At 42.1% G+C, this 60,948-nt stretch overlaps 3 protein-coding genes, 1 long non-coding RNA gene and 9 other non-coding genes across 13 annotated transcripts; all 13 read right to left on the bottom strand.

Moving 5' to 3' along the window:
- Positions 1–5,484: 5,484 nt before the first annotated feature.
- Positions 5,485–8,322, bottom strand: LOC106574187 (nucleolin). Its single transcript, XM_082962404.1, has 5 exons — positions 8,298–8,322; positions 7,248–7,340; positions 6,395–6,478; positions 6,083–6,209; positions 5,485–5,738 (listed from the first exon to the last, which is right to left on the bottom strand). The coding sequence occupies exons 1-5, from the start codon at positions 8,320–8,322 to the stop codon at positions 5,564–5,566; spliced, it is 504 nt and encodes a 167-aa protein (XP_082818530.1). The 3' UTR covers positions 5,485–5,563.
- Positions 5,811–5,947, bottom strand: LOC123727946 (small nucleolar RNA SNORA57). The gene has a single exon (XR_006759908.1). It is a non-coding gene; the product is annotated as a small nucleolar RNA SNORA57 (small nucleolar RNA).
- LOC123727942 (small nucleolar RNA SNORD82) lies at positions 6,274–6,346 on the bottom strand. The gene has a single exon (XR_006759904.1). It is a non-coding gene; the product is annotated as a small nucleolar RNA SNORD82 (small nucleolar RNA).
- Positions 7,745–7,881, bottom strand: LOC123727945 (small nucleolar RNA SNORA57). Its single transcript, XR_006759907.1, has one exon. It is a non-coding gene; the product is annotated as a small nucleolar RNA SNORA57 (small nucleolar RNA).
- Positions 8,323–8,797: 475 nt separating the features above from the next.
- nucleolin (nucleolin multifunctional protein) lies at positions 8,798–16,433 on the bottom strand. Its single transcript, XM_014149857.3, has 16 exons — positions 16,255–16,433; positions 15,096–15,197; positions 14,894–15,008; positions 14,594–14,701; positions 14,111–14,218; positions 13,664–13,813; positions 13,090–13,173; positions 12,778–12,904; positions 12,297–12,433; positions 11,722–11,848; positions 11,481–11,617; positions 11,160–11,292; positions 10,698–10,843; positions 10,350–10,479; positions 9,735–10,021; positions 8,798–9,527 (listed from the first exon to the last, which is right to left on the bottom strand). Exons 1-16 carry the CDS (start codon positions 16,270–16,272, stop codon positions 9,466–9,468), a joined length of 1,971 nt encoding a protein of 656 aa, XP_014005332.1. The 5' UTR covers positions 16,273–16,433; the 3' UTR covers positions 8,798–9,465.
- LOC123727939 (small nucleolar RNA SNORA75) lies at positions 10,175–10,308 on the bottom strand. The gene has a single exon (XR_006759901.1). It is a non-coding gene; the product is annotated as a small nucleolar RNA SNORA75 (small nucleolar RNA).
- On the bottom strand, positions 10,911–11,041 carry LOC123727938 (small nucleolar RNA SNORA75). The gene has a single exon (XR_006759900.1). It is a non-coding gene; the product is annotated as a small nucleolar RNA SNORA75 (small nucleolar RNA).
- On the bottom strand, positions 12,506–12,642 carry LOC123727947 (small nucleolar RNA SNORA57). Its single transcript, XR_006759909.2, has one exon. It is a non-coding gene; the product is annotated as a small nucleolar RNA SNORA57 (small nucleolar RNA).
- Positions 12,969–13,041, bottom strand: LOC123727941 (small nucleolar RNA SNORD82). The gene has a single exon (XR_006759903.1). It is a non-coding gene; the product is annotated as a small nucleolar RNA SNORD82 (small nucleolar RNA).
- On the bottom strand, positions 13,892–13,964 carry LOC123727940 (small nucleolar RNA SNORD82). Its single transcript, XR_006759902.1, has one exon. It is a non-coding gene; the product is annotated as a small nucleolar RNA SNORD82 (small nucleolar RNA).
- Positions 14,317–14,451, bottom strand: LOC123727944 (small nucleolar RNA SNORA57). The gene has a single exon (XR_006759906.1). It is a non-coding gene; the product is annotated as a small nucleolar RNA SNORA57 (small nucleolar RNA).
- Positions 16,434–44,435: 28,002 nt separating the features above from the next.
- Positions 44,436–50,358, bottom strand: LOC123727853 (uncharacterized). Its single transcript, XR_006759785.2, has 2 exons — positions 50,214–50,358; positions 44,436–46,698 (listed from the first exon to the last, which is right to left on the bottom strand). It is a non-coding gene; the product is annotated as an uncharacterized LOC123727853 (long non-coding RNA).
- A 1,956-nt stretch (positions 50,359–52,314) lies between these two features.
- nppc (natriuretic peptide C) lies at positions 52,315–58,013 on the bottom strand. Its single transcript, XM_014149863.3, has 3 exons — positions 57,810–58,013; positions 56,010–56,302; positions 52,315–52,766 (listed from the first exon to the last, which is right to left on the bottom strand). The coding sequence occupies exons 1-2, from the start codon at positions 57,900–57,902 to the stop codon at positions 56,033–56,035; spliced, it is 363 nt and encodes a 120-aa protein (XP_014005338.1). The 5' UTR covers positions 57,903–58,013; the 3' UTR covers positions 52,315–52,766; positions 56,010–56,032.
- Between the last annotated feature and the right edge of the window lie 2,935 nt (positions 58,014–60,948).

Below are 60,948 nucleotides of genomic sequence, written 5' to 3'. Positions count from 1 at the left end.
GAGTCTCTAAGTGCCTTTTGACAAACTCCAAGCTTCTGTCTGGCCACTACCATAAAGGCCTGCTTGGCGGAGTGCTGCAGAGATGATTGTCCTTCTGGAAGGTTCTCCCATCTCCACAGAGGAACTCTCTCAGTGACCATCAGGTTCTTGGTCACCTCCCTGACCAAGGCCCTTCTCTAGGAAGTCTTGGTGCTTCCAAACTTCTATTTAAGAGTGATGGAGGCCACTGTGTTCTTGGGGACCTTCAATGCTGCAGACATTTTTTGGTACCCTTCCCCAAATCTGTGCCTCCACACAAACCATTCTCTGAGAATTCCTTCAAACTCATGGCATGGTTTTTTGCTCTGACATGCACTGTCAACTGTGGGACCTTATATAGACAGGTGTGTGCCTTTCCAAATAATTTCCAATCAATTGAGTTTACCACAGATGGACTCCAAATCAACTTGTAGAAACATCTCAAGGATGATAAATGGAAACAGGATGCACCTGAGCTCAATTTCAAGTCTCATAGCAAAGGGTCTGAATACTTATTTACATAAGGTATGCGTTTTTATTTTATTAGCAAAAATGTGTAAAAAACGTTTTTGCTTTGTCATTATAGGGTGCTGTGTGTAGATTGATCCCACCTCTTTAAGGAATACCTGGGATAGAATTAAGTAATCCTTCTACCCCCCCCCAACAAAAAAAATCTATATAGATGTACTATTGTAAAGTGGTTGTTCCGCTGGATATCATAAGGTGAATGCACCAATTTGTAAGTCGCTCTGGATAAGAGCGTCTGCTAAATGACGTAAATGTAAAATGAAATATTTTTATTTCATCCATTTTAGATTAAGGCTGAAACGTAACAAAATGTGGGAAAAAAATCAAGCCGTCTGAATACTTCACGAATGCACTGTATAGTAAGTGTATTTCTTTTAAATGACTATATTACCTGTGTTAACCTTCCTTCAGAGTTCTGTCAGGGAATTTGAGTGTTAACATTTCTCCAACCCAACCCCGCCAAGACTTCATAGTATCCAAGTGCTGGGGGGGATGTTTTTTGTACAAAGATTGTGAATTACATGTCATTATGTAACTATGAATGTATTCCAGAGAGGAATCAAAAGCAGCAAGACCATGGCTATGGACTAGTGATGCGCGGGGTTGACTCATAACCCACAGTTCCCGCCGTTATATCCGCTTGGGAGGCCGGTCTCGGATCATGAAATAAATATATATATATATTTGGGGGTTATTGCATTTTCTCCCTGGTCTCAACATCTTTGCTGCATGAGAGAAGCAGAGATGAAAGATTGAAGCAATAGTTATATGGATATAGGACTTTCTGGTGAGCAAGGGTTTATTCAGTATTCTAGGGCAACAAGTAATGGCAGAAGAAAAGCTGCATGTAGGCCTCTCTCATTATAGACAAGTGGACTAACAAATATCCTACCAAAATGTCAGAACAGTCTTAATTCGTCAGGGGATGGACTCTACAAAGGTGTCAAAAGCGTTCCATAGGGATGCTCGCCCATGTTGATTCCAACGCTTCCAGTTGTGTCAAGTTGGCTGGATGTCCTTTCGTTGGTGGACCATTGTTGACTGTGAGAAAAAAAAACAGCAGCGTTGCAGTTCTTGACACAAACCAGTGCGCCTGGCACCCACTACCATACCCCGTTCAAAGGCACTTACCGTAAATTCCGGACTATAAGCCGCAACTTTTTTCCCACGCTTTGAGCCTCACGGCTTAAACAATGACGCGGCTAATATGGATTTTTCCAGCTTTCAATTTTTTTATTTTTTTTAAAACATTCTGTGACGTGCTCAGTTTTTTGGCGGCATGAAGCTTTCATTAGACCAATGAAATTGCCGAACGGGTTAAGGTCAAACAACTTTTTTGTTTACTGTTTAGATTAAATTGAGCGCTCTCAAACTTCCCATCATTCTGATTAGGGTAGTCATTTTGTCACCCTCATCATGGCAAAGACACGGAGAAATGCATATGATGCAGCTTTCAAGTTGAAGGCGATTGATCTGGCTGTTGGAAAAGGAAATCGAGCTGCTGCACGGGAGCTTGGTCTTAATGAGTCGATAAGACGTTGGAAACAGCAGCGTGAGGAATTAACTCAGTGCAAATTAAATAACTGCAAATATAAAATCTCACTTTTTCTATACTAAAGCTTGAAATGGACAATGTCAGCGGCCTCAATTTATCAAAAGTATGGTTTCATTTCCGAATTTGAACTAAAATAAATATTCTCATGGCTCTAAACATTTTAGACTGAGTTCCACAAAAAAATTAATATTTCATAAACTTTACAAAATTGTAACGGGGACAAACAGATGCATACGGCTTCCATATAAATTGGTTTACTCTCAAACGCACTCCAAGATTTTCAATAAAAAAAAAATTGTATTTCATAGATATTACCATGTAATGACAACATATCAATTTTAATTAAACAGAGCTTTATTAACCCAACTGCAGTAAGACACTAAACAAAAACATAGCAGACATTAACACTGAACAGGTCATCAGAGCAGGTCATGAGAACCGGTCAGGTCATCAGAATCATAAAAGCGTGTGAACATTATTACCATTTCAGAGGTATGTAGGCTCCCAGAACCGCTGTTACAACACCTATGTCATCACAATCATCTTCTACACGCAACAGCTAATGGAGGAATGGAAAGACCGGAAGAAACACTACAGGCTGGGTTCACTTCCTGTTGTCAGGCTGTGGCGTTGAGGTATGTTGTGTGTGTGTAGCATGGAGCTGGTCTCACAGGTAGGTAGATACTTTTGGGTTGTGTGTGTCTGCCTCTTGGTGGCCCACACCTCTGCTTCAAGTTCTTTATGTGGCAGGATGTCACAGGCTGTGCTGGTGGAAACATTTCAAGGACATCAAAACAGATAGTAGTGGATGTCAACACGAGCAGACCAGAATAATCCGTTTGATCAAACACAATGTATACACTTTACCTGGACATGCATTTTCATCTGTTTTAAAGATGATTCCTGGATACACAATGTAGGTCTTCATTGTATGAGACTACACCACTGCCCAAGCAGCCTTGGACTTGCCCCACTATTTCCTTCCATGGCTGTGGGTTTCCTTCATTGACTGGCTGTGGCGCAACAGTGGGCACCTTCTAGCTGAGATGGAAATATCATGTTTTGAAGTACTTACAGTCGAGTTGCTTCTGTGTTGAGCTCATGCAGCTGACACCATGATATCTCAGCTGCACAGGAGGTTGGTGGCAACTTAATTTGGGAGGACGCAGTCGTGGTAATGGCAGGGGAGGAACGGTATCAAACACAAACTCATGGTTCCATTCGCTCCAACAAATTATTATGAGCCGTGCTCCTCTCAGCAGCCTATACAATTATTAGCAGGGCAATTTACTGTGAAAAATCTAAGCAAAACTTCTGATTGACAAAGAATAGAAAGCTCTCCAGTGGCGTCACTCTAATGGACTACTACTGTATGTACTCTTAAACTGGACAGTCAACATATGCATGTGGTTATAAGAATGAAGATGAACCATTATTAATTGGATAACTGACTGTCAGTCTAAACTCTTATGATCAAACAAGTATCAGGATTGAGCGTGACGGGGTTTAGTTGTTGGGCACAAAATGGCCACTGCTCCGGTGAAGAACTGGAGACCACATGGCATGCAAGAAATAGCAACTTTAAAAAAAAAGAACTCAATAAAAAAAAAAAATGTTTTGGTAAGTAATAGTTTAATGTAACAGAGTTGAACCCAATCTAACAAAAATCTATGAAATATAGAAACAAGAACGTGAACTTGTCTGTCTTTGCGCCATGTTGTTCAGAAGACTTGTATAATGTCGCATAAGTACACTATTTTTTATGGGGGGGAAATTCGTTGGCGCAACGGGGTTGAGGCTAGACTAAGGTACGCAACTAAATGGTGTGATTAAAGTTAATAATCATGCATTTACTTGGGGGAAATATATTCTCAGCAAACGAGCACAAATTGATGTTTACATCAATGGCAGAATTTGGCTTATTTGCACATTCTATCCAAAGTACAAATTCAGTGAAGGCCACGGAGGACATGACAAACCGCTCAGTGTCAGTTGAACACATTTTCTGATATTAAAGAGGAACGTAATGTAACCTTTCTTATACTTCATTACAGGGGACATTGACTAAGGTTTGTGACCCAGTATTTAAAATGTACTTTTAGAAGGTCAGAGGGACTCAAATTGTACTGGTTTCATGGAATGACCCAATTACATTTGACATTTTTACAAATAAAAATTGGAAATCTGAAATGTATTTAGTCAATAAGTATTCAACCCCTTTATTATGGCAAGCCTAAGTGTATGACTACCTAATCTCTGTACCCCACACATAACATGTATTCTCTTTAAGGTCCCTCAGTTGAGCAGTGAATTTCAAATACAGATTTAACCACAAAGACCAGGGAGGTTCCAGGTATTCTTGTAATCATTAAGGACTGGGTAGCGTTTCCAGATAAATCAAGAAACGGAATAGAGTTAAACAAGCAAAATCCTAGAGAAACCTGGTTACTGGGTGCTGAATTCACCTTTCAGCAGGACAATAACCTTAGACTACAATAGTTGATTTCCAAGACAGTGAAAGTTCCTGAGTGGCTGAGTTAATTTATTTAAATCAGCTTGAAAATCTACAAGAAAACCTGAAAATGCCTGTATAGAAATGATCAACAGCCGTCTATGGCACTGAATCTCAGCGCTAGAGGCGTCACTACAGACCTGGGTTCGATTCCAGGCTGTATCACAACCGGCCATGATTGGGAATCCCATAGGTTAGCGCCCAATTGGCCCGTTGTGGTTAAGAGTTTGGCCGGGGTAGGCCGTCATTGTAAATAAGAATGTTCTTAAAACTTTCGTAGTTGGGCAAAGCTTACTCGCCCAGAAAGACAGCTGTACTCACTGCCAACTGTGATTCTAACATGTATTGACTCAAGGGTGTAAAATATAGTATTCATACAAGCAATTTATTTGTTTCAATAAATGTGCAAAAAAATAATAATACTTTGTCCTTACGGGGTATCCTTTGTAGATGGGAGTAAAAAAAATGAATGTAATCCATTTGATTTCAGGCTTTAACACAACAGGAATAAGTTAAGGGGTATGAATACTTTCTGAAGGCACTAAGCCCGGTTTTATTTAACACACCTCAGTGCTGGAGCAAGTTACATAAATTGGACGATCAATTTCAAGTGTTGATTAAGGACTGAGTTTTGCTCAAATTGTGCTGTATTTTTTAACATTGGATTACTGTTATCAGAGCACCCTTGAGAATGAGACCCTGGGCTCAATCGGTCAAATACCTAAATAATTAGCTAGCTTTAGTTAATGGCTTGTTGTCATTAGTCAACTTACTCATGTCACACTAAGTTAAACCACTTCAAAAAGTACCATCACAGGAAAAAATAATAACAAATTAATCTTTGGAAGAGCGAGTTTTATGAAAGGAAAGGTTTAAGACTTTAAAATCACTTCAGTTTATTCAATTATCACATTTGTGAAAACATTACATTTACAAACAGCAAGATTTAGTCAATGCACTACAAATAGCAGAAGTAATATAAAGGTACCTTCCTTGTCCTCCTGGGAGTTCCCTTTGCTGCGGGCCTTGTCCATCTTCAACTCCTGTCCCATGCACTTCTTGCCGTTCAGCTCCAAGGCCGTCTGCATGTCCTCCGCGGAGCCAAATTCTACGTAGCCAAACTTCCTGGTGCGCAAGACAAGCGTGCATTAGAAGACTGCAAATAAAACCCATCAATTAGGCTTCATTGTCTTTTTCAAGTGTGCCAGCGATTGAGGATAGGACCAGCAGACGATAACACACACTGGTACCGAAGACATAGCACTGGCTTTGTTCTACCTCCGTACAATCACACGTGAGTACTGAGCAACTACAGGTGTGCCAAGAAATGGAGGGGATCCCAGTTAATGAAGTCAAATCAACTACCTTATCCCCATCAAGAATGCCATTTTTGTCTGGCCAATTGAAAAGTAGGAATGATCAGAAGTCCTGAGTGGGTCATCATAACATAGGAATCCACCGTCACTTACTTTGATGCACCAAGTCTGACATCCTGAACGTCAAGGTTCTTCTTTGAGAAGAAAGCTGCCAAGGCTTCTTTGATTTCATCAAAGTCCTTGTTTGAGTTCAGGTTGCCAATAAATAGACAGAATGTTTCTGAGGGGGAAACATTAACAATTAGGTCACGCATTAAATGATCGTCATCAACGGCAACCTATGAACACAGTCAGAATAACATGAAGGTGACATCAAATGAATCAGTATTAAGTCCCTTGTTGTTCATCATGCATATTGTGGTTCAGTGTGGGAGCAGGTGTTGGAGGGCTGAATCTAAGGCTTACCATCGCTTTCGGACTTGGCCTTCTTGGCAGGCGGGGTCTCCTTTTTGTTGTCAGCCTTCCTCTTTGCAGGAGTCGCTGGGGCCTCTGTGGAACAAAACAGCCTGCTTAGGAACCAAAAACCTTAACCAAATAACAGAGGTGAGGGGGGGGGGAATCTTTCATATAGACATGCTCTGTACTTGACCATCTTTGAAATCCTTGCAGTGTCAGGAAGAAAAGTTAACCATAACCTGTCCTGAATTAAAATCTACAGCCCTTATGCATTTCAGTCCCAGCCCTTTCTCCCTTAGATGTGCCAACACCAAAAAGGTGAAGGCAGGGGCTAATGTCACCTTCACCTGCTAGTCACAACTAGGAAACGGAAATGTCCAACTTGATAACTGGTTGAATGTGGCATGTGTTTACCTACAACATATTAGCAAGTCGGACATTTCAGAGTACTGACTAACATGTGAACGTGGTGTAAGGGCAATAATACCCAGCTGTGGTGACTGCCGGAGACCACGACACCCCTTTCACCAAGTGAATGGAGTATAAAATATTAGACCTTGGTAAGGAATAGTGACCATCTTCATCATCATCATGACTCCTCCTTAGCCTTGACCATGCCTGCTTTCTTTGCTGCGGGTGCCGGGGTGATGTCCATCTCAAATAAGTAGTGACATCAAATACATTCAGTATTAAGTCCCTTGTTCATCAAGTGTGCTTGTGCTCAGCTGACCCCTATATTGATCTGCCAGTGTGGCCTGTACCACATTGAAAGAACTACCATAATGTTGCGTGCCACCCATTCTTTCAACCAATAAGCCCTACGTGCAACGCCCAAGATAGACAGCTGGCCCCCCATCCTTACCATCATCATCGTCAGACTCCTCCTTGGCTGCAGTGACCTTCACTGAGGGCCTAGCGGCAGCCTTTTTTGGGGTGGTGCCTCCTCGGATTCTTCATCTACAGAGAAGACAGTAACAAACATCAGCGTTTGCAGTCTAGTTGGTAAAACCACTTAAACATGATGCCCTAGCAGAATAAAACATTCTAAGGGTTTACCACCTTAAAGGTACTAACGTGAAAATGGTGCATGTTGATGTTGTGTAGTAAAAATGTTAGTGTTTCCAATGACATCAGTGTGCATTGGAGTGATTGACCAATAGTGAGTAGGCATTGCCTACAAACACATCTTCCTCTGTTACAAGAAACACGCCATTCTTACATGTTGATGTGGTGCTGGAGATTAATATATAGACTTTATTTTAAAAATGTCCCTTTAAGGAATAAATGTTTCCTTAAATACAGGAATCGTTTAAGAGTGTCGCATAGAGCCCATTTAATGAGGCCCCGTTCCATATTTGTAAGTGTGCCAGCGATTGAGGATAGGACCAGCAGACGATAACACACACTGGTACCGAAGACATAGCACTGGCTTTGTTCTACCTCCGTACAATCACACGTGAGTACTGAGCAACTACAGGTGTGCCAAGAAATGGAGGGGATCCTGGTTAATAGTAAAGTAAATGTATTATCTTTCAAACCATAAACCACTGATTGTCCTGTCACTGTATCCAATTGAAATATAGAAATTAAATATGGGGAGAGACTCATACCATCATCATCTGACTTGGCTTTCTTTGCAGGTGTTGCTTTGGCTGGGGTCTTTTTGGGTGGGGGGGGGGGGGCTTCTTCTGAAAGGGCAACAAGTGTCAGGGCAGTGTAATTGAATTAGCCCAAACTACAAACATTGATGGTCCGTACACAGCCTTAGCAAACAAAATTCACTAAACAGAACCTTGAAAGGGAAGCGTTTAAACAGTTCCTTTGAAACTAATGCTGCTGATTGAGAGCTTAATTCAATATCTACCATCAATTATCTTTAATGACCAAGTACAGAAAATGACATGGTTCTTACCCGAGTAGTCATCTTCACTTCCCATTTTTAGCTGCTTTCGGTGCTGGCTTGGCTGGTGTGACAGCCTTCTTCGCTACTGCTTTTGGTGGGGCCTGGAACATAAACATTGTCAACACATTAAAACCAAGTTATTTTTCTGGAGAGATAATGTGTCCACTTGAGTCTTACCTGTTCCTCACTGGATTCCTCTTCAGGTGGTAAGCCTGTTTCTTTGGGTGCTTAATTTCAAGTGTTTAGGACAGTGGCAGCTTTGCTCAAATGGTGCATTTTTCCTCTTTATATTTACTGTTATCAGGGCACCTTTGAGAATGATCCTGGGCTCAATCGGTTCTCTTTAACTACCTAAAGGAGTTAGCGCCACCTCATGCTTGTCATTAGTCAACTTACTCATGTCTCACCAAGTTCGTTTAACCTCTTCAAAAATAACCCAGCCAAAACAGGAAAAGTACAAATTATTATTTGGAAGCGCCAGAGTATTATGAAAGGAAAGGTCAAAAGACTTTAAAAAAAAAATCACCACTTCGGTTTATTCAATCACATTTGTGAAAACCTTACATTTTCAAACAGCAAGATTTAGTCAATGCACTACAAATATCATATGATACATTTTTTTTTAATAACGTTATTTGAGGCCTCTAGTACCTCTGACTTCTAAAGACATTGACTGTACCCCACCCAAAACATGACAAAACACCGATTTACGAGATTCTAAACGCCCAACAGACATGGGCTGATTTAATCTTCCATCCATTACAATATGCCTCGCACATTTTACCGTTATACAGTCTCACCTAGAGCAAACTAGAACAAAACAAGGATATTAAAGGATAAAGGACTTTCTTACAAAAAAGGTAAAATGAAATACAAATTGTTGAATGTACAATATGTACCTGAACAAACAGGGCTTTTTCACAGCAAACAGGGTTGCCAGACATTCCACTAACTCTTTTGGGAAAAACAAACTCATATGGATGATGCAGGAAGGACAATGCAAAACTGACAGGCAGCTCTCAAGCTGAGAGGGTGAAAAGGTTGGTGCAGGGCGGTAGAGAGCCCATTACAGTTATACATCAATGAAGCTTTCTGGAATGTCCAAAAGGCTCTGCCAGCGTATGGGTACGGTGATGAAAACAGAGTCTTTTCAAAACAGTAAAATAGACAGGGATTTTTAATCATCAAATTTGATCTTCTTGCCCTGGGGCTTATCTCCGAATCCACCGCCTCTTCCACCTGGGGGGGGGGAAATAAAACAAGTTACGGTCTGTTCCTTTGAAAACAGCACATTAACACAATGGTCTAAGTTAAGGAGACTGCTTTAGCAGTTCATTCAACCAGATCAGTACCTACTATCTATGAGATTCATCACAAGATATCAGAGTGAAAAGTATACATCATCTCTGGTCTACGCAGCACAAGAGCCAAACTTTGAACCTTTACCTCTGAATCCACCACGTCCACCCCCGCGGTCACCTCCTCTGCCTCCCCTGAAGCCACCGCCACGTCCTCCCCTGCCACCGCCGAAACCACCACCGCCACGGCCAAATCCACCACCGCGACCTCCCCTGCCACCGCCGAAGCCTCCGCGACCCCCACGGAATCCACCGCTGTCGCCCTTTGGCTTGGCGTAGTCCAGGTTCACGCTGCTGCCGTCAATTTCGCCACCCTCCATGGCCTCTTTGGCAGCCTTACAGTCGTTCTCGCTGTCAAAGTCGACAAAGCCAAAGCTGGAGGGGAAGGAAGGTGACAAATGAAGGGAGGAAAGAAAAATGCATGTCTGCAGAAAGGAACAGGTGATATCTCACAAGCACAATTGATTTGCAATGCAAATGCAGTAGTCCTTTAGTCACAACTAGAGGACTATTGCTACCATCTAGTAGTTTTGTTTCACATCAGACATGGGCACACTGCCACTGAGTTCAAGGTAGGAGCCTGTTTGACTGTGATTTGGCTCTACTTCTCGTGCGAATCCATTCACTGTCACCGTGTGGACAGGAGGAGCTCATGAGAAGAAGTCCAAGGCTATAGTAGTGTTACAGTTACAACATCATTTACCATTTAGAATTGCCTGTGTCACGGTCTGTCACCACTCGGGCTCCAGTGGCACTGTCAAAGGCGTCTCTGAGTGACTGGTCTGTGGTGTCTCCAGATAGCCCTCTGACAAACAGGGTTTTTGTGGGACCTCCTGGCAACGAAGGGGGGTGAAAAAATGTTATCAATGCTACATTTAACAGACATTCTTATCCAGAGAGACTTACTATTAGTACATACATCTTAAGATAGCTGGATGAGCCATACCACTCATACAGTAGCCAAGAACCCAACTTCCTTTCTAATTGACAAGTCTACAACTACAGACTGACAACAACAAAAAAGTTTTAAATATGGAGAAGTAAAACCTACCGGATCCTCCTCTGCCTCCAGCGTCTCTCCCTCCACTGTTCTGGCTATACTCTAGCCGGATTTGCCTGCCCTCAATCTCTGTTCCATTAAGGTTCTCCAGCGCCTCCTTGGCTGCCTCTGCACTCTCAAACTCTACAAAAGCAAACCTGCACAGGAGAGAAACAAATAGGTTCAGGAACATACCACTATTGGGGGGGGGGTGTGATGAGGTTACATTGTTTCACAGCAGACATAGGCAACACCTGTTGAGATTAGGGGTGCCTGTTCATTTTGTGATTAGTCTCTACTTCTCGTGCGAATCCATACAACGCCACTGATTGGCAGAGAGGAGCTCATGAGAAGCCCTGGGGGTGCGGTCTGACCCATCCCATGAGGTCACATCCAACAGAGCTCTAGGCACTACAGTTGACCAAACAAAACCCCCTAAACTAAGGTGATGCTGTGGGAACCCCCCCCACTCACCCTTTGGGCCTGCCGTTGTTCTGTGGTACTCTGATGGAAACAGCCCCTTCGAATGCACTCTGAAGGGAGTCTTCTGTAGCACTGTAGGACAGGTTGTTAACGATGAGGGTCTTGCTTTCAGCAGCTGCCTGAGCTGAGAGAAGGAACAAGATGATTAAGGTAGATGTTGGTGTGCATCAGCACCATGGAAGTATATATTGCAGACCAGTATTTCAGTACTTGACTATCTTTGAAATCATCACAGAGTTTCAGGAAGAAAATGTTGCATCACGACTGGTCCTGATTGAAGAACTAAACGGTCCTGTAGTCGGTGGTGCGTACCTGGTGGTCTGCCTCCCTTCTGGCTCTTGATGCCTGTGTAGTCGACCATGATGGAGCGTCCCTGGACATCGGCGCCCTGGGCCTCTGTTAGCATCTTGTCCGCAATGGCTTCAGTCTTGAACGCAATATAGGCAATGCTGTGGGGAAAATGCAGCTTGGTTATATTTACTAATATAATCAGGCATTAAGAAAAGATACAATATGCAAATACATTAACCAGGATATAGAGGCAAGTCCTCACCCTCTGTTGGAACCATCCTGGCCTGGGGGTATTCTGATTTCAACAGCATCCGCAAACACTTCCTTCAAATCGTCTTCTGTGGCCGAGAAGGGCAGGTTTTTCACAAATAAGGTCCGTGCGTCCCTATCTGTTAAACGAGAAGATGAGCATGAATATTCCCATTGTGATGATACAGTAGACAGCTTCCTGTGTTTACAAACATTGACACAATAGGGCGATGTGCACGAGTTGTGACCCAACACAGGTGAGGTCTTAAAAGACCAGCAAAAAAAGCCCCCATTTCCATGTTGCATACTACTTTTGAATTATAGAATTCAAAAGGTTTGTATGAATGTCCTGCCAAATGGCTCTGGCCAGCCTTTGCTACAGCCCGGCAATGAGCATTAGCATTCTAGCTAACAGCTGCATCCAAAATAGTTAATAGTCTGTTCAAGCAAGAATCAAAACATCATTCTAAGTTAGTGTTCAGAAGTAACAGAAGTGTAAATCTAGGCTGTTGAACAAGCACAGATGTCTATGGCTTTCTCACTTCAGCCAAGAGCGCACATCTGTGTCTGCAGGGAAAAGCCCCCTACCTTTCTTCTCCTCCTGGGAGTTCCCTTTGCTGCGGGCCTTGTCCATCTTCAACTCCTGTCCCATGCACTTCTTGCCGTTCAGCTCCAAGGCCGTCTGCATGTCCTCCGCGGAGCCAAATTCTACGTAGCCAAACTTCCTGGTGCGCAAGACAAGCGTGCATTAGAAGACTGCAAATAAAACCCATCAATTAGGCTTCATTGTCTTTTTCAAGTGTGCCAGCGATTGAGGATAGGACCAGCAGACGATAACACACACTGGTACCGAAGACATAGCACTGGCTTTGTTCTACCTCCGTACAATCACACGTGAGTACTGAGCAACTACAGGTGTGCCAAGAAATGGAGGGGATCCCAGTTAATGAAGTCAAATCAACTACCTTATCCCCATCAAGAATGCCATTTTTGTCTGGCCAATTGAAAAGTAGGAATGATCAGAAGTCCTGAGTGGGTCATCATAACATAGGAATCCACCGTCACTTACTTTGATGCACCAAGTCTGACATCCTGAACGTCAAGGTTCTTCTTTGAGAAGAAAGCTGCCAAGGCTTCTTTGATTTCATCAAAGTCCTTGTTTGAGTTCAGGTTGCCAATAAATAGACAGAATGTTTCTGAGGGGGAAACATTAACAATTAGGTCACGCATTAAATGATCGTCATCAACGGCAACCTATGAACACAGTCAGAATAACATGAAGGTGACATCAAATGAATCAGTATTAAGTCCCTTGTTGTTCATCATGCATATTGTGGTTCAGTGTGGGAGCAGGTGTTGGAGGGCTGAATCTAAGGCTTACCATCGCTTTCGGACTTGGCCTTCTTGGCAGGCGGGGTCTCCTTTTTGTTGTCAGCCTTCCTCTTTGCAGGAGTCGCTGGGGCCTCTGTGGAACAAAACAGCCTGCTTAGGAACCAAAAACCTTAACCAAATAACAGAGGTGAGGGGGGGGGGGGGGGGGGGGAATCTTTCATATAGACATGCTCTGTACTTGACCATCTTTGAAATCCTTGCAGTGTCAGGAAGAAAAGTTAACCATAACCTGTCCTGAATTAAAATCTACAGCCCTTATGCATTTCAGTCCCAGCCCTTTCTCCCTTAGATGTGCCAACACCAAAAAGGTGAAGGCAGGGGCTAATGTCACCTTCACCTGCTAGTCACAACTAGGAAACGGAAATGTCCAACTTGATAACTGGTTGAATGTGGCATGTGTTTACCTACAACATATTAGCAAGTCGGACATTTCAGAGTACTGACTAACATGTGAACGTGGTGTAAGGGCAATAATACCCAGCTGTGGTGACTGCCGGAGACCATGACACCCCTTTCACCAGATGAGTAATAAAAATAAACCATCGTCACAAAATATTACTTACCATCTTCCTCCTCATCGTCATCATCATCTTCCTCCTCATCATCTTCCTCCTCCTCCTCATCTTCATCATCAGACTCCTCCTTAGCCTTGACCATGCCTGCTTTCTTTGCTGCGGGTGCCGGGGTGGTGTCCATCTCCTCTTCCTCAGAGTCTGGACGGCACAACAGGTGGCTTTAGTCTCATTAGACCCAAATCATCAACTACAGACCATTTACTGACCAGGGATTGGGCACATCAGATCAAATAAGTAGTGACATCAAATACATTCAGTATTAAGTCCCTTGTTGTTCATCAAGTGTGCTTGTGCTCAGCTGACCCCTATATTGATCGGCCAGTGTGGCCTGTACCACATTGAAAGAACTACCATAATGTTGCGTGCCACCCATTCTTTCAACCAATAAGCCCTACGTGCAACGCCCAAGATAGACAGCTGGCCCCCCATCCTTACCATCATCATCGTCGTCTTCGTCAGACTCCTCCTTGGCTGCAGTGACCTTCACTGAGGGCTTGGCGGCAGCCTTCTTTGGGGGCGGGGCCTCCTCCTCAGATTCTTCATCTACAGACAAGAGTGTAACATTAAAAAAAAAAATCCTAATTTCAGCCTAGTTGGTAAAACCATTTAACGGTGCATATAGAACTTATCAATTAGGCTTCAAGTGTGCCAGCGATTGAGGATAGGACCAGCAGACGATAACACACTGGTACCGAAGACATAGCACTGGCTTTGTTCTACCTCCGTACAATCACACGTGAGTACTGAGCAACTACAGGTGTGCCAAGAAATGGAGGGGATCCCGGTTAATAGTAAAGTAAATGTATCATCTTTCAAACCATAAACCACTGAGACTGGTGTCCCCAACCATCATTAATTGTCCTGTGACTTTCATTGTGTATCCGATAGAAAAAATTAAATATGGGCAAAGACTCATACCCTCATCATCATCATCTGACTCTTCTGCCTTGGCTGGAGCTTTCTTCGCAGGTGTGGCTTTGGCTGGGGTCTTTTTGGGTGGGGGGGCTTCCTCCTCAGACTCTTCCTCTGAAAGGGCAACAAGTGTCAGGGAAGTGTAATTTAAGTCACCAAAACTACAATCATTGATGGTCCGTAACTTCACTAAACAGAACCACGAATGGAAGCGTTTAAACAGTTCCTTTGAAATGAATGCTGCCGATCGAGAGCCTAATTCAATATCTACCATCAATTAAGTACAGAAAATGACAAGGTTCTTACCGGAGTCATCATCCTCTTCACTTTCTGCTTTTTTTGCTGCTTTCCCATTTTTAGCTGCTTTCGGTGCTGGCTTGGCTGGTGTGACAGCCTTCTTCGCTACTGCTTTTGGTGGGGCCTGGAACATATGAACAGTGTCAACACATTAAAACCAAGTTATTTTTCTGGAGAGAGAGAGTGTGTCCACTTGAGTGGTTAGTCTTACCTCTTCCTCCTCCTCATCACTTTCTTCTTCACTGGATTCCTCTTCCACCTCTTTAGGAGGTGGTGGGGCCTTTTTCTTGGGGTTAGCCTGTTTCTTTGCTGCCTATTAAAATTGGAAATGTAGGTTCAGCATTAAAAGTTATGGACAATAAGTCAAATCTAGAAGTTGTCCAGTGGTTTTACTTGCTAGCCATTTACCTGAAAACAAAAGCGACTTGCTATGAACATATGAAAGGAGAAAAAAAAGGTATTTTAAATGTCAGTAACTAACCTATTCACTTAATTTCAGACAATTTCGAGCGAATGTGACAAACCATTCACACGGGTCATCGTCACTTTAACGTTTGTCTAGACGCTTGTAACTTGGGCTTGTACCTCGTGTGTGGCATTTGGGGGCTGGTGCACAACCCACGTGGAGAGCATAAGTACGGCGCTAGTTAGCTAACTGCTAACGTTAATTATTTAGTTAGTTTTGTTGTACTCCAAATTGGCGTCTCAATTTGTCGCCACGTTTAACAAGCAATATGCCCAGTTGAAGAAACATTAAGTTCATAAATAACGAACATATTACACGACAGACCTCAAAACATTTTGGCTAGCCAGCTAGTTAGCATTAGCTAGCTAAACGTATGGCAGCACATTGCCTTACAGAAGTCAGTTCCAACTTCTCTTAGATCGAACAAATAAAATATTTGTCATAACTCCATAAAAAAAATACACACCATTATTAAAATTACATAAATAAGTTGTTGACTAGTTAACGAACGAGCGAGCCAGCAGGGTACGAAAGAGCACGCTTGATTCGCGAACGCGCATGTATGGCCATTTTAGGCAGAACTGTAAGAGCAGAGTGCAATGAGAAAACATGGCTGATCAAATCTGGGTCGAGAAAACGTTTAACTGCTTAACCTCCAATAATTAAGGCCATAAAACTACGATTGTATCAGGCTTAACATCAAATATTATCTATTTTTTGGCTAAGTAGTAGAATTAAAATGGACAAGCCAACATAATGCGTGTTTCTCTGCCATTTTCTAATGTCGGGACTGTCGTCTTTGCAATACAGGATACTTCATTTTGGATTTAAAAAAAGAAATACACCCGCATTGACAAACCACACGATTTGAGTCACAAACATAGAGTATACGAAATTGTCTTACCTTAGCTAATTTCACCATGGTTGCGTTCGGACGATTTTGGACGTGTAGAATATTTATTTAAAAGCTCAACAACCCCGGAAAAAAAAACGGATTTACTGTTCCGCTGCACGTGGCCCAACCGACTCTTTCGAACACCGAGGAAGAAAGACAGATACGTAGAGAGACGCGCGGGTTACTTTCCTGCTCTGCGCGTGCCCTAAACTCCGCCCACATTTACAATCTCCCTCCACTCACAGATCAAACATTTGCATAGTTGTCTGCGTATGGAGGCTTTTTTCACGTGCACGCGGATTTGCAGTTGATTTAAAAAAACAAGCCCCCCCCCCCGGAAAAAAAGCAGTTAAGTCGAATGTGAATTTTAAACGAATCGGGCATCGTTGAATCACACGCTTGATTATTTCAATTATATTTCTTTGTTCACATTTGACTAATTATATAACTGCAAAAAATAATATCTTTGAGGGTTTTGGGCTTTGCTATGCATGTCCAATGTAAGCCTATAATGGTGAAGCGTCCTTGGTCCACCATGCCTACACATATATTGAAGCCATTGTGTATATATGTTTGTACATGCCACCTAGGTATTAGACAGCTAAAATGTAATTATATGTCGATTTGTCCAATAATACACTATAATGCTCAATAAATTGCTCGAATTGGTTAACATTTGTCGATTGAAATGACACTGTATTGATACACAGCTGTTTCGATTTGAGCCACGTGGTCTCCTCCAGCTGCCTATCAACCACGTGCTTCTTCTTGACTAGTGTGCTGATGTTCAGCACTGCACTAATTATCTGATCTATATCAACTCTACGTTATACAACAGAACTGTGACTGGTATAATGATGAAGACATTATACGCTTCATATTTATTACAGATCAGGGAATCTGCGCAGGCTTTGAGCCACAAGAGTTTCTAAAGCGAGACTTTCCGAACCGCATGTGAAGCAGACCGGGAATTTGAGAAGTCAATGCAAGAAGTGAACAATTCCTCCTTATTAACTGGTCGTTTTCTTGAAATCTAAAGGCACAACCTAGATTCGAGCCAAAGTCTTAAGCAGTTGGACATGTTATTACTCAAACCTATTGGAAGTGACAAACTGACACGTTTTCATTTTCTTTAAAAACGACTTTTAAATATCGGAGCGTGACGACCGTTCAGACCAGATGACGTATTCTGCTCATGAGTTTTAGATAGCCGACGTCGCCTTACAAGCGTGATCGGGGGATTTCTATAGTAGAAGCAGTTTCTGCCTATCTTCATACTGTTACTGACTTTGCATGAGCCTTGTGAACAAACTTTTTTTTTTTTTTTTTTAGGCCACACAAATTTACCTTCCTGCTCTGTGCGTGCACTGAACTCCGCCCACATTTACAATCCTCTCCACTCACAGATCAAACATTTGCATATTTGTCTGCGTATGTTCTTCACGTGCACGAGGTTTGCGATTGACAAAAAAAAAGTTTAAAAAAAAAGTAGTTACTCGAATTAATCGACAATAGTGAATTACACGTTTGATATTTAAATGTAATTTCTTTGTTCATCATACAGGTCATCTATTTAAAAACATTGAATAATTACATAACTGCAAAAATAATACCCTTGAGGACTTGGGCTATGCATGTCCAATGTAGGCCTACAATGGCTTCCTTAGTCCACCATGCCTATACATTATATTAATGTAATTATGTATATATTTGTACATTCCACCCAACTAGACAGCTATAATTGCAATATGTGTTGATTTGTCTAAATAATATACCAAAATGCTCAATAAATTGTTCGAAGGTGGTTAAAAATTCTAGATTGAAATTACCATTTGTATTCATACATAGCTATTTGGATTTGAACCCCTTTTAAAAAATTCAAGATTAAGGGCAGAGAGAACCCTTGGTTTACTAAGGAACTTACAAAAATCATACGGGAACGAAATGCTATGTGGGCTAAAGCAAGAGGGACTGGTTTGGCAGATGATTGGATGGCTTTTAAACGTCTTCGAAATATGGGTGTGGCTATGATCCGTAAATTGAAAGCAGACCACTACCTGAAATCTACATCACAAAATGTAAATAATCCATCCAAATTTTGGCAAGTAGTGAAAGGTTTGGAGTGCAGAAAAGAACACAGCTTCGTAAACAATTGTTGGTCGACACACAGATTGTAACTGAGAGAACCTCCATTCTGAAAGCCTTGAACCAGCATTTTTTAGACGCAGGCAGTTTATTTGAAAAGGTCAGAGGTATAATTGAGCCCTCTATAAATTTACCTGACACCCCTGTGCACTCCTTCACCAGGTTCTCCTTTTCATCCTTCTCTGTTTCAGAAGTGTGTAAAGCCCTGAAAGAAATTGATTTAAAAAAAGTCCCCTGGCCCCCGCCTCCTACACCTAGCTGCAGACATCATTGCTCCCCCCTTAACATGTATTTTTAACCTTACGCTTGATGTTAAGGAAATCCCCAAGTTATGGAAATCTGCTTTTGTACTGCCTCTCCTGAAAGGTGGAGATCCCTCGCTACTTGACAACTATCGACCCATATCAAAATTGTCTGTACTATCAAAGGTACTGGAGTTCTTAGTTAGTAGGCAGCTAAAGACCTACTTCCAAGAAAACAACATCTTAAATGGAATGCAATCAGGTTTTAGGTCTGGCCACAGCACTGTTTCAGCAACATTGAAGGTTTTAAATGACATCCACTGTGCTCTTGATAAGAAGTTACATTGTGTGTCTGTTTTTATTGATTTGTCGAAGGCTTTTGACACCGTGGACCATTCTGTGTTGGTGCAAAGGTTAAAATGTTGTGGAATTACTGGTCATGCTCTAGATTGGTTTATAAATTAGCTATCAAATCGAGTCCATAGAGGTGTGCTCAGGTGTTCCGCAAGGTTCTATTTTGGGCCCACTGTTGTTCATTTTATATATCAACAACATTTGGGATTCCATTGAAACAGCAGATGTTAATTTTTTTGCAGATGATACTGTTCTTTATTCAAACGGTAGTAGTTTATCTTTAGCCTTTGAAAATGCCCAAAGAGCATTTAACATCATACAACAGAATCTGTATGATTTAAAGCTGATTCTAAATTCGGGTAAAACAAAATGCATGGTATTTTCAAATGTCAGGCATGTTACAAATCATGTCATTGCTACATTGGCTGGACATACTATAGAGCAAGTTAAAGTGTACAAATATTTGGGTGTGTGGGTTGATGATAAGCTGAGCTTCACTGTGCATGTAGAGAACTTGATAAGGAAGCTCAAGCTGAAAATAGGATTTTATTACCGGCATAAGGCTTGTTTTTCTTTTGAGGCCAGGAAGGAGCTGGTACAATGTACATTACTGTCGGTTTTAGATTTGAGTGATGTTATATATATGCAGGCCTCAGCCAGTACCCTGAGAGCACTTGATTCAGTGTATCATGCAGCCCTCAGGTTCATTACAAATCAGAAACGTCTAACACATCATTGTGATCTCTACAGCGCTGTTGGCTGGTCGTCATTGACCTTGCGTAGCCTTAAACACTGGTATACACTGATTTATAAGGCCATATTGGGTCAAATGCCATTTTATCTCTGTTCTTTTTTAGTCAGGTCAGTAACTAAATATTAATTGCGGTCCCATTCTGATTTGCTTCTAACAGTACCAAAAATTAGAACAGGTCATGGTAGAAATAGTTTTAGTTACTCAGCTCCGTGGTCCTGGAATTCTCTCCTGAACATTTTAAAATGTGATGATCTAGTTTCGTTGGTGGAGTTTAAACACTTGATCGATGTATATATCATAGAAGGGTGTAATTGTTTTTAGGCCAGCTGTTTTTAGTCAAGATTTTTGTGTTTTTAATGTAATATGTAATTTTTGTACTGTATGTGTGTTTATAGTTTTGTTTAATGTTGTGTTAGTGTATGTAAGTTGTTTTGTCTGAAATGTTGTTCCCCTTGCAGCTATTGGACCAGGTCTATCTTGGAAAAGAGATATTATCTCAATGAGAAAAAACCTGTGTAAATAAAGGTTAAAAATAAAAAAAATCAACTCGATGTCATACAGCAAAACAGTGACAGGTCTATAATTTGATAAAGAGGTTATATACTCTTCCTCAAATCAAATCAAATTTTATTGGTCACATACACATGGTTAGCAGATGTTAATGCGAGTGTAGCGAAATGCTTGTGCTTCTAGTTCCAACAATTCCCCAACAACTACCTAATACACACAAATCTAAAGGGGTGAATGAGAACATGTACATATAAGTATATGGATGAGCGACGGCCGAGTGGCATAGGCAAGGTGCAGTAGATGGTATAAAATACAGTATATACATGTGATATGAGTAATGTAAGATATGTAAACATTATTAAAGTGGCATTATTTAAAGTGACTAGTGATCCATTTATTAAAGTGTCCAGTGATTGGGTCTCAATACAGTATATACATGTGATATGAGTAATGTAAGAAATGTAAACATTATTAAAGTGGCATTATTTAGAGTGGCATTGTTTAAAGTGACCAGTGATCCATTTATTAAAAGTGTCTAGTGATTGGATCTCAATGTAGGCAGCAGCCTCTCCGAGTTAGTGATTGCTGTTTAGCAGTCTGATGGCCTTAAGATAGAAGCTGTTTCTCAATCTCTCGGTCCCAGCTTTGATGCATCTGTACTGACCTTGCCTTCTGGATGATAGCGGGGGGAACAGGCAGTAGCTCGGGTGGTTGTTGTCCTTGATGATCTTTTTGGCCTTCCTGTGACATCAGGTGCTGTAGGTGTCCTGGATGGCAGGTAGAATTCTCTGGATTGTGCATCTGTACAATCCACATTTTTGGTGACAAGCCAAATTTCTTCAGCCTCCTGAGGTTAAAGAGGCGCGGTTGTGCCTTCTTCACCACACTGTCTGTGTGGGTGGACCATTTCAGTTTGTCTGTGATGTGTATGCTCAGGAACTTAAAGTTTTCCACCTTCTCCACTACTGTCCCTACACTGCTGTCCCTTCGATGTGGATAGGGGGGTGCTCCCTCTGCTGTTTCCTGAAGTCCACGATCATCTCCTTTGTTTTGTTGACGTTGAGTGAGAGGTTGTTTTCCCGACACCACACTCCGAGTGCCCTCACCTCCTCCCTGTAGGCTGTCTCGTCATTGTTGGTGATCAAGCCCACTACTGTTGTGTCGTCTGCAAACTTAATGACTGAGTTGGAGGCGTGCGTGGCCACGCAGTCGTGGGTGAACAGGAAGTACAGGAGAGGGCTGAGCACACACCCTTGTGGGGCCCCTGTGTTGAGGGTCAGCGAAGTGGAGATGTTGTTTCCTACCTTCACCACCTGGGGGCGGCCTGTCAAAGTCCAGGACCCAGTTGCACAGGGAGGGGTTGAGACCCAGGGCCTCCAGCTTGATGATGAGCTTTGAGGGTACTATGGTGTTGAATACTGAGCTGTAGTCAATGAACATCATTCTGACGTAGGTATTCCTCTTGTCCAGATGGGCTAAGGCAGTGTGCAGTGCGATGGTGATTGCATCGTCTGTGGACCTATTGGGGCGGTAAGCAAATTTAAGTGGGTCTAGGGTGTTGGGTAAGGTAGAGGTGATATGATCCTTAACTAGCCTTTCAAAGCACTTCATGATGACAGAAGTGAGTGCTACAGGGCGATAGTAATTTAGTTCAGTTACCTTTGCTTTCTTGGGTACAGGAAGAATGGTGGACATCTTGAAGCAAGTGGGGACAGCAGACAGGAATAGGGAGAGATTGAATATGTCTGTAAACACTCCAGCCAGCTGGTCTGCGCATGCTCTGAGGACGCGGCTAGGGATGCTGTACCCCACAATGCCAAAGTGGAATTATGTTTTCAAGTTAATTAAAAATGAAAAGCTGAAATGTCTTGAGTCAATAAGTATTCAACCCCTTTATGGCAAGCCTACATAAGTTCAGGAGTAAAAATGTGCTTAACAAGTCACATAATAAGTTGCATTGACTCACTCTGTGTGCAATAATAGTGTTTAACATAATTGTACACAGCACACACAATTATCTGTAAGGTCCCTCAGTCGAGCAGTGAATTTGAAACACAGGTTGAACCACAAAGACCAGGGAGAATTTACAATCCCTTGCAAAGAAGGGCACCTACTGGTACAGTAAGTTGGTAAAACATCCAGTCACTATAAAGATACAGGCGTCCTTCCTAACTCAGTTGCCGGAGAGGAAGGAAACCACTCAGGGATTTCACCATGAGGCTAATGGTGACTTTGAACAGTTGCAGAGTTTAATGGCTGTGGTAGGAGAAAACTGAGGATGGATCAACAACTGCAAAGAATGTGGCAAAGAAATACATTTTATGTCCTGAATTCAAAGTGTCATGTTTGGGGCAAATCCAACACAACACATCACTGAGTACCACTCTTCATATTTTGAAGCATGTTGGTGGCTGCATCATGTTATGTGTATGCTTGACATGGCTGCATCATTTTATGGGTATACTTGACATGGCTGCATCATTTTATGGGTATACTTGACATCGGCAAGGACTATGGAGTTTTTTTAGGATAAAAAGAAACGGAAAAGAGCTAAGCACTTGCAAAATCCTAGAGGAAAATCTGGTTCAGTCTGATTTCCAATAGACACCGGGAGACAAATGAACCTTTCAGAAGGACAATAACCTAAAACACAAGTCCAAATTTACACGGGAGTTGCTTACCAAGACGACATTGAATGTTCCTGCGTGGACTAGTTACAGTTTTGACTTAAATCCGCTTGAAAATCTACGGCAAGAGTTGAAAATGGCTGCCTAGCAATGATCAACAACCAACTCGACAGAGCTTTAAGAATTTCTAAAATAATAATGTGAAAATGTTGTAAAATCCAGGTGTGCAAAGTTCTGAGAGACTTACCCAGAAAGACTCACAGCTTTAATCACTGCCAAAGGTGATTCTAACATGTATTGACTCAGGGGTGTGAATACTTATGTAAATTAGATATTTATGACTTAACATTTTTTTATACATTTTACAGTGCCTTCAGAAAGTATTCATACCCCTTGACTTATTCCACATGTTACATTACAGCCTGAATTCAAAATGGATTAAATAGACGTTTTATTTTCACACAATACCCTATAATGACAAAGTAATAACATGTTAAAACAGGTTTAGACATTTTGGCAAAAAACAAACAAACAAATAAACAGAAATACCTTATTTACATAAGCATTCAGACCCTTTGCTATGAGACTCAAAATTGAGCTCAGGTGTATCCTGTTTCCATTGATCCTCCTGGAGATGTTTCTACAACTTGACTGGAGTTCACCTGTGGTAAATTCAATTGATTGGACATGATTTGGAAAGGCACACACTTGGCTATATAAGGTCCCACAGTTGACAGTGCATGTTTTATTTATTTAATTTTATTTCACCTTTATTTAACCAGGTAGGCAAGTTGAACAAGTTCTCATTTACAATTGCGACCTGGCCAAGATAAAGCAAAGCAGTTTGACACATACAACAACACAGAGTTACACATGGAGTAAAACAAACATACAGTCAATAATATAGTAGAAAAATAAGTCTATATACAAAGTGAGCAAATGAGGTGAGATAAGGGAGGTAAAGGCAAAAAAGGCCATGGTGGCAAAGTAAATACAATATAGCAAGTAAAACACTGGAATGGTAGATTTGCAGTGGAAGAAAGTGCAAAGTAGAAATAGAAATAATGGGGTGCAAAGGAGCAAAATAAATAAATACAGTAGGGGAAGAGGTAGTTGTTTGGGCTAAATTATAGATGGGCTATGTACAGGTGCAGTGATCTGTGAGCTGCTCTGACAGCTGGTGCTTAAAGCTAGTGAGGGAGATAAGTGTTTCCAGTTTTAGAGATTTTTGTAGTTCGTTCCAGTCATTGGCAGCAGAGAACTGGAAGGAGAGGCGGCCAAAGGAGGAATTGGCTTTGGGGGTGACCAGAGAGATATACCTGCTGGAGCGCGTGCTACAGGTGGGTGCTGCTATGGTGACCAGCGAGCTGAGATAAGGGGGAACTTTACCTAGCAGGGTCTTGTAGATGACCTGGAGCCAGTGGGTTTGGCGACGAGTATGAAGTGAGGGCCAGCCAACGAGAGCGTACAGGTCGCAGTGGTGGGTAGTATATGGGGCTTTGGTGACAAAACGGATGGCACTGTGATAGACTGCATCCAATTTATTGAGTAGGGTATTGGAGGATATTTTGTAAATTACATCGCCGAAGTCGAGGATCGGTAGGATGGTCAGTTTTACGAGGGTATGTTTGGCAGCATGAGTGAAAGATGCTTTGTTGCGAAATAGGAAGCCAATTCTAGATTTAACTTTGGATTGGAGATGTTTGATGTGAGTCTGGAAGGAGAGTTTACAGTCTAACAGACACCTAGGTATTTGTAGTTGTCCACATATTCTAAGTATGAACCGTCCAGAGTAGTGATGCTGGACGGGCGGGCAGGTGCAGGCAGCGATCGGTTGAAGAGCATGCATTTAGTTTTACTTGTATTTAAGAGCAGTTGGAGGCCACGGAAGGAGAGTTGTATGGCATTGAAGCTCATCTGGAGGGTAGTTAACATAGTGTTCAAAGAAGGGCCAGATGTATACAGAATGGTGTCGTCTGCATAGAGGTGGATCAGACTCACCAGCAGCAAGAGCGACATCATTGATGTATACAGAGAAAAGAGTCAGCCCAAGAATTGAACCCTGTGGCACCCCCATAGAGACTGCCAGAGGCCCAACAACAGGCCCTCCGATTTGACACACTGACCTCTATCAGAGAAGTAGTTGGTGAACCAGGCGAGGCAATCATTTGAGAAACCAAGGCTGTGAGAGTGAGAGCAAAAACAAAACCATGAAGTCAAAGGTATTGTCTGTAGAGCTCCAAGACAGGATTGTGTCGAGGCACAGATCTGAGGAAGGGTACCAAAAAATGTCTGCAGCATTGAAGGTCCCCAAGAACACAGTGGCCTCCCATCATTCTTAAATGGAAGAAGTTTGGACCCACCAAGACTCTTCCTTGAGCTGGCCGCCCGGGCCAAACTGAGCAATCAGAGAAGGGCCTTGATTAGGGAGGTGACCAAGAACCCGAAGGTCACTCTGACAGAGCTCTAGCGTTCCTGCGTGGAGATGGGAGAACCTTCCAGAAGGACAACCATCTCTGCAGCACTCCACCAATCAGGCCTTTATGGTAGAGTGGATAGACGAAAGCCACTCCTCAATAAAAGGCACATGACAGCCTACTTGGAGTTGGCCAAAAGGCACCTAAAGGACTCTCAGACCATGAGAAACAAGATTCTCTAGTCTGATGAAACCAAGATTGAACTCGTTGTCCTGAATGCCAAGCATTACATCTGGAGGAAACCTGGCACCATCCCTAAGGTGATGCATAGTGGTGGCAGCACCATGCTGTGGGGATGTTTTTCAGCGGCAGGGACTGGGAGACTAGTCAGGATCGAGGGAAAGATGAATGGAGGAAAGTACAGAGAGAGCCTTGATGAAAACCTGCTCCAGAGCAGACTGGGCCAAAGGTTCACCTAACAACAGGACAATGACCCTAAGCACACTGCCAAGACAATGCAGAAGTGGCTCCGGGACAAGTCTCAATGTCCTTGAGTGGCCCAGCTAGAACCCGGACCTGAAAATAGCTGTGCAGCGACGCTCCCCATCCAACTTGACAGAGCTTGAGTGGATCTGCTTGACAGGGTCTGATAATGGCAATAGAAATTCAGGTTTATTTTTGCTTTTTACTGGATATCCTTAAAGGTTTTGGCAGATAGCCGCAGCAAGAAAATATGAAAACGTGATTAATACAATACAAATATGGCTGAGGCTTGGTGAATCTGACTATATATAATTGCAGGTGCAATAAATGTGCCCTGACCCCAGGTATAGATCCACTGCTGCAAGTTTATTTTAGGATAAGGTGTACATTATGAGACAGGTGCTTGTGTTCCCTTCCCAATATGTCATAATTATATGTAGGGTCGTTGTCTATCAGCATGGCTGTCCTTAAGAAAGTAACTAATAGTTAAGGATGTATTTTCATACATATAATAACACAAACAGAATTTAAATCGATGCTTTAAAATTATATAGGCCGCTTATGAATTTTTTTTCCACTGCCGTGCTGTGAAAATCACAGTTCCTATTTAATTTCCACTTGCCCATGGCCCGCTTGATTCCTGGAACCAAGCCTGGTACTGACCTAGAACCAAGCAGGCTACGGTGGGTGGAGTTACCTAGAACCAAGCCTCGTTTGATATCTGGTACTGACATAGAACCAAGCAGGCTACGGTGGAGTTACAAATGGCCGAACTCAACGATTGGTCTCACGCAATGATGTCACAGTGTTGTTAATACTCATGCCCGAGTGGAGCAAAGATGGCGTCGCTGTGAGAGGGAGTGTTTTCTTGCTTGTCCTAGTAACTTTGAGGGTTAGGTGGTTAACAGTCTAACATTGGCTATCAATCTAACTATAACTTGTTTTAACTACATATGGCAAGTTTAGAGTTCGTTTTTGTCAAGTTGAATGGGAAGAACACGACAGAAAGACAACAGAAGATGGAATATCGAAGCCTCACAGAAGACAGCAGGCATGCTAGCTAGCTACGAGGAGAGCAGCATGGATACACAAGATGCCGTGAGCTCAAGCAAGAGAAAGAACAAGACAAACCAGGACGAGATCCTTGCAACCTCTTTACCTCAGACCCCAATTAAAAATCCACCGGGGGAAAAAAGTGAAAGAGGACATTTCCATGTCTGAAATTTTCTCTGTAATCCAGTCCCTGACTACTAAACAAGACGCCACGTTCTCCAAAGAGTCCATCATAGAGCAGGCTACTGAAGAAACATCAAATGTCACGCTTGTCGTCGGTTAAAGAGGACCAAAACGCAGCAGGTATGTGAATGCTCATCTCGACGTTTTAATGAATACAAAATGAACACCAAAATAACAAACAGAAATAACGATCGACTGACAGTCTACAAGGCTAACACAGAACAATCACCCACAAATAACAAACACACCCTAATATATGGGACTCTCAATCAAAGGCAGATAGACAACACCTGCCTTCAACTGAGAGTCCCAACCCCAATTAACCAAATATAGAAACAGACATACTAGACTAAACATAGAATACCTGAAAACCAAACAGTGCCCAAAAACCCCGGAATACTTAAACCAAATGCCCCTTCAACAAAACACACCACCCCGAACCACATAAAACGAATACCCTCTGCCACGTCCTGACCAAACTACAATACCAATTAACCCTTATACTGGCCAGGACGTGACATCAAAGAAGATCGACAAATAGTCAGAGAATGTCTGTCAGCTTCATACAGTTCTGAACAAGAACAAGATAACGTTCCTAGAGAATGAGCTGAAGAAACTGCCAAAATAATGAGCTGTGTGAGAATGTAGCTGAACTTCAACGGTACTCTGGCAGGTGGAATCTGAAAATCCAAGGTGTAAGAGAGGTAGAGGACATTAGGGAAGCAGTCATCAATATCCTGGGAAAGGTGGCTCCGTGCATCAAACACAAGCTAAGAGACGTGATCGACGTGTCAGATCGAATTGGGAAAACGAAGATCTGATGGACCCCCCCCTCCTTCGCAATGTCATCCTGAGCTTCACTATGCGCCACTACAGTGACGTCATCTGGAAAAATGGCCAAGGGGAACACGTTTTTTGGACGAGATGAAGCTCAGCATCAAAAAGGCTCTGATACCGCAGGATCAGACTGCCAGGGAGAAACTGGCTGCTTATACAGAAGACACGACAAGAGGGAAAAATGGCTGGGCTCAAGGGCCCACGCGTTCATCGAAGGAAGAAAGATTACTGATTTAACTCTGAACCACACTTGAACTGTGAGTACTGCCAAGAGTACACTTGCTGTACTGCCACGAGCAAATTTACAGTTCGAACTACAATTTATGAACACTTGCCAACCAAAAAAAATGAAAAAAATAAGTTTTATACTGTTAACCACCGCTACCTCAACTGAGCGTAGTTTACCATCGGAGTAACCCTCTCAAGGTATACTGTTTGTTTTATTGTTCACATTACTACATCTGTTGTTTAATTTGTGTCTCTTTATTTTTTAACGCAGGAGTTTGTTTTCAACTCACTCAATATCGTTAGCCTGAATGCTAGGAGTTTGAGAAATCTTACAAAAAGGAAGATCTCTTTTCTGCTGGTGTTTTGACGCTTATCCACAAGTTTAAAGGCAACACTCTAGAATCCACATCTTCACAGGATGGAAGACAGGTCATAGTAAGTGTTAAACAATGCTATTTTGCCCAATTTACCAGAAAATTACAGGATTTATGCAACAAATACTCAGAGGCTTTTCTAATTCTCTCAGGGGATTTTATCGAAACACCTGATGGCTTTGCTGATCGTTTTCCTCCTAGAATGAGTCAAAGCTCTCAAAATAGCAATATCATCACAACATTATGCAAGGATCTCTCTGTTGATGACGTCTGGTATTATTTCAATTCAGATGCAAAGGGTTATTATACCTGGACCAACAAAAATATGTCACGTAAATCTAGAATAGATTTATTCCTAATTTCCCCCTTTTTATTAGTTTGTTATAGACATAGATCATCAGCTGGCTCCTTTTTCTGACACTCATTTGATTTCCCTGAATTTACAAGCTACAAAAAAATCTAAAGGTATTTGATGATATTGGAAATTAAACAACACACTTCTTAAAGATCCTATTTTCATTGGAAACATCAAATCGTTAGCCGAAGATATTTTTGCAAGAAAAGACTTGGGTCATGGAAGTAGATAGGAATTCTTCAAATATAAAGTCACAATTAATTAAAGCCATTAAACGAAGAACCTTAGAGAAAAATATTTGATGCGCAAGCTTGACATTTTTCAAAAGAAAGAAGAGTCTGTATTTAAATATTTATAACTATAATTAGAACAGCTTTATAAGGATCTGTCAAAGGCTGCCTTTGACATATCAAGAGCAAAATGGATTGAAGTAATTTTTTTGCACTTGAAAAGAAAAACTAAAAAAAATCTATAACTGCACTCAAAATGAATGATGCATTATGCAAAGATCCCATTACAATATCAACATTTGTCAATTCCTTTTATGAAAACCTTTTCAACTCACAATTTCAGGAAGATGGATATGAAAGCTACATTTGTCACATTCAGAATTCCGTCCCTGAAATTGAGGATGATTTCTACTCAGTTTGCAATTCACCTCTGTGAATCGAAGAAATTAGAGACTGAATTCAATGAAAAAAGGGAAATCACTTGGCCCCGATGGCTTGTCAGTTTAATTCCATAGGCAGTTTTGGGAGTTACTGGTGTTTTCTGTAATGAACTTAGTGATCACTGTTTTACAGCCTGTGTTCGTAATGGCTGCTCAGTGAAACGACCTGTCCTGATTTGTCAGACGCTTGCTAGAAAACTTTAATGAGCAAGCCTTCCTTCATGACCTGGCCTCTGGTATAGAATCAGCTTGATCCCCTCTGTCAAAGACGCTTGGACCTTCTTTTTTAATATTTTCAGTGGTTTTGTTAACAAACACGCCCCCATGAAGAAAAGTTGAATTAAAAACAGGTTCAGCCCTTGGTTCAACCGTATTCTGGCAGAGTTACTGCGCCTCAAGAATTCCATTTGGCGAAAGGCTCGGCACACGCATACTCAGGCTGACTGGCTCTCGTTCAAGAAAATGAGAAATAAGTGCACTTTAGACTGTCCGGAAGGCCAAAGTTAGTTATTTTAAGGAGCAGTTCTCTCTCTTTGGGACTAACCCCAAGAAGTTCTGGAAAATGGTTAAAGACCTGGAGAATAAACCCTCCTCACAGCTGCCCATGTCCCTTAATGTTGATGATGTGGTTGTTACTGACAAGGAGTACTTGGCTGAGCTCTTTAATCACCACTTCATTAAGTCAGGATTCCTATTTGACTCAGCCATGCCTCATTGCCCATTCAACATTTCCGTATCTCCCACCCCTTCTAATGCGACTAGCCCCAATGCTCCTCCATCTTTCTCCTATGCCCCCGCTACAAAGGTTCTCAGTCACTGAATCTGATGTGCTAAAGGAGCTCCTGAAACTTGACCCCAAAAAGCAGTCAGATGGTATAGATCCTGTCTTCTTTAAGGTCGCAGCCCCTACCATCACCAAGCCTGTCTCTGACCTTTTTTAACCTCTCTCCCCTCTTTGGGGAAGTTCCCATTGCTTGGAAGGCAGCCATGGTGCATCCTTTATTTAAAGGGGGAGATCAAGTTGATCCTAACTGTTATAGGCCAAGTTCTATTTTGCCCTGTTTATCAAAAGTGTTGGAAAAACTTGCCAATAATCAACTGACTGGCTTTCTTGATGTCTATAGTATTCTCTCTGGTCTGCAATCTGGTTTCCGCTCGGGTTATGGATGTGTCACTGCAACTTTAAAGGTCCTAAATTATGTCACCATTGGCATTGATTCTAAGCAATGTTGTGCTGCTATTTTAATTGACTTGGCCAAAGCTTTTGATACGGTAGACCATTCCATTCTTAAAGGCCGGCTAAGGAGTATTGGTGTCTCTGAGGGGTCTTTGGCCTGGTTTGCTAACTACCTCTCTCAAAGAGTGCAGTGTATAAAGTCAGAACATCTGCTGTCTCAGCCACTGCCTGTCACCAAGGCAGTACCCCAAGGCTTGATCCTAGGCCACACGCTCTTCTCAATTTATATCAACAACATAGCTCAGGCAGTAGGAAGCTCTCTCATCCATTTATATGTAGATGATACAGTCTTATACTCAGCTGTCCCCTCCCTGGATTTTGTGTTAAATGCTCTACAACAAAGCTTTCTTAGCATCCAACAAGCTTTCTCTGCCCTTAACCTTGTTCTAAACACCTCCAAACAAAGGTCATGTGGTTTGGTAAGAAGAATGCCCCTCTCCCCACAGGTGTGTTTAATACCTCTGAGGGTTTAGAGCTTGAGGTAGTCACCTCATACAAGTACTTGGGAGTATGGCTAGATGGTACACTGTCCTTCTCTCAGCACATATCAAATCTGCAGGCTAAAGTTAAATCTAGACTTGGTTTCCTCTATCGTAATCGCTCCTCTTTCACCCCAGCTGCCAAACTAACCCTGATTCAGATGACAATCCTCTATACTACGGAGATGTAATTTCTAGATCGGCAGGTTACGGTGCTCTCGAGCGGCTAGATGTTCTGCACCACTCGGCCATCAGATTGGCCACCAACGCTTCTTATAGGACGCATCACTGCACTCTATACTCCTCTGTAAACTGGTCATATCTGTATACTCGTCGCAAGACCCACTGGTTGATGCTTATTTATAAAACCTTCTTAGGCTTCACTCCCTCCTATCTGAGATATCTACTGCAGCCCTCATCCTCCACATACAACACCTGTTCTGCCAGTCACATTCTGATAAAGGTCCCCAAAGCACACACATCCCTGGTTCGCTCCTCTTTTCAGTTCTCTGCAGCTAACGACTGGAACGAGCAGCAAAAAACACTCAAACTGGACAGTTTTATCTCCATCTCTTCATTGAAAGACTCAATCAAGGACACTCTTACTGACAGTTGTGTCTGCTTGTCGTGATGTATTGTTGTCTCTACCTTCTTGCCTTTGTACTGCTACCATGTTGTTGTCATGTTGTGTTGCCACCATGCTGTGTTGTCATGTGTTGCTGCCATGCTATGTTGTTGTCTTAGGTCTCTCTTTATGTAGAGTTGTCGTGTCTCCCTTGTCGTGGTGTACGTTTTGTCCTATTTATATGGGACGGGGCTGGGAGGCTTTTGGTAGGCCGTCATTGTAAATAAGAACTTGTTCTTAACCGACTAGCCTAGTTAAATAAAATAAATAAATGTGATAGGGACAGTATATAGTAGTACTGTATTAATCTCCAAGGGTACCGTCATGTGATAGGGACAGTATATAGTAGTACTGTATTAATCTCCAAGGGTAACGTCATGTGATAGGAGCAGTATATAGTAGTACTGTATTAATCTCCAAAGGTACCGTCATGTAATAGGGGCAGTATATAGTAGTACTGTATTAATCTCCAAGGGTACCGTCATGTGATAGGGACAGTATATAGTAGTACTGTATTAATCTCCAAGGGTAACGTCATGTGATAGGAGCAGTATATAGTAGTACTGTATTAATCTCCAAAGGTACCGTCATGTAATAGGGGCAGTATATAGTAGTACTGTATTAATCTCCAAGGGTACCGTCATGTGATAGGGACAGTATATAGTAGTACTGTATTAATCTCCAAGGGTACCGTCATGTGATAGGGGCAGTATATAGTAGTACTGTATTAATCTCCAAGGGTACCGTCATGTGATAGGGGCAGTATATAGTAGTACTGTATTAATCTCCAAGGGTACCGTCATGTGATAGGGGCAGTATATAGTAGTACTGTATTAATCTCCAAGGGTACCGTCATGTGATAGGGGCAGTATATAGTAGTACTGTATTAATTCCCAAGGGTACAGTCATGTGATAAGGGCAGTATATAGTAGTACTGTATTAATCTCCAAGGGTACAGTCATGTGATAGGGGCAGTATATAGTAGTACTGTATTAATCTCCAAGGGTACCGTCATGTGATAGGGGCAGTATATAGTAGTACTGTATTAATCTCCAAGGGTACAGTCATGTGATAGGAGTAGTATATAGTAGTACTGTATTAATTCCCAAGGGTACAGTCATGTGATAGGGGCAGTATATAGTAGTACTGTATTAATCCCCATGGCTCACCGCTGAGCTAAAGCACCAGGCTTGGTTTGTCGTGCTAGTCGTTTTGTTGGTCCAGGCATTTTGTTGTCCAAAGGGTGATGGTGGAGCTGGGTGTCTGTGAGAGGAGGGAGAAAATCACAGAGCAAGTGATGAGAGGAAATATGTTAATAAATATTGTGTTAATTTGCCTTGTGGTTATTTTCTCTTTATGTTGCCTAACTACACACCAGAGAGCACCAACCTTCATTTTAGCAATAGCAATCCTGTGTAATCCACTCTCTGATGTACCTAGTTGTTGAAGTGTTGCAGGAGTCCATCACACACTGTGTTTACATTAGCTCCCATCCTCTCTGGAAGTGGCCACTGCAGGCTGCTGAAATGCTGCATTCGCTTTCGGAGAGGGCCACAAAGGCGTAACAATGCATCATGTCTCTCCCATAATAGTACTCAGCCCTTTTGCAGAGGAACTGGAAAGTCTCTGCCGACATGCAGAAGTTATCAATCCATTGTGGGTCTGAAAATTGTAGAACAGGGTCCAGACAGTGAGTGGTCGCCTGCGGTTCTGCAACGTGATAGATCTGAAACATATATATTACAGATTGTTTCTATAGCTTCATGATAATGTAATAGTATTTTGTCTGCTGTTAGTACTTTACCCCAACCCCCACCCACAGAGTTCCTGAGAGCAATCACAGTGAGCATCCAGATGGCCTCTTCTGATCAGACAGTCTGGAACCGGGGAATCAATAGAATGTAAGCTGGCCACTCCAGTCAATGAAGGGACACACATCAACTCACCATAGAATAGGTGGAGGTAACATAGTTGATTAATTATCACCTGACTAGGTCAGGAAGTGTTTCTGATAACAATGTTCAGCTAAAGTACTCTTCTAGTATTGAATGAGGATAGCCAGCTATTATACTTGCAAAAGGTGCAGTCTGCAATATTACTCATGCAGTATGTCATGTATGATGTAACGTTAGGCCTAGGTATGTAGTGGATCTAACCAAAACACAGATAAACATAATGTAGTTAGCTAGCTAAACATATACATTGTACTATCACACCAGCATACTGCAGAGTAATACAGTATTGCAGGACTGACCCTTATTGCAAAGCAACTGTTACAGCTGTCCTCTTTCAAAATATGTTTTGAACAATTCATGAAGACAGATGGAGCATCTCTTTCCATGCATCTTTCAACCGGCTGAAGCGATCCTTTTCTCGCATGATTATACGTTGTGTATTTCTTCTTCTCCTCTATAGTCTGTTCAGTCTCCATTGCTGCCCACCAATGAAAAAAGGATGGCACAAATTGCCCGGCTGACTCTTACCCAGCACATCTCCCTTCTCCATACTTAATGCCAGTCACCGAGGATCACAACAATATCGCTGTCGAATGTTGCCGTCCTAAAATAGACACTAGCAGTTTTTTCCCCCCGCAAATTAAACCTAATCATGTTTCCAGTTCCACGGCAAATGTAAAAACAACCAAGAACCAACAAGGCTAGTTCGTGTTGGTTCCGGTTTCCTTCAAACGCAGTTTGGTTCCTCTTGTAGAATTGTGCCATTATAGACTGCTTAAGAATAGGGACTCCATGCACCACAGCAGGAGGCGTGCATGTAGCCTAGTTGTTAGAGAGTTGGACTTGTAAACAAAAGTTTGAATCCCTGAGCTGACAAAGTAAAAATCTGTCCTTCTGCCCCTGAACAAGGCAGTTAACGCACTGTTCCTAGGCCGTCATTGAAAATAAGAATTTGTTCTTAACTGACTTGCCTAGTTAAATAAAGGTTAAAATAAAAATAAATAAAAAATGTGCTTTGCAAACATGTCTGGGTTTATACTGGCGTACTGTATTTGGGGCAATTTTTTTTTTTAGGACTCCTGGGTTTTTAGATCTTGGTGAAAGCAGAGGTTTTATGTAAAAGGGGCTCTGTATGACAAGGTATGTGTCGGTGGATGTCATGGTGCCATGCTACTGTGACAAAAAATAAGAAAAGGAAGAAAAAAAATGTTCAGGCTTGTGGAAAGGTGGGTTGCATGCATATTGGTCAAACGTAAAGACTCCTGAAATAGGAGCTCTGCGATTGAATGGGTGTCAGCCTTGACAAACTGCTATAGTGCTTCTGTTGTTTGTAGGAGTGGATAAAAATGGCCAATAGGCCTTCACGGTTTTGAATATCTAAGCTATGGATTTGTTGACTTTGCGTTGTTGAAAACACAAAAAAATGTAACAAATCGGCTCAAGAAAGAGGTTGTCTTAACCCGCAGGTCTAGGATCAGATGACCCATTACGCAGGGGTGAACAAATATTTGACCCTTTATCAGTAGTTAGTGTTAACTTCTACTAACATGTTGCAGCTCAGCCATGTTGCTACATTGCTGAGGCTTGTCTACTTATTGACTAGAGAATACGCTGGTGAATCTAACTAGAGGCCTAATAAAAGACCCCACCCCAAGTAGAAAACCACTGCTCTAACATTTCTGTTGTTGTTGTTGCAACAAAACCTTTGTGACGATGTCCATGCACTCCAATGATGTCATAATTGTCTGCGGATTCTATGTTGTCTGTCAGCTTGGCTGTCCATCAAAAGGTAGCTCATAACTTGTAAGCAAATGACAATATCCAGAATTCATAGCGATTTCAGGACGTAGTACCGCCCCGGTGGAGATGGATCCAGTTGATGGAGAAAATATCAAAATGTCTGTCTTTGTAGCCAGCACTTTCAGCCAGAGGATTTCGAAACGGATCTGAAGTCTCAACTGATGGGGTTGCCAGGTTGTCGTATGTTGAAAAGTGATGCTATTCCATCAATTTTCCAAAATTGAAAAAAACAAGTTGAATTGAGCTGAGGTAATGCAGTTAGTGTTACTTAGCTAACTAATTACACTGAACAAAAATATAAACGCAATATGTAAAGTGTTGGTCCCATGTTTCATGAGCTGAAATAAAAGATACCAGAACTGTTCCATATCACAAAAAAAAGTGTCTCTGTCAGTGAGCATTCTTCCTTTGCCAAGATAATCCATCCATTTGACAGGTGTAGCATCTCAAAAAGCTGTTTAAACAGCATGATCGTTACATTGGTGTACCTTGTGCTGGGGACAATAAAAGGCCACTCTAAAATTCCACAGATATCTCAAGATTTGAGGGAGCGTGCAATTGGCATGCTGACTGCAGAAATGTCCACCAGAGTTGTTGCCAGATCATTTAATGTTAATTTCTCTACCATAAGACGCGGTTTTAGAAAATATGGCAGTACGTACAACCGGCCTCACAACCGCAGACCAGGTGTAACCATGCCAGCCCAGGACATCCACATCCGGTTTCTTCAAATGCGGGATTGTCTGAGACCAGCCACCGGGACAGCTGATGGTACAACGGGGACTGTGAAGAGACACACACAAAGGTACAGACACATTCATATGCGGCTTGTGATATTGTTGTATAGGGGTATCAAACATTTTGTATTGTATATACAGTTGAAGTAGGAAGTTTACATACACCTTAGCCAAATACATTTAAACTCAGTTTTCACAATTCTTGACATTTAATTATAGTAAAAATTCCCTGTCTTTGGTCAGTTAGGATCACCACTTTATTTTAAGAATGTGAAATGTCAGAATAATAGTAGAGAGAATGATTTATTTCAGCTTTTATTTCTTTCATCACATTCACAGTGGGTCAGAAGTTTACATACACTCAATTAGTACTTGGTAGCATTGCCTTTAAATTGTTTAACTTGGGTCAAACGTTTCGGGTAGCCTTCCACAAGCTTCCCACAATAAGTTGGGTGAATTTTGGCCCATTCCTCCTGACAGAGCTGGTGTAACTGAATCAGGTATGTAGGCCTCCTTGCTCGAACACGCTTTTTCAGTTCTGCCCACAAATGTTCTATGGGATTGAGGTCAGGGCATTGTGATGGCCACTCCAATACCTTGACTTTGTTGTCCTGAAGCCATTTTGCCACAACTTTGGAAGTATGCTTGGGGTCATTGTCCACTTGGAAGACCCATTTGCGACCAAGCTTTAACTTCCTGACTGATGTCTTGAGATGTTGCTTCAATATATCCACATAATATTTCATCTATTTTGTGAAGTGCACCAGTCCCTCCTGCAGAAAAGCACCCCCACAACATGATGCTGCCAACCCCGTGCTTCACAGTTGGGATGGTGTTCTTCGGCTTGCAAGCGTCCCCCTTTTTCCTCCAAACATAACAATGGTCATTATGGCCAAATAGTTCTATGTTTGTTTCATCAGACCAGAGGACATTTCTACAAAAAGTACGATCTTTGTCCCCATGTGTAGTTGCAAACCGTAGACTGGCTTTTTTATGGAAGTTTTGGGGCAGTGGCTTCTTCCTTGCTGAACGGCCTTTCAGGTTATGTCGATATAGGACTTGTTTTACTGTGGATATAGATACTTTTGTACCTGTTTCCTCCAGCATCTTCACAAGGTCCTTTACTGTTGTTCTGGGATTGATTTGCACTTTTTGCACCAAAGTACGTTCATCTATAGGAGACAGAAGGCTTCTCCTTCCTGAGCGGTATGACGGCTGCGTGGTCCCATGGTGTATATACTTGCGTACTATTGTTTGTACAGATGAACGTGGTACCTTCATGCATTTGGAAATTGCTCCCAAGGATGAACCAGACTTGTGGAGGTCTACAAAAAATGTTCTGAGGTCTTGGTTGATTTCTTTTGATTTTCCCATGATGTCAAACAGAGGCACTGAGTTTGAAGCTAGGCCTTGAAATATATCCACAGGTACACCTCCAATTGACTCAAATGATGTCAATTAGCCTATCAGAAGCTTCTAAAGCCATGACATAATTTTCTGGAATTTTGAAAACTGTTTAAAGGCACAGTCAACTTAGTGTATGTAAACTTCTGACCCACTGGAATAGTGATACAGTGAATTATAAGTGAAATAATCTGTCTGTAAACAATTGTTGGAAAAATGACTTGTGTCATGCACAAAGTAGATGTCCTAACCGACTTGCCAAAACTATAGTTTGTCAACAAAAATTTGTGGAGTGGTTGAAAAATGAGTTTTAATGACTCCAACCTAAGTGTATGTAAACTTGCGACTTCAGCTGTAGTAGTGTAATAATGTTATATGATGTACTGTTTTATCTTTTGATTTATATGTAATGTAAGTGCTTTAATATGTTTGAACCCCAGGAAGAGTAGCTGCATTACAAAAATACCTTGTTTGAGTGTGAATTGATGAGAACAAAGTAGTAAAATGTTGGCAAATCACTGATTAGTGTATGTCCTACAGACTAATCCTGCTGCTGCTGCTGCTCACTGGGTCGAGAGTTTCAAGTTCCTTGGTGTCCACATCTCTAACGAACTATCATGGTCCAAACACACCAAGACAATCGTCAAGCGGGCACGACAACACCTTTTCCCCCTCAGGAGACTGAAAAGATTTGGCATGGGTCCCCAGATCCTCAAAAAGTTCTACAGCTGCACCATTGAGAGCATCTTGACCAGTTGCATCACCGCCTGGTATGGCAACTGCTTGGCATCTGAACGTAAGGCGCTACAGAGGGTAGTGCCTACGGCCCAGTACATCACTGAGGCCAAGCTCCCTGCCATCCAGGACCTCTACACTAGGCGGTGTCAGAGGAAAGCCCAAAAAATTGTCAGACTCCAGTCACCCAAGTCATAGATTGTTTTCTCTGCTACCGCATGGCAAGCAGTACCGGAGCGCCAAGTCTAGGACCAAAAGGCTCCTTAACAGCTTCTACCCCCAAGCCATAAGACTGCTGAACAATCAATCAAATGGCCACTGGACTATTTACATTGACACCCCCCCATTTGTTTTTTACACTGCTGCTACTTCACCCCTTCCTACATTTACATTTTAGTCATTTAGCAGACATTCTTATCCAGAGCGACTTACAGTAGTGAATGCATACATTTCATTTCATGCATTTTTTTTGTTTTTGTACCGCCCCCCCGTGGGAATCGAACCCACAACCCTGGCATTGCACACACCATGCTGGCGTTGCAAACACCATGCTCTACCAACTGAGCCACAGGGAAGGCTACATGTACAAATTACATGTACAAATTACCTCGACTAACCTGTACCCCCACACATTGACTCGGTACCGGTACCCCCTGTATATATCCTTGTTATTGTTATTTTATTGTGTTACTTTTTATATATATTTTTTCTTTCATTTATTTGGAAATTATTTCTTAAATCTTATTTTGAACTTCCCCGTTGGTCAAGGGCTTGTAAGTAAGCCCTTGACGGTAAGGTCTACACATGTTGTATTCGGCACGTGACAAATAAAGTTTGACTTGATGATGATCTTGACACCCGCTTTAGTAATACAGAGCCTGTAGACCCATTGGATGAAAGATTTCAGCCTGGAATAAGCTGAAGCTCAACATCATCTGACTCGGAAACAAGCCAGGACTGCCAAAGGTATTTGTAAAAGTACAATACCCTCTTGAGTAAAAAAACAAAATCACCAATACACTTAACTGTCTACAAGCTCAGTGCTCATCAAACTTATCACACCCTTGCAGTCAGTTCTTTGGCATGATGGAGAGGTGCTGTTAGTATACTATTCATTCTATTGTTGGCAGTACTTGTCTACTCAAGACAACAATAAACTAGACTGTCTACAGGTCAAGGGCCCCTCAACCTTTTCACACCTTTGCCAACTGCTCATCTCAAGGCCCCATCAATGACTCTGAGTGTAACAAAACACATGCCAGTCTACTGTACACTTTTTTGTTTACAGGTGAACATCAAATCCAATCGTATTGGTCGCATACACATATTTAGCAGATGTTATTGCAGGTGTAGCAAAACACTTGTGTTCCTAGCTCCAACAGTGCAGTAATATCTAACAATACACACTAATCTAAAAGTAAAAGAAGGGAAACAGCCTAAGTCGTTCACTTCGGATGTCCCTGTCAGGTCTATGGGCCATGGCCCTGTGATGGAACCCTCTGCTATTGTCAGGGGGCTCCAATGGGTTGAGTTGTATCCCACAAGGTGATCATGACAGATAAATCCCTCCGAGGGTAGGGGTGCACTGAACGAAGGCAACTCGATTCGGGGGGTATGGACATAGGTACAAAGAGCACTGCATATCAATTACCCAGATCTCCTAATGGTGCATACCCTATTATGCACCGTTTTGCTCAACCGCTTCCCTATGCTTTTGTCAGGCTGGCTTGTCTTGGTCAGAACCGTCAAAACTGTGTCTCTCTCCCTCCTAACCTTGGCTCGCTCCCTTCGGGCGGCGCATGTCCCCGTTTGCCTCAACTCGGGTGTAGATCTTTTATTCAGGTGGTGCCGACTCTTTCAGGAGTGGAGGCTACACCCCTGAGTGGACTCCCAGGTATGGTGCATTTTCGGCAGGGCTGACGTGCATCGCGAGAAAAAGCCTAGTGTCGTCTATTTTTCTCAATGAGGGACCCGAGTGTCCCGTTGGGAACGGACGCTGTGGCACACCAGTGGTCTTGGACCCTCCTTTCCGCATTTCCGTCAGTGGTTCTGGTTCAGCCCACGTTGGAGAAGGTGGCTTCTCGTTGGCCCCTGCAGCCTTGGTTCGCGAAGATCATTCTAATTTTAGGCAGGGGACCAGCGGTAACTCCCGTTGCGCAGGGTCCTGTTGTCCAAGGCGCTCAGGCAGGTTTGTTAATTGAGGCCAGAGATTTGGGCCTGGCCCCTAGGAGGGCCAATCTGATGGCTTGAGGTTTACCTCTGAATGTTATTGTTACCATTCAGTCTGCAAGGGTGCCCTCCACGAGAGGGCTGTATGCATATAAGTAGCAAGCGTTTGAGCTCTGGTGCCAAGAAATGCACCTTGCTTCTCCACAGTGGGAAAGTATCTGATGTGTATGTGGAGGTCAACCAGTGGAGGCTTCTGAGGGGAGGAAGGCTCATAATAATGGCTGGAATGGAGTCAATGGAATGGAGTCAGTGGAATGGAGTCAGTGGAATGGAGTCAGTGGAATGGAGTCAGTGGAATGGAGTCAGTGGAATGGAGTCAGTGGAATGGAGTCAGTGGAATGGCGTCAGTGGAATGGAGTCAGTGGAATGGAGTCAGTGGAATACTATCAAACACATTAAACACGTGGTTTCCATGTGGTTGATACCATTCCATTCGCTCCATTCCAGCCATTATTATGAACCTTCCTCCTCTCAGCAGCCTCCACTGAGGTCATCGGCTTGTAAGTTCTGTGTTCTGTCTCAGCTGGAGAACATCTCCTTGTCAAGGTCCCCAACAACATGTGAAAACATGTTTGAACGTCTCCAAGATTCTCTTGAGCGAACCTCTCCAGTTAAGTCTAGATGGCAGCACGGCTACCTCCAAAGGCATTGCATCTCAGAAAAGATCTTTAAAGGTCAGACACAACACTTGGTTCAATCAAAATGTTTACATTACCAAAGCAGTTCTGCATCACTAAGAGCTAGTCTCGGCCATCTTGAGGTCAACCAGAAAAGATGCCTGCGTGGACATTCCGCATGGAATATTAGTCTTCGAAAAAATGGTTTCAAAAGGGTTATTCAGCTGTCTCCATAGGATAACCCTTTTTGGTTCCAGGTAGAACCCTTTTGGTTTCCATGTAGAACCCTCTGTGGAACTCTCACGATCCATGCTGGAGGATATAGGCGCGATCCGCTGACAGCCAAAAGACAAGCAAGACCTCTTCTTCACGCTCCTCCATGGACAACTGCCAGAAGTGATTCAGACTCCATTCTTTCAAAACTGAAAAATGGGGAAAGGAACAATGTGCCGTATTCAAGAAGCTCTCCTCTCAGCTTCTCCGAATCAAGAATGGTCCACCACCCAAACGACATCCAGCCAACATGGGCCAGCATCCCTGTTGCAGCTGTTGACCACCTTGCAGCAGTAGGCGGCCAGCGTCACAGAGATAACGATGAGAGCAGTTTGTATCAGGACCCATTTAGCAACAATAATGTGCAGTACAATCCTGTTAACAAGAATTGGGACATGCTTTTGCCCTATTTATGACACATTTGTATCTTTACTCATTTGATAAAATGTTTTTTTTTGTATGAAACATTTGATTTGAACATTCTCAACACACTTTAACATTTAGTTTGAACATCCCTCCCTCCACATGCATGTACATTGAATTATATCTAACACATTGACATACTGTTTGTACATACTCACCATTGACATACTGTCTGTACATACTCACCATTGACATACTGTCTGTACATTCTCACCATTGACATACTGTCTGTACATACTCACCATTGACTGACTGGCAAGTTTTTAGAGTGATCAGTGTCGTTGTCATCGCCGAATGACCAGCAGAGATGGGCGACGTAGGGTTCTGCCACATTTGACGCAGAGACAAACAAGTTGAAAACTGATGAAAACTGATGCTACACACTACCAGCATCCACAACCTTACAACAACAAAAAAACACGTGAAAAATGTCAAATGTAAAAAATAAAACATAGTTTCACATGTTTTCACATTTACATTACATTTTTACATGAGTCAGACACGTGGTTACCCAACATTTCACATGTGATATAAGCAGTGGTGGAAAAAGTACACAATGTCATACTTGAGTAATAGTAAAGATACCTTAATAGAAAATGAGTCAAGTAAAAGTCACCCAGTAAAATACTACTTGAGAAAAAGTCTAAAAGTATTTGGTTTTAAATATACTTAAGTATCGAAAGTAAATGTAATTGCTAAAATATACTTACGTATCAAAAGTAAAAGTATAATATATTCAAATTCCTTATATTAAGTAAACCTGACGGCATCATTTTCTTGTTTTTTAAATTTACAGATAGCCAGGGGCACACTCCAACACTCAGTACTTTTGGGTGTCAGGAAAAATGTATTCAGTAAAAGGTACCACATTTTCTTGACGAATGTAGTGAAGTAAAAATATGTTGTCAAAAATATAAATAGTAAAGTACAGATACCCCAAAAAACTACTTAAGTAGTACTTTCTTAAGTACTTTACACAACCGGATATAAGTTTTACATATGTGCTTTTGTAACTGGCGGGATTACAACCCGTCTTGACCAATAGGGACAACACTAACTTTGTAGTCACAGGAGGGGCTACCTCATCACGTGACCATGAGCAACCATGACCGATAAATGACCGCTATACTTTCACGGTTTAATGTCAACTAGGGCTGTTTATTCATTATTCAAAACAATACATCGAGTTTATTGCAAGATTTGCTATGAGCAATCGTGATTAATGGCAATTTCATAATTTGCTCAAATTGAGCTGTTATGTACGATTTTTTATTTTTTTTTACACAAAAATGGATAAATAAATGACGGCTCTTGCACTGAGATGCAGTGTCTTAGACCCGTGTGGCGCTTCACATCCGGCCGTGATTGGGAGTCCCATATAGCGGCACACAATTGGCCCAGCGTCGTCTGGTTTTTGCCTGGTGTAGGCCGTCATTGTAAATAAGAATTTGTTCTTAACTGACTTGCCTAGTTACATAAAACCTCAAAATCAACTTGTTTTTTGCTGTTGTTTTGTGGCTTTTAGAGAGTAAGAAAAATACACATAAATCATACCAGAAAACAAAAACAATAGAAACAAACAAATAACCTAAAGATACAAAAATAGACAAACAGACAGACAACATAAAAAAAATAAATGAAAAAGACCTTCACTCATTATACAGATCAGACACACAACAAGCATCAGACTGCACAGTCACAAAGATCAAAGGTCAGGAATGTGAAAAGACTACATATAGCCTCCATTGACATTGCATTGTTTTTAGCTGTATAGATAATGTATGTTGGATGTTTTGAGTGTATTTTGAACGCTTTCATACAATGCCATTAAATAAAAAAAATTGTGCACTACAATTACAAAATGTTAACTTGAGTTAGCATGATGAACTCTGACCTCGCTAATTTGAACATGTTAAACAGGATAAATAAGGAGACATGGAGCTCTAGCTTCTCTGTTCTTTTCACTGGGCTTCTTCCGACTGTCACTGACCAACGTATGAAGAGAGGCGCGCACCTGCAGCAGTAACACTCTGAATGGATGGCTCAGAAATTAGTGATTGATTTAGCCTGAGAATAATAAATGACCTTTTCACAGAATTGGCATTTCCATGTGTAAACATGTTAACACCACCTTTTTCACATGTGAGGAGTATAGCACTATTTCACCACCACATGTGAACTTGCAATTCCACATGTGAAAGATAGATTTTTCACGAGGAGTTTTCTGCAAATGTGATTTTTACATGATTGTTTTCTACATGTGAAAATGCAATTCCATATGTGAAAGTGAAATTTTCACGTGACGTTTTCTTACGTGAGAGTTTTTAACATGTGAAACCGTACAATTCACGTGAGGTGAAAACACGTTTTTCTTCTTACATGTGAAAAGGTGGTGTTAACTCCACATTTAATACAGATGAAAATATGGTTTCACATTTGAAATGTAAGCTCAAAATTGTGAAAATACGATTTTCACATGTCAAACTACAAATTTGACGTGTTTATTTTGTAAGGGCAGACAGGCCTTCAGCTAAAACAGAGGAAGGAGAGGGTAGGGCAGGGGTGGGGAGGGGAGAGAGAAAGTGTTACGTCCGTTGTCGGAATGAGACCAAGGTGCAGCGTGGTAAGCGTACATTTTTCTATTATTAGATGAACACCAACAAAACACAAAACCGAATGTAACGTTCTGCAGGCTTCACAGCAGCTATACAAAAACAAGATCCCACAATCACAGGTGGGAAAAAGGGCTGCCTAAGTATGATCCCCAATCAGAGACAACGATAAACAGCTGCCTCTGATTGGGAACCATACTAGGCCAACAAAGAAATATAAACATAGATTTGCCCACCCAAGTCACACCCTGACCTAACAAAATAGAGAATAAAAAAGGCTCTCTAAGGTCAGGGCGTGACAGAAAGCCATCGTTATTTTCCCTGTTGTACACCAGAAATTACAGTGGGGAGACAGAGATTCTGTGCAGCTATGATCATATGTAGAGAGTACCACAGAAAGAATCAGCTCAGCCTCACAGTCCCAACCCTCAACTCTTCCATTTGCTTGTTGTTTCATAACATCAAGTACGTACAGAGATCCAATGACTTGGTGGTAAATGTTGACCCTACATGCTCATGCCGTTGGTGAGAATGACAATGACAGAACTGATGTGGAATACACCACAGGAGGTTGGTGGCATCTTCATTTGGGAGGACGCGCTCGTGGTAATAACTGGAGCGGAATTGTATCAAATACATCAAACACATGGTTTGCTCCGTTCCAGCCATTATTATAAGCAGTCCTCTCCTCAGCAGCCTCCACTGGAATACACCAAGGGCAATCTGAGTTTTCCAAGGAGGGGAGAAGGGGAGTGGTAAAATGATCTATAGATTATAATTTATTATCCATTAGTGACGTTTGATTGGATATGCAGACCATTACACTTAATGTATTTGCTGAGGATGATGTAGGCTAACCTCAATGCTTTGGGTTCACACTCCAGGTACTTCTGTATTTACTGAGGATGATGTAGGCTAACCTCAATGCTTTGGGTTCACCCTCCAGGTACTTCTGTATTTACTGAGGATGATGTAGGCTAACCTCAATGCTTTGGGTTCACCCTCCAGGTACTTCTGTATTTACTGAGGATGATGTAGGCTAACCTCAATGCTTTGGGTTCACATACCCCAAGAGACTTGCAGCTGCAATTGCTGCAAAAGGTGGCTCTACAAAGTATTGACTTTTGGGGAGGGTGAATAGTTATGCATGCTCAAGTTTTCCGGGTTTTTTTTGTCTTATTTCTTGTTTATTTCACAATAAAAATTATTTTGCATCTTCAAAGTGGTAGACATGTTGTGTAAATCAAAAGATACAAACCCCCAAAAATCTAATTTTAATTCCAGGTTGTAAGGCAACAAAATATGAAAAATGCCAAGGGGTGTGAATATTTTCGCAAGCCACTGTAGGTCCTGGATTGCAGGAAACTTGGCCCAAGTGACGTATTGGGCAGTACGCACAACCCTCTGTAGCACCTTGCGGTCGGATGCCGAGCAGTTGCCATACCAGGCGGTGATCCTATTTCAATACAACCAGATTGACCTCCACTCCTCCCCCACCCACTCTCTCCTCCCCTACTACTCCCTCTTCCCCCACTCCTCCCCCTAAACTGTTACATTTCCTCAGTACATGACAGGAAATTCTAAACTGATGGTTTTGACTCCCACACGGTTGAGTGACCCTGTATATACAGCAGCTTACAGTGTCTTTGAAAAGTATTCAGACCCCTTGACTTTTTCCACATTTTGTTACGTTACAGCCTTATTCTAAAATTGAGTAATGTTTTTTTTTTTTTTCTTTCAGGGCTTCCCGAGTGGCGCAGTGGTCTAAGGCACTGCATCGTAGTGCTAGGTGTGCCACTAGAGAACCTGGTTTGAGTCCAGGCTCTGTCGCAGCCGCCCGCGACCGGGAGACCCGTAGGGCGGCGCACAATTGGCCCAGTGTTGTCCGGGTTAGGGGAGGGTTTGGCCGGCCGGGATGTTACTGTCGCATCGTGCACTAGCGACTCCTGTGGCGGGCTGGGCGCAATGCACGCTGACATGGTCGCCAGGTGTTTCCTCCGGCTGGCTTCTGAGTCAAGCTGGCACTGTGTCAAGAAGCAGTCAGGGATGCAAACTGCTGAGGGCCCAAAAAGGTGACACTTTTTTTGTTGTTGCACTGAAACATACAAAACAATCCCTGTTAGGGGGAAATATAGATTTTAACTAATTAAACAACAGAATATGATCTACATGATCAGTCTCTGTGTGTAAAATAAAAAGTGCTTCATGTGAACCTAACTCACAGCTAAAACATGTAAAGAAAGCAATCCAATGTTATTTGTTGCCTAGACTTTACTGCAAATGACACTCAAGTCTTGAGAAAAAAACAATACACTAATATTGCAGTTAGCCATGACAGCCTTTACAATAGAACGCTTGTGACCACACACATAAATATTGCACTTGGGGGAAAAAACATCTTAAAGTAGATATAGAATGAAACAAACAGGCTATATTGTTGCTCTATTATAGTGGCCACTATAGACATCAATCAAGTGCACAAGGCTACATGTGTGCAAAAATAACATTCAATGAGTAAAAAATATATATAACCCCTCACTCACTCACACGTGTTAATGTCAAGTTCAACACAACAAAAACAATATCTTTGGGCTACACTGCACATTATTACATTGTACACTTTCTGCCTGTGGACATCTGTTCTACAATGTGCCAGCAGAAGTGAGAAAGAGGTAAAATGTGTGGTGTTCCTTTCACCTCTATAGTGGCATCCATTTTAAACCAGGCCCAACTCTAGCTACACTTGATCCCTGAATCCACTTGTTTAACAAGCAACGCCTCATTTTCACCTAATTCTCTCATTCTGAAAATTAACCACATACTGTAGAGGGAAAACATTACAGATAGTTGTTAGTTCGTTAGCTAGTTAACTAGTTAACATTTCACACAGATTGCCAGGGTCCAGTAAGCAACTAACGTGTTATAACTTGAGAAACGGCAAGGAGTCGTATACCAGTTGATACTGTAGCGAATTGGTTAGGTTACTAATGTCAGCTCATCTGATGTTGTAATGTTAGCTAGCTAACGTTAGCTGTCTGACTTCATTAACAAGCTCATTTTCACACCATAAAGTCAATTATTTGATCAGATGAGTTGGCTAATGTTGCTCAACATTTCTCTGGCTAGCTAACGGAGAATTCTATCCAGCGAGCAAGATACTTACCAATGCTAATACTTGTTCCACCACTTTCTCCCTCACCTAAAACTTTCCAAATGCCAGTTGTTTTTCGGTTACAGCTCATGAAGTACGCTTCCCTGGTCAGGCTTCTCACCTAACGTTACCTCTTCGTTATCATTCAGGGGGACGTGCTGCTGTAACTGGCAAGCTGCCTTTCCAGAGCTCTCGCTGATGCTGTAACTAGCAAGCTGCCTTTCCAGAGCTCTCGCTGATGCTGTAACTGGCAAGCTGCCTTTCCAGAGCGCTCACTGATGCTGTAACTGGCAAGCTGCCTTTCCAGAGCTCTCGCTGATGCTGTAACTGGCAAGCTGCCTTTCCAGAGCTCTCGCTGATGCTGTAGCTGGCAAGCTGCCTTTCCAAAGCTCTCGCTGATGCTGTAACTGGCAAGCTGCCTTTCCAGAGCTCTCGCTGATGCTGTAACTGGCAAGCTGCCTTTCCAGAGCTCTCGCTGATGCTGTAACTGGCAAGCTGCCTTTCCAGAGCTCTCGCTGATGCTGTAACTGGTAAGCTGCCTTTCCAGAGCTCTCGCTGATGCTGTAACTGGCAAGCTGCCTTTCCAGAGCTCTCGCTGATGCTGTAACTGGCAAGCTGCCTTTCCAGAGCTCTAGCTGATGCTGTAGCTAGTAAGTTGGTTGTCTCTTCTCTCTTCAGTCGGGTGCTACGCTGCATTCTGTTGTTATGTCAATGATTGGCTGAGCCTTGGATACAGCCAGTATTGCTCCAAACGCGCATCACTCGTTCGCTTACAGCCAATAGTGATCCAACCCCCCCCCTCCAAACCTTTCTCATTGGATCTACACGAATCACATCGGTCACCTGTTTTGGATTCAAAACAGTCTAATTTGCATCCCTGAGCAGTGCAGCTTGGCTGGGTTGCTCTTGAACTTCGCCTCTCCCGAGTCCGTACAAGAGTTGCAGCGATGGGACAGGACTGTAACTACCAATTGGATACCACAAAATTGGTGAGAAAAAGGGGTTAAAAAATAAATAAATAAATCATTAAAAAAATCCTCATCAATCAACACATACTACACCATAATGGCAATGCAAAAATATATTTTAAACATTTTAGCAAATGAAAAAAATAAATATCACATTTACATAAGTATTCAGACCCTTTACTCAGTACTTTGGCAGCGATTACAGCCTTGAGTCTTCATGGGTATGACGCTACAAGCTTGGCACACCTGTATTTGGGGAGTTTCTCCCATTCTTCTCCGCAGATCCTCTCAAGCTCTGTCAGGTTGGATGGGGAGCGTTGGTGCACAGCTATTTTCAGGTCTCTCCAGAGATGTTTGATTGGGTTCAAGTCCGGACTTTGGCTGGGTCACTCATGGGCATTCAGAGACTTGTCCTGAAGCCACTCCTGCATTGTCTTGGCTGTGTGCTTAGGGTCGTTGTCCTGTTGTAAGGTGAACCTTCGCCCCAGTCTGAGGTCCTGAGCGCTTTAGAACAGGTTTTCATCAAGGATCTCTCTGTACTTTGCTCCGATCCTGATTATAGTCTTCCAGTGCCTGCCACTAAAAAACATCCCCACAGCATGATTCTGCCACCACCATGCTTCACCGAAGAGATGGTGCCAGGTTTCCTCCAGACCTGATGCTTGGCATTCAGGCCAAAGTTCAATCTTGGTTTCATCAGACCAGAGAATCTTGTTTCTCATTGTCTGAGAGTCCTTTAGGTGCCTTTTGGCAAACTCAAACTCAAAACATGTGCGTTTTACTGAGGAGTGGATTCTGTCTTGCCACTCTACCATAAAGGCCTGATTGGTGGAGTGCTGCAGAGATGGTTGTCCTTCTGGAAGTTTCTCCCATCTCCACAGAGAAACTCTAGAGCACTGTCAGAGTGACCATCGTGTTCTTGGTCACCTCCCTAAACAAGGCCCTTCTCCCCTGATTGCTCAGTTTGGCCGGGTGGCCAGCTCTAGGAAGAGCCTTGGTGGTTCCAAACTTTTTCCATTTAAGAACGATGGAGGTCACTGTGTTCTTGGGGACCTTCAATGCTGCAGAAATGTTTTAGTACCCTTTCCCAGATCTGTGCCTCGACACAATCCTGTCTATTTATTCTACCCTCGCAAAAGAGTCCCCTTCTTAAGCTTAGCAGATCGATAGAACCGGTACAGCTACTGTTGTGTTGAAGGTAGGTACAGTAATAGTGACTGAAATTAGTAAAACTGAAATATAGAATGAAAATAACAATAAGTATGACTTATTGTATGCTAACTGAATATTAGGCTTCATTGTACATGTATACATGTTCATAAACACAGAAATATACAGCATTATGCATTAAATCAGAAGTAAATAATTCTCCAAAACATGACAAGATCAAATGCACTGAACAGATATCCATGTGGCTATCAAGATTCATGAATCTGTACAAAATATCATCATGAATTGAATGCCAAATATGTTAGGATTAATTTTACTTACAGACAATGCTTCTACAAAATTATAGCAAGAAGGATGGAGTTTGATAACGTCTGCATCTCCACAGAGTGACTTTCACCATTTCGGAACTAAACAATTCTTCTTCTACAAGGTTCAGCACATTAAACGAACAACACACTTCGGCACAGGACAGTGGCCCCCAAGTGGTCAACAATGGAATGACATGATCCCCTAAAGGAACTCAAACCCAACTACAGGGGCCAGAACAGTATTTGTTTATTATATCTAATACATTTGCTAAAATGTAAAAAAAAAAATGTTTTTGCTTTATCATTATGGGGTATTGTGTGCAGATTGCTGAGGATTTTTATTTATTTAATCAAATTTAGAATAAGGCTATAACGTAACAAAATGTGGAAAGAGTCAAGGGGTCTGAATACTTTCCGTAGGCACTGTACGTACTTTCTTGTGTTCTTCTTATTTCTATTTCTTGTGTGTTTTTGTTCTACTTTGTAGTGTAATATTTTATTACTGGTATAGATTACTGCATTGTTGGGTTTAGAGCTTGCAAAAAAGGCATTTCAATGTACTTGTGCATGTGACAATAAAACTGGAAACTTGAATAAGGTGTCATTACAGACAAGTCTTATGAGGCAGGTTGAGTCACATTTAGGCTGAGTCACAGTTAGGCTGAGTCACAATTAGGCTGAGTCACAATTAGGCTGAGTCACAATTAGGCTGTTCTTGCCCTAGAAACTACTCATAAAGAACAGATGACTGATTAAAATACAGTCAACTGGTGTCCTAGGTTTATATTACACAAACCCATGACCATCCACCAACATATTATTCCTCTGAGTGGAGAAATTAAATTAATTAGGTCTCACAATTTCCAATACGGCCCTAGAAACAAGACCATGGCAAAGACTGAGGCGCAGCTCATTAAACAAGAATATGATGTCCTTTTCCCATGTATCCCCTTTCCTCTTAGATAGGAACAAATCAAATTAGGAGAGAGCGTCACTCTTACACAGAACCTCCATGTTCCTGTCTTTTCATAGTGACTTCTCTGCAACAGATTGGATTCCTATGTAGTCTCTAACTAAAATAATGGACCATGAGATGAGAGACCATGAGATGGGCGAATGGTGTTGATTACACCAAGCATTATGGTAAATACAGTAAATTGATCACATGTATTGCTATATATTCTTTGAAGGTCTGTCCATTTTTACATGTTCGATATCGTACCACTCAAATGTTTCTGTCAATAGACTACCCTGTCTCCCAGCTACCGCATGGGTTTCATATTCTGAAATCACTTCAATCAGTGCTAAAGATGTTGCAGGGAGTTGCAGGGAGCTAGATGTTATCATTTTCAGTGGTCTCTGATTGCCTTAGCGCAGTCTCACTGGCATACAGCTCATGCACCTGTACAGTTGGGGAGAATTCCACATTTGCTCACTGCTGCCCTCCTGTGTTTAAATATCACACAGCTGAACACTTGCCTTCGTTCAAAGAAATGGTTGTTTATCTAAAGCTGGTTGCAGGGTTGTGTTCAATAAGTACCAAATGGAAGAGAACAGATTGAAATAGGGAGGGACTTCTCCAATAAGAAATGCTCATTTTCGTTTTTTTTTTTTTCCATTGTAAAAACATTTCAAAACGTTTTGTGTCGTGTGCCCTAATGATCAACATCCAGGCGATTAAGGATACCTCTGCTGTAGTTGTTCCGATGAATACGCACATTCACATGGTTTTTAGAAAAGGTGCTCCCCTGCATCCATACGTGACCTTCATGAGGATTAATGGTGATATCCAAGCACTCCAGCCTGCCATGTTAAAAGCTGTTGCAGTTTAAGAAACAACGGTTGACTCTGATGATGAAACTGTTGAGAGGAAGCAAGTTATGTATACACTATCTATATTTGCATTTGGTCTTGCCTAACAGTTTGTGTATTTCTCTGTCCATTCACTTGCCCCTCTTAAAAAGTTAGAATTTACAACAGCACTCAATGAAGAGATTTGTTGGCCTATGTAAGCGGTCCACTATCACAGAACAAAGCCTCAGACTCAGACTCTCACTGAATAGAGCCCTAGACATGTTTTCCCCATATACAGAAACTGGGAGGAGACTCGTACGTGCATGTAATGGTTTTTTTTTAATCATTTTGAAAACATTTACAACTGTTTAGGACAACAACAAAAAAGGTTACAAACAGAATTGACCTGCAGTTTGCATCCATTTCAAAATGTTGCATAAATAAAACTCATATTTATAAATATCTCTTTTATAAACATATAAATAGTTTTTAAAACATAAATACATTTATGCGGAATGAAAGTACACGAATGTACAGCAGCAGCGACAATATACAGCTTTGCGGTTTCTAGTTTTTCCACCCTTATCCGCCATTTTGTATTGTGTGTTGGTCTTTATGTTATACATATGGGTTGGTTTTATCATTGTTGTCTCAGTCCTTGAATATGTTGGTCATGTTGGCTTTTCGTACCAAAAATCGGTCACTTTTAGGCAATTTTCCTCAGGCGAGGACCAACTTAATCCAAGTTGTCCGAACCCATCGTCTGAATGCTCTGGGAAGAAAGAAGAAGAAAAGACCTGGTTAGATGGATTTGTTCACAGAAAGCTTTAAATATATAGATCTGTTCACAGAAACCTCTAAATAGACGGCTCTGTTCACAGAAAACTGGATATAGATATGGACACAAAATAAAGCGGATCCTCTGCCAGTCTCACTAAAACAAACCCTCTATCCTGCCAGTCTCACTAAAACAAACCCTCTATCCTGTCAGTCTCACTAAAACAAACCCTCTATCCTGTCAGTCTCACTAAAACAAACCCTCTATCCTGTCAGTCTCACTAAAACAAACCCTCTATCCTGTCAGTCTCACTAAAACAAACCCTCTATCCTGTCAGTCTCACTAAAACAAACCCTCTATCCTGTCAGTCTCACTAAAACAAACCCTCTATCCTGTCAGTCTCACTAAAACAAACCCTCTATCCTGTCAGTCTCACTAAAACAAACCCTCTATCCTGTCAGTCTCACTAAAACAAAGCCTCTATCCTGCCAGTCTCACTAAAACAAACCCTCTATCCTGCCAGTCTCACTAAAACAAACCCTCTATCCTGTCAGTCTCACTAAAACAAACCCTCTATCCTGTCAGTCTCACTAAAACAAACCCTCTATCCTGTCAGTCTCACTAAAACAAACCCTCTATCCTGTCAGTCTCACTAAAACAAACCCTCTATCCTGTCAGTCTCACTAAAACAAACCCTCTATCCTGTCAGTCTCACTAAAACAAACCCTCTATCCTGCCAGTCTCACTAAAACAAACCCTCTATCCTGTCAGTCTCACTAAAACAAACCCTCTAACTAAACAGTCTCAATGCACACCTCTGCTCCAACCAACCACAGTCCAGCCCTTGCCTCTCACACAATCCTTAATTGACTGCCCAATACTCCTCTCATCTCTCACAAGGGAGGAAGAGGGAGGAAGAGAGGTGTCTGCCCAAGAAACATACACACTTAGTCACATACTGTATAGACAGTCTGAGCCACAGCGTACGCAAGGCGCCACACCAGCCCCCCCCCCCCCCCTCCCCCAGGCAGGATTTCACTGTTAGCCACACACAACCACATGAAGGCCAAGCACCCCGCGCTAACGCGTTTCACCTGGTTTCCTCATTACCTCATTCTGCATACCGCCCCTTTAATGTTCTGCTTTTTTTTCTTCTATCTGAGCAAAAAGGAAGGGTTTCCTGGAACATTCCTCCTAGGGTGCTGTGTGTGTGTGTGTGTCAGATGTTTTCTGTGAGTGTGTCCATCTACAAAGAGAGGAACCTGCACTCTCTCCCTCTCTCAGTGTAGTTGTTCCTCTCCCTACCTACTAGACTGGTCGATGACTTCATAATTGGTCCCATAATCCATTCTGCATTATCAACGGCCTTTGGCCTAACACTGACATCTACATGTAGATCTTATTGTCAGGCCAAAGGCCATTGATAAAGCAGACTGGATTGTGGGACAATTATGAAGTCATTGACATGTCCTCATCGTGTTCACATCTGTCCCATTAGGCCTTCAGCCAACAGCTATGATTACTTATGACGATGTCCTGCAATGTGTATGGACTTCCTAAGGCCAATTTGATCGCTTCCCACAGACTTCAAACATTTCAAGAGGGGATTCGTGATCTCATTTTACGGGGCTTTTGTCCTCAACACAAGTCAATACAATGTTCTGTTACAGCATCAGTGGGACACATCGTTATGCCCTGAAATTCTCTCTCCCACTGTCCCACACAGGAAATGCATATGCAGATAGCACATAGATGGACAGCTTGTAAAAGTCAATTTGGAGTTGATTGTTCATGATTTCAATCAAGAAGCAGATGCATTTGTAGGTCCATCCCTATCCTTCTTCCTAATGCAGTCTTAATAAGATGTGTTTGTGTTAGTCAGTAGGCCTAAACCAAAAGGATTAGCCTGTAGGATTTATCCCTAGTCTGAAGTTTGAGGTCAGGCATGTGTCGTGCACAGATAAGAGTCTACCTGTCCCATTGCCCTCCCACGCGCCAAGTGGAGGAGTCTACCAGTGGCGAGCACCTGTCGCTTTGCCCTCCCACTCGCCAAGTGCCCTTATTGGTGGTGGAATAATATTTTTTTTGTATACATTTTTGTCGTTGTTGTTCTGCCCGCAATTAGTCGTGACTTCGTCAAGTTCGCCACCCTTACCCGTCCGTTGGTGGCCTGCCCTGTACGGAGCTCGCATGCCCAGAATCCAAACATGCATGGCTTGAGATGCGGTGACCGGTCGATCGCGTGTAGCTTGCTACTTAGTGTAAATATCAACTGTACTGCCACAGCAGCATAACATTTGATTGACACTGAATAACACTTGATTTACATAATCATCATTATTGGATCTGGTTGGCTGCTACGCGAAACAGAGAGAGGCAGAAAGACAAAGCGAGGAGCCGCTGCATCTACGACCTTCCGGTCCAACTCCATCCCTTCTTCTGTCAGGAGTTGCACAGGTAGTCTAGACTCTAGCTAACAAGCCACTGTGAGTTAAAATAGTACGAATACTAGGCTATATTATGAAGTCGTTATTTAAGAATTTGAGAGCATTGAAGATAAGTCACAACATTTTAACATTTTTGAGCATAGGCCAATTTATTTCCGCAACAACACACTCATCACAAATGCAAGCTAGTTACAGTGCCTCCTAAATGCATGATTTACATCGGGAGGGTGGGCTATCAGCGGATCATTGATGTTGATGATGAATGTAACTCTGCTAGTGAGCTAGCTTGATTTTTATGAATATCGAGAAATGAATGAATGTATTTATTTATTTATTTTGAGGACCTGCCCTCTGAAAGGTCTGGTCCAGGTTGAGAAATTGCAACATGTTGCCAGTCTGACATGTTCACAAGGGGCCACCTCATCACCTCCACGAGCATACATTTATCCTTAAATAAAGGTTAAATAAAAATAAATACAAATTTAAAACATGGGTATTTACTGCAAACTGTTCAACGCTTTTACAGTCAGTAGTCTATTGGTGACTCATCTGAAATTCTCACAGGAGTTACAATGGGGATTTTGTAGTAGGCCAATAGAACTGTCTTCAAATTAGGTTGTTTTCCAATGGTCTTTAAAATATATATATATATATATATATAACATTCGCCTGTTTGTCTCCCATCCTAAAGTGGTGGTGATGTACGTTCCTCCTGATTTATTAATCACAGGATGTGCAATTGCGCATGGAGAAAGGGAGATAGCGCGAGAGATTAGGTTAGGTTACTTACCAACAAGTCTTGAGATGCCTGCTCTAACAGCCCATGCCGCTAATGGTGCCTATCCTGTCCATTTTGTGTCCGAAGCAGCCGCTCCGGGCCGCGGATCCTTTCTTGGTGTTTGCTTTGTGTTTCCGTGCGCTGGGCTGGTCGTTCAGCAGTCGCGCCCACATGGCCTTGGCGCGAGTGTCCATGCGCAGGTCTCTCAGCAAGCGTACCCGGGAGCGCACTTTTTCCAGCCTCTGCTCTCTCTCGCCCGACGCCATGAACTCCGACAGTTCCTCCCCCAGCAAACTTCTGAGAGACTGAGATACAGAAACAAGAGACACCCGCTTTAGATAATACATTCTCCATGGAAACGACTTGTGTAAGCACCTGTCAGCAGATTGCTCATCTGGGAATGATTCTGATTAACGACAAAATCTGCGTATTCGGGACATCAATTGCCTACTTCGGCAAACAGTAAACTCACTATCCGGCACTTTTCCCAACACTTTTGTTTTCAACTGGCCTTATAAATGTATTTATGTTCCATATCAAACCTTTCCGCAATTATAGGCTAAATCTAGTAATATCAGTGCTGTCTACACTTGAGTCATGGCGGGAAGAACCAAAAGACAGGTCAGAACACGTCGTGTAGCTACTAAATTAGCTACTGAATAGAAATCACATAAAATGCTGCAATTAATTGGGCCGTCCTTTGAAACCAAATCCTAAATTTGTGTGTGGCCATGGGCTACAGTTGCGCTTTAACACATAGGAAACGGTGTGTAGCCTATCCTGTTGCACATTCGTTGAATAAAGCGATAAACACTGGTGAGAAATGAGTCTCCCAGTCCCGGGGATTATGGGACGCAGCTGGAAAGACAGGTGCGCATGCAGTGGAATACCCACTCCGCACAGAAGTCAGTTCGGCGTCTTGTTTTCATTTACATTTGGTTGAGTTGTCAACTACCTTTTTTTATTTATTTAACTATGTCATTGTATTTAGGTTTAAAGTTGGGTAAAACAATTACTAAATTCCCTTACATTGATGACTTTTTGCAAATTCAATCAGTTTTCCACGTTGATTGAAGGACATCACAATGGTTTTTGTCGTTGAAATATTTGCGCTATGAGTCTCTGGATGGCAGATGCGCTTTTTCTACGGGTGGGAAAGGGATGTTTTCTGGTTTAAAAAACACGTTTTCAAAGACATGTAAGATTGTTTGCCTTATATAGCCTACTAAGTCAACATGTATTTTACATGTAGGACGCGCAAAAGCTAATTTGGGTAGTCTACATGTAAAGGTCACTGTGTCCTCGTATCCTATGTCCACTCGAGCGCTTCTCAAGACGCACGCTTGGGTACCAGCATGAATATAGTCAGCCTTATGCAATTAAGTAGCCTAAGTGGCTGTAGGTTCGCCGTAGAACACAGTATCTATCCATATATCGCCCTGATGGTTTTTTAAAATAAAAAAGCAAGCATTTCCTTCCAGTAATAGCCTATGCGTACGTTAAGAAAGATACAAACCTCGATCTTCAATATGAGCGGTGTAATGTAAATGCAATGGTCTTGGTATAGTGTATAGTATAGCCTAGGCTATATATATATATATATATATATGATACATGGCCATTGATAGTCTGCATACCAAGATATACATGCCCAGTAGTCTATACACTTGCATCTGTTGTTGATGTTATTCGGGGCACCGTAATGTGAATAATATTAGTTAAGCTATAGCTGCGCACCATGCATATATAGTTCTCCAAAGAATCGCATTCCACTGACAAATTACAGCGCTCACATCAATGAAGTGAACTCACCTTCTGTTGCGCCGGTGTCAGAGGCTTCGCCCCTGTCCGCAGTGAAAGCAGGGTGATCATAAGTCCACATGCCACCAAATGTGAGATGTTCATTCTGTTGTTGTAAAGGTTTCCTCTTTGGCGAAGTTCAGTATACGATAAATGATATTGGTTGTTTAACCAATTGGTTCTCTGTCTCTGCGTCGGTCTTTACTCCAAGCTTCCCAAGTGCTACTCTAACTCTCCGAATTACTACTCACCGCTTTATAGCCAGCCGCTGGTGATGTCATGACAACCTGCGTAATGGTCTTCCTTCCCCCTCCCTCTTGTACCTTGCCAATTTCGTTTTTTTTTTCTGCATAGGCCTACCTGCGTAATCTATTGAGGAGCGCGTCATGCTAAATTATGAATTAAAATGATTACGGACACTGGTCATTATGGCTTAAATTAATGAAATAAAACAAAAAAAAACCAATTACATTACTGTTTCACCATGCATCACTACGACTGGTTTGCCACCAAAACAGTACTTAATTGCTTTGCTTGAAAATGAGAAATGATATGTAATTCACAACTGTATCAGTGTGGCATTGGCAGACACACGATACTATATTAAAATGTCAACCACCCACCGCGAGGAAATGAGGTTGGACAATGAGTTCCAAAGAAATCAAGACCTGACTTGTTAGGTAATGATAAACCCACTCATTAACGCAGAATTACCAAATTGGGGGGGGGGGGGGGAGAATGTATCAAACACCATTCCAAAAGATGTACTGTCTTGGTAAAGAAATGTACCTTTTTTTTTTGAATGATGCATTCGTTAGTCAGCGGTATTTGCTATTGATATACATTAACTCATAATAACAAATAGGCCTATTCAGCCTGTGCTCCAACACGTGAAGAAAATAATGAATCATGCGTAACTTTAAAACCCGAGTCTCTAAAACTTGACTTCAAAAGATCTAGGCAATTACAACGGCTCCAACCTCCTTGTAAATGAGATTGAAACGTGTGGACCTGCTGTAGAATAGTAGCCTAATATGCGCTCTTTTCATCGACTGTTTCCTTGGTTATTGTCAGTAATTGGTGGATATTAGACGATACTGATGCTCATTTACTTTATATCAATGCATCCATTTGGGCATCGACCTGCGGGAGATGTATGGGTTTAATCTGCCGTGAGATTCCCATGCAACTGCAAGCATTACGTTTATAGGTGCCTGCTGTCCCTATAACGTGTACTCTAACCCGTCAGTCACGATCAAAAGCCTATGGTTCATTGGATTTGTCGAGCCTGTCAGACCCCACAAACATCACTGATGCGACAGAGATAACATAGCGGAGCCCAAGTTAAGATGCTCCGTTTCCTATGCGTACTTCCGGTTACGCACAAGCACCTTAAATGAACCATGGTCAAATCTAATACTCATGTCAGGACTGTAATTCAGAAACAGACATTTTAAACGATTCTCTAACACTTTTTCATAAAGGAAACACGTTGTCTTTCGACATCTGCAGTGCGCGTTTCTCTTAAGAGCAAGTTGCCGCGCTCTTGACTTCAGTAGTGCATGGTTGTCGATTGAAAATGCAGCGAAGAAATGATGCTGTGTAGATGTGAAACACTTATACCACTTTGCCCGACCTACATTCTAAGGCAAAAATTCCATCGACGAGCAATATGATGAACTTTGGAGAGGTGGCCTCGCGCTATGGCGCATTCTGTTGAAGCACCTTCTGTTTTAGACCACAGAGTGGCACTATTTGCTCTCTCGAAATACCAAAGGGCTAAAGATTCATTCCCCCAAATAAGTCCTTTCCTTACTGTATTTACTATTGCTTACTGTATTTACTGTTGCTTAATGTATTTACTATTGCTTACTGTATTTATTATTGCTTACAGTATTTACTATTGCTTACTGTATTTACTATTGCTTACTGTATTAATTGTTGCTTAGGGTATTTACTATTTCTTACTGTATTTACTATTGCTTACTGTATTTACTGTTGCTTAATGTATTTACTATTGCTTACTGTATTTATTATTGCTTACAGTATTTACTATTGCTTACTGTATTTACTATTGCTTACTGTATTAATTGTTGCTTAGGGTATTTACTATTTCTTACTGTATTTACTATTGCTTACGCGCGTATTTACTATTGCTGGGCTTCACTGTATTTACTATTGCTTACTGTATTTACTATTGCTTACTGTATTTATTATTGCTTACAGTATTTACTATTGCTTAATGTATTTACTATTGCTTACTGTATTAATTGTTGCTTACGGTATTTACTATTGCTTACTGTATTTACTATTGCTTACTGTATTTACTATTTACCTAACATCATTTGATATTGTCTCTGGTCTTAAAGATTGGTAACAGTCATCATTTTCATTCAGGTTGAGGGTAAATTGACAGTTCTCTTTCTGTTAGGATTATTCTCCTGACCCATGTGATCCATGTTGCTTACAATGGTACTAGTCCTGAGAGTGGTAGAGTCTTAGTCCTGAGAGTGGTAGAGTCTTAGTCCTGAGAGTGGTAGAGTCTTAGTCCTGAGAGTGGTAGAGTCTTAGTCCTGAGAGTGGTAGAGTCTTAGTCCTGAGAGTGGTAGAGTCTTAGTCCTGAGAGTGGTAGAGTCTTAGTCCTGAGAGTGGTAGAGTCTTAGTCCTGAGAGTGGTAGAGTCTTAGTCCTGAGAGTGGTAGAGTCTTAGTCCTGAGAGTGGTAGAGTCTTAGTCCTGAGAGTGGTAGAGTCTTAGTCCTGAGAGTGGTAGAGTCTTAGTCCTGAGAGTGGTAGAGTCTTAGTCCTGAGAGTGGTAGAGTCTTTGTCCTGAGAGTGGTAGAGTCTTAGTCCTGAGAGTGGTAGAGTCTTAGTCCTGAGAGTGGTAGAGTCTTAGTCCTGAGAGTGGTAGCGTCTTAGTCCTGAGAGTGGTAGAGTCTTAGTCCTGAAAGTGGTAGGGTACTAGTCCTGAGAGTGGTAGAGTCTTAGTCCTGAGAGTGGTAGAGTCTTAGTCCTGAGAGTGGTAGAGTCTTAGTCCTGAGAGTGGTAGAGTCTTAGTCCTGAGAGTGGTAGAGTCTTAGTCCTGAGAGTGGAAGAGTCTTAGTCCTGAGAGTGGTAGAGTCTTAGTCCTGAGAGTGGTAGCGTCTTAGTCCTG

Source organism: Salmo salar, chromosome 16, assembly GCF_965601325.2.
Source record: "Salmo salar chromosome 16, fSalSal1, whole genome shotgun sequence".
In the NCBI taxonomy this organism is placed as follows: domain Eukaryota; kingdom Metazoa; phylum Chordata; class Actinopteri; order Salmoniformes; family Salmonidae; genus Salmo; species Salmo salar.
This window is presented reverse-complemented; position numbering and strand designations above follow the sequence as displayed.

Excerpts from the sequence above, each read along its gene's own strand:
- LOC106574187 (XM_082962404.1), bottom strand. The coding sequence starts at position 8,322 with ATGGGAAGTGAAGATGACTACTCGG. Across the intron at positions 6,479-7,247 it reads GGAGTCTGACGATGATGATG|AGGCCCCAGCGACTCCTGCA; the intron begins GTAAGGATGGGG and ends TTTGTTCCACAG. Across the intron at positions 6,210-6,394 it reads GGCCAAGTCCGAAAGCGATG|AAACATTCTGTCTATTTATT; the intron begins GTAAGCCTTAGA and ends TTTCCCCCTCAG.
- nucleolin (XM_014149857.3), bottom strand. Across the intron at positions 13,814-14,110 it reads CGAAGACGACGATGATGATG|ACTCTGAGGAAGAGGAGATG; the intron begins GTAAGGATGGGG and ends TGTGCCGTCCAG. Across the intron at positions 12,905-13,089 it reads GGCCAAGTCCGAAAGCGATG|AAACATTCTGTCTATTTATT; the intron begins GTAAGCCTTAGA and ends TTTCCCCCTCAG.
- nppc (XM_014149863.3), bottom strand. The coding sequence starts at position 57,902 with ATGAACATCTCACATTTGGTGGCATGTGGACTTATGATCACCCTGCTT. Across the intron at positions 56,303-57,809 it reads TGACACCGGCGCAACAGAAG|TCTCTCAGAAGTTTGCTGGG; the intron begins GTGAGTTCACTT and ends TCTGTATCTCAG.